Below are 72089 nucleotides of genomic sequence, written 5' to 3'. Positions count from 1 at the left end.
GGTTTTGGCCACTTTATTTCAACTCCTGCTCTGTGGACAACCTCAGATTTAGCCACGTAAGCAATGTGGTCTCAGCTAGTTTTGATTTTCTTGACCCTTATTTTATGTTAAAAGGGGAAGGAGGAAAGTCAGATATTTCCAGGTTGCAGTCAGCCTCCAGACATAGCTGACCTACTTGGATTTTCTGTCCCCATCGTGCTAGGCTCTCTAGGGCTAGAGACAGGCCTTGGTTCCTGGTGGTGGGGGGTTCGGTGCTCTTCCATTAGGGGAACATGGCAATAATCCAGCTAACCCTCAGTCACTGTCCTCACTCAGACACTTCAGGCTCCTTGTGACCAGAAGCTGTCACAGAGCAAGAAGGGTCACCGTCTTAGCAAGGATAATTGACCCTCATTATTGGGAGGCTGTTGGGTTCTGCTTGCTCTGTGATGGAAGAAAGAATATGACTGGCATGCAGATAATAATTTGGGGTATATCTTGGTCTTCATGTGCCCAAATGAATGGCAAATTCTCAAGGGGAGGTTAAGAAGGACATAGTAAACAGGAGCGAACTCCTTAGAGTTGAGAATCTGGGTCTCCCCACTTGATAAGTCACCTAAAGCTAAGAGGTGCTACCTAAGAGATGGGAGGGACAGGTAGAGAATGATGGGTAGAGGACAGATATGATGAATGGCTGTTGCAACTCTCCAAGTCACTGCGGTGGGGGTTCAAGTTGGTCCAGCACATTTTCTTCTTGTTCATTTTTGACCTACCAGAATCCCAAAGCATCCATTTCTAAATCAGGTAAAATCATTGCAAGAAGGGTTGAATCCAGATAACACTGGATGCGGGATGTCGTGGATTTGGAAGTTTGTTCAGGATTGACGTTCTCCTTTTTGCAGTTGTGGACCACTGATCGCTGATGGCTCACAGATGAGTGCCTGGTAAGAAACTGCTCTCAGATGAAGGTAGCTGCCTTTCCCAAGATTATGGCCCCTCACTGGCACAGCCCACATCCAATGAGTAGTTGATAGAAGGACCCATGAGACTCCTCAATAGGGGACAACTTGACAGCCCTTCCCTGATTCAGTGACGCCCAGGGAATTGGCTGAAGTCTTTGTGATGAATGCATCACAACCCAAATATTCCCTGTGATGGCTCCTCCTTCCTGTATCCCGTGAAGGTGATGTTCACCAAAAAACTCCCCACTGAACTTCCAAACATTAATTTCTCTCTCAGAATCTGTTTCTTCTTCATAACCTGACATAATACTGCACTTATCCACATGCAGAAGGACAAAGCTGGACACCTGCCTTACACCAGACACAAAAATCAACTTAAGATGGATCATCAATCTTAAAAAAGACCAAAAACCATAAAGCACTACAAGGAAACTGTGAGCTGGCCTTGAGATGAGTTAAGGCCGTGGGACCCAAGGCCACAATCAGAGCACGTTTGTAGTATGCAGTAAATAATTGCTATATGCATACGTCAATTATGTAAGATTTAGAACAAAGAAAATAGAAAAGCAGGACAGGTGCACCATAGGCACGCACTTCCCTGTGGCAATAAAGTGTTGTTAACCCCATGGTGTCTCTGGCTGAAGTCTGTCTGGCAGTATGGCAACTCCTCGTGCATTTTTTCGTTTGGGCTGCTCACCTCCTAGAACCCCACGTCAGCCTCCCTCGGCTGACAGAAACACAAGAATAAATTGTCATGACTTTGACATAGGCAAGCCTTCTTAGATATGATACCAAAAGTGTGAGTAATAGACTTTATCAAAATTCAGAACTATTAAGTTTGTCAAAAGACAATCCGTAGAATGGAAGAAAATACAAAATTTGCAGGTCATACACTTGTTAAGAGTCTTGTATCCAGGATATTAAAAAAAAAAAAACCCTCAAATTAAATGATAAAAGATAAAGAATCCAATTAAAAACCGACAAAATAATTGAATAGACAATTTTCAAAAAAAAAGGTGTACAGAAAGTTTCAAGTAAGCACATGAAGAGATACTCAGCATTATTGGAGACCAGGGGAATGCAAATCAAAAGCATAATGCGATATGACTTCACACCCACGAGGATGGCCGTAACTAAAAAGTGGTCGGTGAAGATATGTTGAAATTAAAGTGCTCATGCCCTTTTGATGGTGATTTAAAAGTTCATCAAAAGGGAAACACCATGTGACACAGAAATTTCACTCTTACTTATATGCCCAAGAGAAATTTAACTCTGCGCCTGGAGAAAAACTTGTACACAAATGTTCAGGGTAGTGTTATTTCATAAAAGCTTCAAGTTGAAAACAACCCAAATGTCTGCGACAAAAGGTTAAATGAACTGTGGTACGTCCATTCAGTGAATGAGATATTATATGACAGTAAATGAACGAAGTATTGATATATGTTTTAATAGGATCAACCTGGCAGATGTCATCCTAAGGGAAAGATGACAGTTACAAAAGCGCACATGTTGTGGGATTTCATGAAATGTCAAGATAGACAGATATGTTCTAGCTCTGTCTAGAGCTGATCGCCTAGAAATGGGACAGTTGTGGGGAGTGAGCATTGACTGCTGATGGCTGTGGGATTTCTTTTGGGGTGATGAATATGTTCTAAAGTTGGCTGTGTTGATGGTTGCACAACTTGGTGAATATATTAAAAAAATTTGTACACTTTAAATGGATGAATGACATGGTAGGTGGATTACATCAGAATACATTTGACTAAAAAGTTCGTTGATGCTTTAATCAAAGTGTTCAAGGAAGAGAGAAAATATTTAGGTCTCAAATCTTTTCAATACTGTGGTTTTAAAAAAAACACTTACTTGCGAACAATGAGATATTGAGACTTATCTGAACAGAAGCAAGGGAGAAACTCTATATCATCAACAGTTGACAAAATTCAATATTGAAAGTATAGAATCATGCTTTAGAATATCTTGAATTGTGCAAATATTCTTCTAAGGGAACGCCAATATTTAATTAGTGAAATTGTTCAAATGAGAAGACCTACAATCTGGCAGTGTCTTAATTTGGATAAGTATTCAAAAGAATGATGGAAACCAATTTTTTCATGAGTTTATCTTACAAAAAACATTGGTTGAAAATGTAATTTAATTACCAGCTATATATATATACATATATATATATATACACATATATATATATGTATCTATCTACCTATCTATCAATCAATATATCTAAAGTTACATTTTGGCTGGAATACTTACAAATTTCTACTAAAAGAAAACATTAAAGTTGAAGGTGTCCACCAAAAGGCTGAATTTGCTATAAATTTATAGAATGTGTATTTTCTCAATCCACAATATATTTTTCAAAAGATTCAATCAAACATTGTTAACAATTGTAAATGTATTAGCCATAGAATGAACCTTTGAATAAAATTCCATAACTTTTATGAAATTATAATTATAAATTAAAATATGAGATTATAGAATTTTTTAAAAAATCAGTTACATAGTGTTAACCTGATTTAATATACATGTATATATGAATCTGATTGAATATACATGGATGTATGTTACCTTAATTTTTTTAGAAAGATGCTTTTAAAAAACATTTTAAACTAAATTATTTTAAAGGGCCACCCATATAACATTACACGGTTTCAACATGCTGTTTCATTGGTTCATAAATCATGATTCTGAAAGTCATGCAACTTGATTTTGGTGCCTCCACTCCCTCTAGGTCAGGTGGCCAACTTCACCTGATCGTGGTCCCCAGCTGGAGTGGTTCCCCCTCCATTACTGCATCCTGTCCTCCCTGGTCACCCTGCTCAGTTGGTAGAGACCATTCTCCCCCCACGACAAGAAAACCACAGCTACCATCCTTGCGATCCCATAAAACGCTTTATTTCAAAGTCTCCATCACTTACCTGTTTGCACCTTTCAGTCACGGGGGAGGGGCTGGTGGCACAAAGGTAACATTTATTTCTTGATCCGATGACACCTTGACAATCCTCTCCCGTTCATTATCCCCTCTTAGACAACATTTTGCTGTAGCTGTCATCTCATTTCGTGGCTTCAGACTTGCCCCGTTTTCTCTATTAAAAAACCAGACCGAACCAAACAAACCAAAAAGTGCCTCTCACCCTTTGCCCAAGACACTCGCTCAATCAGTGATCCTAAAGGTTCATTCTTTCTGGCATCTTGTCATCATGTCAAATGACAGAATAAGAACCAAATCCATCTATAGTGCAGATGCAAAACTGTATACATAAATGTGCAGAGAGAAAGGGAGAAAGATGAGACATTATACTCCAAAAGCTAACTAGGTTATCCTTAGATAAAGCAATCATGTTTCATTTGTGCTTTCATTTTTATCCTTTTAAACTATTTTAAGTTTGTATTGCATTTTTGCTAAATTTATTTCATGGTAATTTAATTCCTATATCATTACCCTCATGTATTTTATTTTTTTGTATCATCTTAGTTCATATTATTATTTGCATTTTCCCACCATTTTTATATTTGTCTTAAAGCTATGTATCTTATTGAAAATTATATTTTTAAGTTTTTTTTTCAGAATTAAATGTCTTACCAGAGGCATTTCAAAGAAGGAAAAAAATGAGCAAAATAAAAATATTTAAAAAATGATCCTAGAGAAATTTAAAAGAGATATTTATAAACTACAAAAGGAGACTCAATATTTGTCAATGTAAGAACTTTGAAATAATAGATGTTAGGAAAGAAAATGACAGAATTGCAATCAGATCTGCATTTTAAGAGAGCTTGGTAAAACTGAATAAAAATCTGGCTTTGAAAATTAAAAAATATTTCAGGCAAACTGAATAAAGGAGTCTTTTACCTTTTTTACATGTCAGGGATTAAAAAAGGACTCCTGGAGAAATTATTTTCAGATAAATTCGTATCAGGATGTTATAAATTTCTCCTCCTCCCAATGTCAGAAGAAAATGGATAAGTACTTAGAGAATGACTATGTGTTTTGTGGAGGGGTGGGGTATGTCTTGTCCATTATCCAAAAGTAGATTTTTTTTTTTACATACAAACGTGAGAATATAAAGATCCTTGCTTCTATCTGGTGAATGATGTCCAGTCCGTCAGAGATTTTCTTCAGCAGAGACTCTGTGACTGAACCTGACCAATGAGCATCCTCACAGATCCCTGCCAGGATGGGACTTGTCCCTTCTCCCACCCCCCTTTTATCCATCCCGCCCACAAATACGTATCCAGCACCTGCTGTATGTCGGGCACTATTTTACGTACTGAGGGTGTGAGAGTGGATAAAAGGAGCAAAATCCATGACTCACTGGGTCTTTTATTCTGGTAGGGAGACAAAATGAGTTTAAAGGGTACAAGTAAGTGGCTTAACAATTTTAAAAATATTTAGAGCTTGTTAAAACTTCCATTTAGCCCTAGATCAAGATAATGTAATCCTTCTTGCGATATCTGAATAGCTTAAGACATAAGAGTTGAGGCTTTCAACTTAGATCCCTGGTTTATTTCAGCTGTCACTCCGGGAGACTTTTTTTAACTAGGAATCTTGGTTCACCAATAAAAGTAAGTATCTCATGAGGGTGTTTCAAAAATTCTATCAGATAACGTATGTAAAGTGTTTTCATCGGTGTCAAGAATGTATATATTCAGTAACATTTTTGTTATTATTTAAAAGAGCCTCTGACATAACACAGTTAAAGAACAATAATAGCATAAATCTTAGTGAATAAATTTTTGATATTGTCTGAACTGACAGTAAAAGCATACAGCAACACTTTAGCTTCCCTCCTGCTGTCTGCTTATTTTTGGTCCAAATGGAAAAGGAATAATCATTCCCTAAACATGAAAAGGATTGAGTATGTGATGGCTAAAACAGCTGCTCTCTTTGGAGCACACGCAATCCAATACATCACACGTGATTTTGTTCACTGACCCCGACGTGAATACATAGCATTCCGATGTGACTTCTAATGCACCAAAGAAAATGAATTCGAGAGGGTTAAAAAATTGCATATCATTCTTACACATGTCGATTCACTGCCTTCCTGTGTCTTGATCAGCCCAGAGCTAGAAAATGCTACCGGTCGCAAAAGCCCAGATGAGGAACAAAGTCGAATGTAAATTACAAAAGGCGGGGTCTGATGCTAGAGTTGAAATAGAATGAAGTGTCGTGGGGAATCTCTGAAGGATTCATCAGTAGGCGTCAAAAGAGATTGGCGGGAGGACCCAGAACACACAGGTAAAGGGGTTGGAAGCAACCCGATGACAGAGTTCTCATAACTTGTGGTTTTAGACATCCCCTCCCAGTTCAAAAGAAAGTCTAGAAGGTTGGCAAATTCTTTAACTATAACAGATTTCAAGGAGCCAGCCCCTTGGTTTTGTTCAGAAGTGAGGCATCAGAGAACCAGGTGTGACCCTCCAGGAAACAGAAAGTCAATGTCTGATGTGAAACTGGCTGAAAGAGATTGACACTTCTGTTCTCACGGGAAAGGTGCTGAGTCGGTCAGGGTCACAGAGAGAGAGGTCTCTGGGAGGGGGGAGTGTCCCTGCATAGGAGAATCTGGGACAGGACAAGATGGGGAGGGACCCTAAGGAAGAAAGTAGCAGAGAGATATTAGTGATTAAATGTCACCCTCATGGAAAAGGCGTTAGACATCATTCAGACTTGACTTTCAAACTCAACTCAGTGTCTACACCCCACGTGAAACCTTGTGACAGTGACTTAACTTCTCCAGATCATGTATTGTTGGTTATGAAGAACCACACTGCCTTGTCGACTTGTGAAGAATCATGAGCTGATGTATCACAGCCACAGAGCATAGTGACTCCTTTATTGGAAGCTCTCAACGAGACGTGGTTGTTATCACTGTGACTACTGCTGTTACCATGGTGATGGGATGATGGTGGTGGTGATGATGGTGGTGGGGATGATGGTGGTGGGATGATGGTGGTGGGACAATGGTGATGGGATGATGGTGGTGGGATGATGGTGGTGGGATGATGGTGGTGGGACGATGGTGGTGGGATGATGGTGGTGGGATGATGGAGGTGGGATGATGGTGGTGGTGATGATGGTGGTGGTGGACAGGCAGTCCTAGGCTGGCAGGACTGTGACCAACTTGCCTCCTTCCCAGCGGTCAATGGACAGTCCTGGAAACTTGGAAATGACATACTGAGTCCTGAATCAGGACATTAAATAAAGGTGGTCTGCTCGTCTCCTCTCTAATGTCTCCGTTTTAAAATCTGTGATCTGATGATGCTTCTGTGAGACCTTTTCCGAAGCCTGCCCAGAGGAGGGCTGGCTCTTTAAGGGAGGGAGTCTGCTCAGACCACACAGAGTAATTCTATTTCAGAGGAGCTGGCATTTGACAAGCATCTGAAGCCCCAACTTGGCTCTCGAGTGAATTCTAATCATTCCCCTGATTGCTTTCTAATAGCTTTGAGATGAAGCCCAGAGGGCTGCTGGCAATGTCCCTGCGCAGAAGCGCTGAGCCCGGGAGGCACAGGAGACCGAGCTGGCTTCGCGCTCACGGAACGAACTCCTGACTCAGCACCAAAAACCATGGAGGTTGCAATGAGTCACTTCACTTCTCTTAAATGGAGGAGTCTGTCATCCCCCCCCCCCGGTTAACTTCGTTTTTTTTTCCCCTCCAAAGATACAGCATTCCTCCTTTTTTTATTTTATTTATTTGCTGGAATTCTACCTCCTTTCTGGAAGAAATCTAACAGTCCTAGCTATGTCTCATAACTGGGATCTTTTAGAGAGGCGTGGACACATAAGATGCACACGGAACATCAAAGAAGAGCCCACGAGTTCTGTGCTGGGATTAAGGACACGTTGCCTATTTCTTCTTAGGAAATGCAAGTTTTTGGATATGGATGGCTTGTTTCAGCTGAGGATCTGCAACAGCTTCTGGGAATAAACTCTGCCACCAGCAAATCAGTGGCAACAAGAACTGGAGTCACATCAAGGCATTTTAACCAGGTGCCTTCAACCAGGAGACGCAAGAAGCCACTCCTGTCTTCTCGTTGGAAACATTCTGAAAGTTGAAACGCCCCCTGGTCCAACGGTTTCTGAGAGCCCTGAAATAATACAGCAAATCACTTTCATGTCAAAAAGAGATAACTCGATTAAAATTCACATGTTCTCATATATGAAATGTACATTTGAACTGCAAAAAAAAATGATTTATTTGGCCAAATTGTGCATCAACGTGAGTCGTTTACTCCAAATGCAATATAAACGACGTATTCCACTTTTCTACATCATCAGATAATATCAGATGATGTGAATTTTTTTATTTTGCCCTAAGGTTTGAAACAAGTTAAAACAAAAAGTTTCTTTTCCTTGACTTTCCGCTATAAAGTCGCAAAACTGTTTTCAGTTGTGTTTTGGTGGTTTTGAGGCACATTTGGGGTTCAGTATTGTTGAAGACAACAGTGATTGCCATGGAATACTCTCTTTCTTTTTCACAGATTATGATCTTATCCAAGAAGAGGGTCCCTCTTGGTCTCACCCTTAAGCAAAGCATCCCCTCCAGTCGTCATAGTTTTTAGTCACTGGTGTTGATCAAAGGTGAACTACACGGGACACAATTATCCATGTGTGTTCACCTTACTTATTACAAGAAAAATCCTGGTGGAAAAATCTTGTCTGTTATCAGATTTCAAATTTCTTTTTCTAACTTGCAGATTAACATCCACCATCACCCTGAACTGGTTTGCATTTAAAATGGGTGTGGAAATCCCTTGAGGTCCATTTTGTTGAGATCTACATGCACAGGAGAAAAATCTTTGAAACCACACCAAGGAGTCCTTTGCTAATGGTGTCCCCTCCAGAGGCCACAATGATGTGCCAGTTGCTGCAGGCACGGGATGTCCTTGCTTACTTCCAGATATAAAGGACGCATGTATATTTTTCAGAGAGAACATATTCTTTACTTCTCTGGAAAAAAATAAACAATAAGAGAAACAGCTTACTGATGACAGCAGAAAGAAGCTATAATGGCGTTATACCTTCTAATCTGCATATGGCAGAGTATGGTTTTACTCAACCACACCCATCACCGTCAATGGTCAGCTGGTCAACCATAGACCATTTCACGTGGCACAATTTCCGGTGTTCATGGAAGCAGTTAACACACAGCAGGGCTCAGAAGATGCTTGTTAAATGAATAAGCAGGTGAATGAACTCTTGTATTAAGCACCTGCCATATTCAAAAGTTTCCTGACGTCCAAAATTCGAGAGATACTTTGCTTTCCATGAGCAAATTTCACATCGCTTTCCAGTTTTTCCCATGCTGAGCTGGCTATACTTTTTGGATTGCATTTCCCAATGCAGAGTCTGCAGTTTAACTTCCTTCCTTCCTTCCTTCCTTCCTTCCTTCCTTCCTTCCTTCCTTCCTTCCTTCCTTCCTTCCCTCACTCGTGAATTCCATAAATATTTACTGATTGCCTGTCTAACACACTGTGTTAGCTGCTGAAAATATAATGGTGAGCAGGACGCCGGTGAGGGCTGCCTTTGTGGGTCTTACATGCAAAAAGAAAAAAGAAAGGAAGCCTGGTGATGTATGAATTTATGCTTGTGATGAATTCTACAGAGAAGTATGTGAAAACATATGCAAAAAAACAGATGTGATCGAACAGGCAACAGGAAAAAAAAAAAATCAGACTAGGAGCCGTGAAGATGTTTGGTGCATTGTAGAAGCTGAAGAAATCTGAGTGTGCCCAGAACACAGAGGGTCAGCTGGAACCAGGTAAGGTGCACACGTGGCCGGGGGTCAGACCACGCAGAGGCTAATGGCCAAGATTGGGCATTGTGTTTTCCGCTATTCACAACGGAAATGTGTTAAAGCAATCATGCCCCATCAAGACTACTTATCAATCAATTAAAGCTTTTTAAGAAAATCCATCCTCTTGAGAGCAGCAAAGAGATGCAAGAATGGATTCAGGAAGAGTGGGGAGGCCACCACTGTTGCTGAGGAAAAATAATTTGGATTCAGAAATGAAGGAGTTGTAGACTGAATTCTTGTAACCTCCTGAAATTCATATGTTGAAGTCCTAACCTTCAGTGGGGTGCTTTTTGAAGGTAGGATTTGGGGGTGAGTAAGCCATGAGGGCAGACTTCCAGCCTCCAGAACACAAGAAGTAAATTTCTTTTTTTTTGTAACCACTCAGATTATGGTGTTCCACTATAGCAGCTGGAACAGACAAAGACAGATGGAAAAGAGAAAGCATTTTAGAGGGGAATCCAGTCGCTGAAGTTGAATGAATCTGGAATAAAGGGACATCTCAAAGGGTTTCTCAGATTTCCAGCTGGTTTTGTTGAAGGAGACTGGGATCAACCAGTTCAAGGATGAGGATTCACTGAGAAGTTTCTTTTGAAACCCAATGGATGGTAATATTTGTGGAAATTCAATTGAGTTTGTTCAGTAGACCTGGGTACTCATTTCCAAAGCTCAAGGTAGGTTAGTGATTTAACTTGTGGGTTAATTGGTGTATGACTGAAGCTCTGGAGGGAAAGAAAATTTTCTAAGGACATCGACAGAGTGAAAAAGAGAAGGAAGTTCTGAGGAACTCCAATATTTAAAGGTAGTGGGGGGCCAGACGACCTGGCAGTGTATATCTTGGTAGCAACAGACGGCAGTGACAACCTCCAATTGCACATTTCTTATACACTCCTTGGAAATCGATTCCATTGTAGCCCTGCCTCGAAACTTGATGAGTTTTATTTAAACAGCAAGTCTTCAAAGAAGAATCAAATTTACCCAAGGTGCACCGGAAAAATTCATTCTTCTTTTTTTTAATCTATTTTTAAATCTCTTTTTTTTAATCTCATTTTCTGAATTTCCAAGCTTCTGAGTCCTGAGGTTATAACAAAGAAAGAGAAAACTGATGGTTCCAAGAAATAAAAATAAAATTAAAAAAAACACTTCTTTATAAATCCAAATAATTTCTAAACCAGTGCAGAACACCATGATCCAGTGGTCTGTTGTGGCATCTCTTGGGGATTTACAACAGTCCCTGTCAAATTCTGGGAAGGACTTTTTTTCATTTGGGTCCTTCTGCAATGAAAGATGTGAATTCCTACTGCACAATAATTACTACATGAAATATAATATAATTATTATTATATCATAATTACTATATGAAAATTTCCTTTTGCTATCTTCCTAGAATAAGATGGCCAGGAAAATTCTCACCTGAGGATTTTTTTTTCACCTTCCTAGTATGTTAAATAAACCAGTCAAGTGACTTTAAAAGATATTTTGCAATATGTATTTTTTATTAAATACGCTGGTTTCGGTATTTGTAAAGCCTAATGGAGGATTTCTCACCCTCGACGTTACTGACATTTTGCACCGTGCATGTCCTGCAGCATCTCTGGTCTCTACCCATAAGATGCCAGAAGCACTCCCTACCTCCTGGTGGGAGAATCCAAAATAATTTTAGACATTTCCAAATATCCCCTTGGGGAACCACATCACCCCAAGTTTAGAACCACTAGTAAAAAGAATATTGATGAAATGAACACCAGAATCTGTCCCTGCCCAGCCTAAGAAATGTACCACTGTCTGCACCTGAATCCCCCTCCTTGTATCTTTCTCAGTGTTCTTACTATTCTTCACAAATTAGAGAAAATCTATACCTTTATTATCTTGATTTTATCCATAGTCATTTTGGAGTTTTTTTTGCCCACTTGTTCAATTTTAAACATATTTACTAGCTGTGTGTGTTGTTATGATTTATCAATATTGAGTCACATTCAATGCATTATTCTGTGACTTGCTATCTTCAGGTAATATTGTTTTCCTGAAATTTAACAGTGGGTGGCGTGACCAGATTTCATTGGCTTAACATTTCTGCCTAGCTTTGCACTGAACAAATAGACTATAATTTTATTTCTTCATTCTGCCATCGACACTTGGTTTGTTTCTAGTTTTTTTTTTTTTTTTTTGATATTATAAATAATGTTGTTTCTAGGAGCAGTGTTGTCCTTACATCTTGGTCAATATTTTGAAGTTTCCCCAGAAAAGTCGTTCTCAGTGAGGGCACATTTGTCCTCAAGGGGACATTTGACAGTGTTTGGAGACATTCTAGAGTGCACCATCTGGAGAGTGCTACTGGCATCTAATGTCTAGATTCTGCGGATGCTGCTAAATGTGTAAATGCACAGGGCAGCCACGTCCCCAACAGGAACTTCTCCAGCTCCAAATAGCAAAAAATAAATAAATAAATAAACCATTGTTGAAAACCCCTGTTCTAAGGCATATGCTTAAAGATTGATCTGCTAGGTTGTCAGTTTCCAGTCTCCCCCAAAGACACGTGCCTTTGAATTTTAATGGAAGCACCAGTTGCCTTTCAAAGTGGTTTTTTACATCCTCACTGACAGCAAAGAAAAGGGATCATGATTTATACTCCCTTCATTTGACAACATCATATTTCTATTCTTAGAGAAGTTTTATGGTATAAACCAGTATTTCATGCTGTTTTTATTTTCCTAAAAATAGATAAAAACAGTTATATTTTGTTGTCAGTAAAGTGCATGATAACTTTTGCTTCCATTGGAGTAAGTGCTTCTTATTTGTATGTAAGTGCTATTTACATAGGATGGATACTAATTCTTTCTGCTTTATATTTGTCACCTCCTGTTTTGTGTCTTACTTATTCACTTTTATTATATCTTTTAATGAACAGCATTACTTAATTTTGTGAATTTAAATTTTCTCATCATCTACTTTATTGTTCATACTTTTTGGATCTTTATTAATGAATCTCTCACCTTAGAAACAAACAATGCTCTCTTATCCTGTTAACTTTTCTTTTTACCTGTAAGTATCTAATCCACTGTGAATTGATTTTACATAGTGTATGTGATAAAATTCTGATTGAATCCATTTTTATACTGATAACCAACTGATCCAACATTATTTATAAAAGATTCTTGCTGTCTCCAAAACAACACTAACTTCATCATAAATCCACGTTCACATTTTCACTGGTCTCTTTGGAGTTCATTCTTCAGTTCCAAAGGCTTGTTTCTTTAAGTCTCAGCCAGCAACATTCTGTAATTATTTCTAGAACCACTATGATGCTCGGTGTAGGATGGGGCGTTCCCCCCACCTTTCTCTTCCACTTCAGGACTGAGTTGTCCCTGGGATGCATTTAGTTCTATAACATTTAGGGACAAGATGTCAATTTTCAGTCTCCCCAAAAGTCTCTCTTGATTTTGCTGAGTACTGCATTAATTGTATTGATTAATTAATTTCAAAAAGTTGACACATCCAAATATTGCAACTTAGTGTTTTTGACTTGAATCTCCTTTGATGAATTGCAACCATTTTATATGATTTTTCTCCTTAGAAGTTCTTGCTTATGTTCTTTCGATTTATACTGAAGTTTTCTTTTTGGTTGTCATTTAAAATCAGTATTTTAAAATGATATTTCAAGCTTATTTTTACCATATAAATATTCAACTGCCTGAGGGAGATTGATTTTAAAATCAGCTAGTTTGCTATTGAGCTGTCTCGCTAATTTGACTCACTCATCTGAAGTGACTTCTTACTTGCTTTTGTTTTTCGGTCATGTCACTAATGCATCAGGACATTCCGTTAACTCTGATTTCAAAATCTACTGTCAACCTGTCTGTTATTACCCTATTGCCAGTCACTGTTGTCTCTCCCCCAAATTAGGACAATGTTTTCTTGATTCTTCTTCCAGTGACTACAGCCAGCCCTGTTTCTTCTATGGGATGTTAGGTTGTGTCATTTACCTACTCAGAGCCCTCCGTGGCTCCCTATTTCATTCTGAATAAATGCCACGTCAGAATGTTCTAGAAGACGCCCTGCAAGGCTCACACTACTTCATCCTCCACATCACCCAGGAGTCTCTACTCCTCCTCCTCCTTCCCCAGCTCAGGAGAAACTGCCCTCCCAGCCCTTTCCAAAGACGGGGTTTTGACCCAGCTCAGTCCGGGGCCCCTTTGGTTTCTGCGTGGCACACTCTCTCCCCAGATCGCTTCATTCCCCTTCCCCTCATCTTGTTCACATGTGTGTTCAAATGTCACCATTAATTTCATTGTTTCGTGTTTAAGATTCCCTCCTTACTCCATAACCCTCCTGGCCCCCTCGCCTTACTCTGTCATTTTTTTTTTTGGTGATATTTTCGCTTTGTCTACAGTATGTAACATCCTCTAACAGATGGTTGATAGCTCTTTATAAGTTAGGTGTCCATAGGACGTGCGTCCCAAGAGGACTGCTCTTTTGTTCACCATATGCTTGGTATTATGGGAGGCGCTCCAGACATTAGTCTTGACTTAGGAAGTGACTAAGAACATTTATTAATCATTTTTTGAATATGTATGCGTGTAGTTCAGTTTCGCTAATTTAAAATTCAAGTTAAATTTGACTAAGTTAGAATTTAAGACCACGCATGTCCTTCCATGTACAATCTTAGTTGAATTCCACAGTTTGGGATTTAGAAGTTTCAGGGGGCAAAAATGAACCATCCGCATCCGTACAGCTGATAAGAAGTCGCTAATCTATGCTGTTCACCATCCAGCAAGTGAAAATGTTTACCAAACAATTGTATAATATAATCTAATGTGACATCTCAGGTCGCAAATTCTTCTTGGCAAAGTATACACTAAAAATAGAAGAGGAAACTGGAAAATTATTGTCTAATTTACCTTACATGTTATAACCTAATTTTTCTGTTTATTAGAACTCTCGTGAACCCCAAATAACATGTTAAGAAGTTATTCAATGAAACGCATATTTAATGAATTAACAGAATGCATTTTAATTGGAAATTCAATCATTAACGTTCATATGGATATTAAGATTCCCTTCCGCTTATCTCTGTTTCTCCTAAAATCCTTGTCTTTGGAATTAATATTGATTATTAATAGTTAATAATTACTGAGTCCTTTGTTAAATCTCATATTTATAAAGGAAAATAACAGCTGATTTATAATAGAATGAATTAAAAATGTAATCAATCACTCTATTTGTATATTTTATGCATTGACAATGCAATGGGATATTACAGACTGGCTAAACATAACAAGACCAAAAATACGATATTCCTTTCTTGTTTTCAGAGTAAGTCCCTTGGTCTTGAATCATTTTTAGTTATTCTAAAGCTAGCCACATTTGTTTCACCTTTTTTTCAAGAAAGAAACCTCATCTTGTTATTCTTACAAAGAATCTCATCGTAGTTTACGAGGTCCACAGATCAGAGGCCAAAATAAAATCAAATTCAATCAAAAACACTAAGTGATTTGGACCTTCCGATTGATGATTAGAACAGAAATCAAAGTTATTCAGAGTTTATCCTAAAATTCTATTGTGTGTCTCTTAAGGAAAACTGACACAGGGTACAGTGGGTTTTCTATCCAGAGAACTGGGATAGAGATAAATAGATGAAAATGTGCCTTGAATAATCATCCTTTCATCATTGAGAATGAAATTGAAGATCACAAAGACCATGGTATTTTACAAAACAGAATTACCCAAGTACGCCCTATTTTGAGAATTTTTGAGCTAAGCTGGATGCTTTTAGATGAATGCTGGTTAAAAATTATATATGTGTGTGTAGATATATATATATATGTATGTTTTTTTTTTCTTTCCTGATGCACTGAGTTTCCTTCTCTGGTTAGATGAATTCCATGAAGATTTGTGTGTGTGTGTGTGTGTGTGTGTGTGTGTTTGCTTGGCTCTCACAAAATCTCAGAATGTGATTCTGGCTTCAAATGAAGAAAGAATACTTTGCTGGTTTCCACTGGTACTAATTCATTCCTTAGTTTTGATTATTTGAGAAGCTGGGGAGCTCAGAGATTTGCTTCTCCAGAAACAACATTCCTCACGTGTTAAGACACACGGTACAAATAATGATTTGGGGGGATTCCTACATCCTTACAATGTCACATTAAATGCCACAAAGATCCCTGAAAACCTTGACAGTCAGGGAGCGACAAAGCCAACCATGTTTCACAGTGACCTTCCCCCATCCCAGCTTACTTAACCGTTAATATGTCTACCTCAGATTTTTAACAAGACACTTATTAAGGGTTAAAGTTTATTTATTTATTATAGAAATATTCTAGGAGCTGGGATGCAGAGACAGCATGGCACTGTCTATACTCCTGAGAAATTACATCCAGTGGTCACTTCTAGTCTGATCCACTTTCTTCTCCAGGACAGATGCCACTCCTTCAGGGACGTAAAGGAAGCCAGTGGGTCTTAAAGGGATTCAGATTGACCTGATATTTGAAACAAAAGCAGAGCATCACTTTCCAGAATTTAACTCATAGGAGATCAAGACTTTGGGGAAAAGCCTGACTTTTAGTTGAGAAGTACCCAGAATTTTTACAAAAAACATTGAATAATTCATGCTATATTATGTGATAAATCAAAACGCCTTTGCAGACCAAGCTTGATACTTTCTGCCTGTTATAAAGAGTAAAGAGAAGGAAGTGTGAAATTTAATTGCAACTGCTGGTCAAATACACCCACCATCATCTGTTCTAATTTTAACGTTATAACTGCTGTCCACAGAAATGACTCCCGAAATATGTACCGAGTTCTGGTTGTTTACCTGTGAGCCGCCATGCACTCACCTATTTCACATCTCTTGAGCGCTCCAGCCAGAATGGGTGTGATTTCCAAGTCAGACTACTCATCCTATGACTGTCCTTCATCTTTAAGGTCAAATACGAGTGTCTCCTGCTTCCACAAGTCTTTCTTGGTTTTTCTCCAACTAGAAAGAATGTCTTCTGGCTCTGAAATGCCATAGCACTGTGTGTTGGACTTTGTAAGTTCTCAGAGCATGTGAACACCCTCAGAGACAGCTGTGGTCACATTGCTTCCTTTCTTCACAGCTGTCAACTCTCTCTTCCCACATGATAATCTAAGCTCCTCTGTGTATCATACACGACCCATAATCTGCCCCCCCCATCTGCCTCTCAAATCTGATTACTCAAATCTCCTTCACCCACAATTTACATTTTTTTCAATGATGAATTTCTTGACATCTTCCTGAAGGGGCAAAACCCACAAAGAGACCAGCAAGACCTCCCAGGCAGGGCCATTGCCTTCCTGCTTTTGAACTTCTGTAAAAGGGCTTGCTTCTAGGAAAAGGAAATTTACCCCTAGAATTCCATTGGTTCCCAAAAGCTCACTCCTGATTGGTCCATTTCTAACACCTCATTTGCATATGGTACGAACTTCATCGAAAACCAAAACCCTATAAAAGCCTGTGTAAACCTGCAGACAGGGTCCAGAGCTTGGAGTGTTAACTCCTCTGGGCCCGTCAGTGTAATAAACCTGAGTTTTCCAACCCTCCAAGTGTCGCTTGGTCTCCTGATGGGATTCACGTTTCTGTAACATTCCAATAACACATTGAGTCACAGATCACTTGAGCCACACCTCTGTACCTTAGCTTTGGGGGAATACACGTGATTTTTAAAGTCTAGGGTGAGAACAGAGACTTATAAGTCAAAACAGGGTCACAATGAAACCTTCCTTTTCTCTACGTGTATGGGAGCATTGTGGCAACTCATATTAATTCCCAAAACTATATTTTCCATCATTTGCCAAAGACTAAATTTAGACACCTAATTCCATGAGTGAATTATTTTCCAATGCCTGCAACACACTGTGAAATGAGGTGTAAAATTGGAAAAGTTTGAATGGCCCTTGTACCCTCCTCAACATTCTAGGTTCTCAGCTATTTTCCACCCTGGAATGAGGACAAGGATATTCTGAGATGTGCAGATTGGAATGGAGGGGACAGAAAGAACTCTGTGACATTTAGAATGCCATAATTGCTCATGTCACCTATTTAAAATGTGACTCTGCATAGACATCCACTCTGTGCAGCTAGTGTGCTGGGACTGAGGAGAGTACGGGTGATCTCTACCTGGTAGTTCTCTGGTCTATTGGGGAGCATCAGACTTCCCTTCAGCTTGTCAGGGGGCAGGGTTTCTGGGTACCACTGGGTTTGCGAAACAGAGCCTATGTTCACAGTTCCAAAGGCTGAGCAACCACCCCCCCCAACCAAGTTCTGCAGGAGGAAATGAAATTCCAAATTAAAAATATCTTCACTGAGTCCTCAACTGACCCCAGAAAAATCAGAAAGGAAACAGAGATGAATGTAAGAGTCCAACATGCCGATGAGTTCGTAGGAAAGACGTAACCCTTAAAAGTTAGCATTGCTCCAGGTCATGGAAGTATTTGTACTGATGATCTGAAATTACCTGTTTAAGTGCTTTTTCTGTCTTTGAACACAAACTGAAACATCGCCCTTCCTGGGTGTTCGGCCAGCCGGCCATTGGGAGGGAACTCCATTCCTGGATCTCCAACTTGCTGACTCACTCAGCAGACCTTGGAACGTGCCAATGTCACTGGACTTCTTGGGACCAAGTATGTGTCCTCTCGTGAGTAAGTTTCAGATCAAGATGGGAGACGGGCGGTCCATAGTTTCACTTTGATGGGGGTGTGGGGAACAGCGCTCCTCCTAAACCATCACCCGTGTTAGTGATCAGACAAGTCCTTTAAGCATTGAAAATAAGCCCCCCAAGACCCTTTGCTTTGCCATCCAAGATTCATGGTGCTGAGAAGGAAAGAGAAAGGCAGAGGTCACATGAGTGTTAGCAGGGACACATTCTGGCTAGTCCTCATGAGAATTCAGAAGGGGAGTGGAGGGTGGAGGCATGGTGATGGCCGTGAAGATGTCCAGACACTGTAACAGCGGTCATGGAAGCAGCAACGGTCACAGAGGAGCCTCAGGACAGTGACAAAAAAAGGGACGGCCAGCTGTGTTCATCCACACACAGTGGAAGTGTCTCTGTCCTTGGTCCAATGGCAGGTGGAAATAAACTACATTTCTTCAGCAGTTGAGTAACCAGGAACAGACAAAGGATCTTAAAAATTCCATACTCTGTGTGTGTGTGTGTGTGCGTGTGTGTGTGTGTATCAGAAGGCAGCTTCTCCACACTGTGGTTCTTTTCTTTTCTGTCCCTTTGCTGAAAAAGCCTCTGTTGGGTTGCAGCATTTTCAGGAAGTTATAGTATGAGACTCAACTTGTGAGAGACTAAAAGCATCGTGCCACTAAGCTTTCTCAGTGTGCGGTCTTGGTCCCTTTGCCCAAACCCTGCCAGGGGCCCTGCTACTGACTACAGAGATAAAGTTGGATGCTGCTAAATGTGGACAAAGTTGGATGGGGTTAAACGTTGACAAACCCCACCAAGACACTGCCAGCCCCATTCCCTGTGGACTCAAGTCTGCTCCCATATATCTTGCAACCTGGACAGATATCCTTAGAAAGACATTAGGACTTCCCAGTGTCTCCAGTAAACTTTCCAATTCCCGTTGGCGATCAACACATAGACAAACCAATTCAACAGTGTCTGCCGTCCCTCAGACACCGTGGTTTGATGGCTCTTTTCCTTTGGGGGAATTTTTTGCTACCAGGGGGTTAATTCTCTTTGGGTCAACTGCACTGACTCTCATTCCTGTCTTGCAAGTGTTTCTGCCATGAGGTTACCAGTTACTGATGTGGGCTGAAACTGTGCTTGATAAAGGATACCTCCCCATTCCTCTTTCCTCAGATATAAATACCCCTTCATTTATTTCATTCTCAGACGTGAAGCCACAATTAGATCTGTTGAGAACAAGAGAAGGACGAGATTCAGTGATCCATTCTGTAGCCTCTTATTTTGAGCTGAAGAATTGGAGGGAGAGACCAGTCCTAGTTGGCGTTCCTGATTCCGCATCAGGGCTTCATCAGACATCCTAAAATTATCTCAGAAAAGAAATTTGCATAGATAGTTCCAGATCATGACGCCAATATCCCTGAGCTCCTAATATCTCTCATTATGGCAGGGAAATCTATCCTACAAGAAGTTATCTACAAGCCAAAGCCATCAAGCAAAAACTTAAATTCTCGAACTCAACTGTAAATAAAAAATTAACATTTTGATAGCTTTTTGAAAGAAAGAATTCTACGGCATTGGGCATTGAGTTAACTTAATCAACACATCCAATGGATTAATCTTTTTTAAATGTACTCCTTCTGAAATTCCCCCAAAGTGTCAACATTGAGTTCTGAGTTCTCCCAGTATTCCCGCATGGCATATATGAAGATTTAATCTGAATTTCAGTGTGTTCCAGGAACTGAACTACTGTGATTTAGGTCTTTCTAAGAAAAAGGGTGATCATATAAGATCAGTAATAATACAAATTTGTGTTAAAAAGAAGCCAGTGCCTCCGGATCCTACACCTTGGGGTTGAAATGCCAGTTTATGAAATCATTGCTTTCTTCTTAAAACAAAATTCTCTTTATGGACATATAGACCCCTTTGTTTTTTAAAATCAACTAAATGACCAAGTGCTTATAGAGGAAGTGGCTTCCATAGGTTTCTCATCTTTATGCTTTTCTCAGGAATATTTCCTTATGTAGAGAGTTGGTTGGTTAAATAATTGATGGCACGTCTTTGTAGTAAAAGAATTCAGTCAGTGCTAACGTTGGCTAAGTGCTTTCAAGCCGCCAGATCCTGGTCTAAGTGTTTCACCTATAAACTCTGAATGACCTTATAAAGGTTGCATTGTTATTATTTTGCTTACTGTAAAGCACCTTTAAATATTCTAAGCAGACACCAGGATAGAAAGAAGAGATGTCATCACTTTAAGCCATACTTATAAGCCTGACGTTTGATAGAAATGACTACACTCAGGGTGTGGTTTTCACAAGAAGCTCATGTTTCTTCAACTTGAACCAGAAGCATTACCAGGTAGTGTTCTGTCAGAAGTAGGGTCCCTGTGGTCCTCAATGTTCGAAATGGTCGTCCCAGTACTAAAATTATGAAGCTCAAGATATGAGGATTGACTAAAATGTTCCCCTTTCTTACTGAGTAGAGTATAAAAATTTCATGAGCCCTAATACCTGTTCCCTTAGTTTGGATGCTGTATGAATCAGGGTTCTTCAGAGAAACATAAACTATAGGACAATAGGATACAGGATACATATATAGATAGATAGATGGATGAATGGATGGATGGGTAGATGGATGCACAGATAGATGGATGGATGGATGAATAGATGGATGGATAGATGGATGAATAGATGGAAGGATAGATGGATGGATGAATGGGTAGATGGATGGATGGATGAATGGATGAATGGATGGATGGATGGATGGACAGATGGATGAACGGATGCATGGATAGATGGATGAGATGGATGGACGGATGGATGGATGGATGGAAGGATGAATGGATGAATGGATGGATAAATAGGTAAATGGATAGATAGATAGATAGATAGATAGATAGATAGATAGATAGATAGATAGATAGAGAGTAAGATAGGCTTTAACAAATTGGCAAATACAACTCTGGAGGCTTAGCAAACCCAAAATCTGATGAGATAATCTATTAGGCTACAGATTTAGGAAAGAGCTACTGTTTAAGTCCAAAGGCAGTCTACTCACAGATTTTTTTGTTTTAATTTTTTTTCTTGCTCAGGGGAGATAAGTTTTTGTTCTAGTCAGGTCTTCAACTGATTGGAAGAGGCCCACCACATCATGGGGGATAATCTGCTTTACTCAAAGTCCACAGATTTAAATGTTAATCTCATCCCGCCAAAAACACCTTTTAAAAAACATTCAGAATAATGCCTGACCAAGTATTTGGGAACTGTGACCGAGTCACCTTGACACATAAAATTAACCATCCCAGGCATTTCTCTAGACATTAGATCAGAGAGTTTCTGCTTTACTGATACTGACTGTAAGGGAAACAGAAACTAGAATATTGTTGCATGATATCTGAATTGTCTTTCATGCAAGATTGTGACTGTGGAACATGAAAGAACAGTGTTGAAACGTTGCCATATACATACATCACGTTATGTAAGTTGTTTAATGTCTGGTTGGCAATAAACTACACCTGTGTATTTCTTTTAATTTATATTTTAAACATATTTTTATTTAAATAAAAATAAAATAAATTAATATTTTAAATTTAATTAAATAAAAATAAATATCTTAAATAAAAATATTTTAAAGAAATATTTTAAAATATTTAAATTTATTTTATAAATTTAAAATTTAAAATACATTTTTAAAATATTTAAATATTTTTCTTTTTTTTCTGAAAGTCTACTTTTATTTCTTTAACATTTTATATTGATTTATAATCATTTTATATTTAAATTTTTTAAATGAAAAATATATTTATTTTATTAAATATTTTACTGTGTGGAAACACTTAGACTAAGATTTTCTTTTATTTTAAAATTACAGTGAGATCATGGGTATGGAATAACGCAAATTCACCACAATTTGGAAGTTAGCATTATGTATCAAGACACTGAGATTTCTGCTGGTTCAAATTGGCCTTGGCGAGTTTAATGATATTCATTATTCCCATTTACAGAAAAGTGAGACCTTGAGAGGTCAAGTCATTTAGCCAATGAATGGAGCTGATCAGTTAATACAAGTCACACGGATTAGACATTAGTTGCAAACTCTAACATCTGCAGTTTCAGTCACGAGGCTAAGCCTCTGTAATCATTTTAACTGCATTTCATCAGAATACATCACGAAGAGAAAATGCAGTAGATTTTTAATGAAAACAGCAATTCACAGAGTTTGATGACACTCAATACAAGGAGATGTTGAGGGATTGTTACCTCTATGTCCAAGGGATTAAGAACATTTAAGTTTGTTTTCCTTCTTTGTATATTACAAAGGATATATTTCCTTTAACATTAGTATATCAAACAAAAACTTTTTAAATATAGGTGAGAGCTTTATTTCAATTTAAAACACAGACAAAATCCATGCCAGAATAAAAAAAAAAAAAAGACTTTTTGTTTTAGAAAGAAATCCTCCAAATATGTGAGAAGATGAAAAGTTTATCAAGTGGCCTTTTTCTTGGGCAAAAGTTTGATTAATTGCTCCAGAGGTTCCATTTGAAGATTTCTACTGAGAAGTGTTTAAATAATGTCTGTGGAGATACCCAACAGCCAGGCAGGTACCTGATTGGAATTTCGCATCTTGGCCCTGACTGCACTCAGGGATTCCAGATGCAGGGATGGCGGATGGTCCTCTGTCCACCTGAGGGGTCTCTCGCTCCTGCCTGGAAAAGCATGTAAAAGAGATGAGCCACACTGTCCCAAATTAGCCTAGAGGAATAGAGGAGTTACAGAAAAACATCTTGGCCAAATGATTTATAGTCATTCAGCCTAATTTCAAGGGCATAAAATTTATTTCCTCGCAGTTTTAATTTAATTTAACAGAATAATATTTATGGTAGTCGGAGGGGGAGGTGGTTCTTCCAGATCATGTGATTTGTCATTTGTATGTTCCCGTCCTCGGCTGATATATAAAGAAAAACATTTCTCATGTACCCATAACTGTATGACCTTAGATATGCCTCAAATAATTATATGCTAAGCAATTTAATTAGATTATTTGATAAATTATGGTATGGGAAAAGTTGGAAAACTTTCTATGATGGATGATGGCATAGTTGACCTTTACTTCCAACACAGAGTTCTAGAGTACAAAATAATTCACGCTTCCGTTCCAGTGGGCATGCTTTGCACACAATTCCTTAAGACAGAACTCAATATAGTCACCCCAGATTTACCATATGTTTACCTTTCATTTTGGCATTGCCTCTCCAGCCTTTTGTTGTCATCATATCATTCTTTAAATGTTCTTAAAAACTTTTGTATTTTGAATATAAAGTCCCATTTTTGGCATACAGTCCCATGAGGTGTTACAAATGCAAAGATTTGTGTAATCAACACCACAGACAGGATGCAGACACCCGTAGCATCCCAAAGATTCCATCCCAAAGAATTCTCCATGTGGTCCTTTCACAAACTCCCCTCCTCCTAACCCCTGCCAACCACTGATTTCTTATTTCTACCTTTTTTGTTGTAGTTCTCATTATATAATTGCTTTTATTTTGTGCTAGCTAAAATTCTTAATGTAGATAACGTGACAATATCAAATAAATGGGGATGAAATCAGGAGAGATTTTTTTACATTAGCTTGAGACAAAAACATATGCTCCTTGCCAGAAAGAACAAAGATAGTTATTTCCATTCCTTTATTCCATACAGATTCCAAGTTTTGGTTAAAATTATAGCTGTCAACTTGGCACCATAATCCAATCCCTACCTTTACTCACCTTCAAAATACAAAATACAATGTGCAGTTGATCCTTCCTTTTTCTCAAACTTTGCTTTGAGATAATTGTAGGTGTGAACCCAGTTGTAAGAAAAAATACAGAAAGATCCTTTGTTTGTTTGTGGGATAAAATAATACGATTGGATCTGAAATAACTATCAAAGGCCAAGTTCATACATGCAAACTGGAGTAAAATTGAAAATCCTCCCAGCTATATTAGGAAATATGCAGTCAATTTATTTGAATTTGGACTGTATTTTTTTCCTATTGCAAAATAATATTAAATAACCATTTGCTCTCAACATTCAGTGAACTCAGAAAGTTTTTGTTCCTTGCGTAATATTCTTCTGAGACTATTTCAAAGTTGTGGGGTAAAGAGGAATTTTACAGCAAATGTTTTAAAATAAATCTCTAAGGCTAAAAACCCATATTTAGACACTTTTTTTTTTTTTCTTTCCAAGTAAAGAGTAAAATATACCCTTAAGCTAATCTTGGATTTGGTCTAGCTTTAAAAAAAAAAAAAAACTTTGTGGTAAACTTTATAAATATTGAATTATAAATCATAAGCACCCAAAGTAAAGTTTTTTTAGTAAAACTATGTTTATTTTTGTGTATGTACATTGGCAAAGCAAAGGAAGAGCTGGACAGCGCTGAAAGTGATAACAGGTTTTATGTAGGAATATTGCAGCTGGGGAGGAGAGAGCTCAGAATAGAACCAGGCTCATTCTGAACACAGCATGGGCGAGTGGGAATTTAGAACCAAGGAGCGGGGTAGGAGTCAGTGGATGGAAACCACTGAAAGGAAACCTCTGGGTTAAGGGAGATTCCAGCTAAGCTGACCAGACAGAATTCTTGCTGGAGGCAGGCCAGGGAGGTCAGACAACAGTGGGGAGATAGCGGAAAACGAAGATTGATCATCTGTTGACGTTGATCAGATAACAAGGGTGGAGGGGTTCCTGCTAAACTGACTTGGCAGGGTTCTTGCTAAAACTGGATTTGACCAGTGACGTGCACAGATCAGACTAGGAGAAGGTTCTGGAGCTCGAATAAAGTTTGGGCAAACAAAGAATCATTGCAACCGTGTACAATTCAGAATAGCCATGCACACAAACACACTCTTTGCTCCTGCCTTTCTAAAAATAGTATTAGGATGAAAACACTTACAAAATGTCACGCCAAGTGAAAATTAATAATCTGTTACATACATTTCTAATAATTAATAATCAGTAACAGAAGTGGAAATCATGCTTTTAAACTCCATGACTTCTAAGATGGTTTGGGTGTCTTCACAAGAGCCAGTTGGTCATTCAACGGGAATGGAAATCAGTTATTTGCCTAATTTAAGAGCTGGGATAAGCTTCAGTTTCCTCAGTGAGATGACCTTGCCTGTAAACACTGTTAAACACACCCACCTGAACCACGGGCAGCATGAGACAGTAGGCGCCCGGGTTATTTGCAGAGACCCAGGGAGCTTTGCTTAGACTTAATTCCATCGCTGTCCACCTGATTCCACTCCACGTCTTTACAGGCAACGCCAGTCAGGGGTCCTGTGCTCGAAAAAGTCTGGGAGTCACTCAGACCCACTCAGTGGGTTTCCTGACTATGAAGATGTTTATAAGAGCATTACTATACAAATGTTCTTGAATTACCAAAACTGGGAAGTCATGTCACCACAACATAAATTAGAAAACTCATTTTAGGAAACCATCGAAGGAAGGGTGTTTTTCTGGATTCTCCTGTTCCAACACATTTCTGAGTAGATAAATCGTGTCCTATTTGTCATCGAGATGGATCTTGTGATTGGCTCTTCCAACAATCCCTGGTAATAACCCGGAGGCCATCAAAGGCATAAGATTGCATTGTCAGATAAATTTTCCCCCAGATGATTCTCTGGGACACTTGTCTGATGTAACCCAGGTTTGGATTCTAGGAGTGTTGAACCTGCGTTCATATATCCATCAGTTCATTACGTTTATTTTGTCAGTTTTCTGCCCAAGATCTTTCCTTGATCTCTGTTAGAATATTTTTCTTATGATTGCTTGCAACTCCATAGATTTTAAGTTCCTTCACCTTTATCTCATACCCATTACCTATATCTAAGTGTATCTTTTAATATACTGCTTTTATTTTTCATGATGCAGAACTTTATAAATCCCATAGACTGAAAGTTCATTTTTTTTTCCAGCAAGTTTCTTCTTTTAAGGCTCAGCACACTAAGGTCTGTCTCTTCCCACGGCTACAGAGGTATTTGCTATATAAATATTTCCTCCCAGCACCTTTATGCTTTTATATATTAGATCGAAGTCAGCTATATTATTTATTTGTTTTTTCTTTATTGCTGTTTATGGCCTGTTGACTAAGTCAGACACAAGCAAAGCAAATAAACAATTCTATCTTTGCTGCCGTGTTGTGGTTAGATTTTCCTTATATTTCTTATGAAATACAATATTTCTGTGTGTTTTCACAGCGCCCTATTTGACATGTAACAGTTGACGAGTGATGTAATATACTTGTGTTTATATTGTCCATTATATTAACAGAATCGTTTTACATTTGAATGCTTATTTCCTTGCATCCAACTTGTATGGATATATTTCGAACTTTCAGTGGAAAGACAACCCAGAATAAGACCTGTTCAATTTAGCTTTTGTTTTCGACGTGTCAAATGTGAGTGAAAGGCTGCTTAGAAAAAGGCTGCGATTTTTGTCTGTATTAGGTCATTCTGTTGTTCAGTACTGCTCTCCTTTGCACTTCCAGGAGGATGAGTGAATTCATTTATTCCATAGATTTTCAAATAAGGGGTCACAGATATGAAATCCCCAGATTAATTATGTACTTGCTACTTACAGGCTAAGTGGTTAATTTGTGGACTCGCAATTGTTTTGCAGCTTCAAAAATCTAAATATAAATGCATAAACCATGATGTGATAAGAGTCACACTTCAATCACAGATTTCATAGTGTTCATTAGTTTTACAAGGGACTAAACACGTAAATTCCATCTTAGTCATTAGAAAAGGAGGATGAGGGTTTTTGAAAAATAAAATTCATCTTTTTGCAGAAAGCAACTTTGAAAACTCCATCAAGTTGAGGCCACCTCCAGGCAGATTATCTGACTGTGTGCTGTTCACAGGCAGCTTTCCCGCCCCATCTGCACCACCTTGGGTACCATTTGTTCCCGGATCACTTCTTAAGGGATGTCTCTGCTGCTCAGGGAGGACGTTCGGAGTCATTTTCATAATGGAATAAATAAAGCGTGATTACAAGGCAGAGTGGCTGCAGTAAAATCATATGATCTAATCAGGCAATGAGCAGGCATTTATGGAACAATTTTTATGGACTTCGCCTGGAGTCTGGATTCTATAAAGGTGACCAAGTGCCTGCTTTTCTTTGGGGGGTGGAAATAAAGACTATAACCCATGAATCACTCAGCGAATAGTAAAAGCTTACGAATATTAAGCTGAAAAGTGCTATTAGAATGTGTAACCGAAAATGAAAGTAAGGGGGGGGCTCTCATGTTCAGAAATCAGATTCAAGGTGTCCCAAAAGGACAGAGTGTGTTCTGGACCTTGATCTCAATCCATTCAAAAGAAAGTGTAGATTGTGCTGATTTTCTGTGATTTTACAGGATGCATGGAAGAAATTTTTTGGGGGGATTTCTTCCAAGCAGAGACAGCTGTGGTATGCAAATGATGAGACCTGAGTGTTCCCAGGAAATTACTCGCCGCCCTCATTTACTACTTTGATAAAAGAAAGCAAAAAAGATAAATCACATTTTGGCATACGTATGTGTATCATGTCCTTTAAGAGAAATGCTTCACTAGAAAAGTCAACAGCCGTTGTACCGACATGTATGAAATGACATCTTCACTCATATTTTGAAAACTAAAGCATGGTTCAATGTGATCAAATAATCAGTCCATTTAACCTGAGAGCTGACAGTGCTTTTCATGAGTAAAATGTTTAACATTTAAATATTTACAGCGTGTCTGGAAAAAGAGTTGAAAAAGCTGTTTGCACAATTTCTAAGTCTCTGAAAGAAGCAACTGGACCCATTCCCAAAGCTAGATCATCTTGCATCAGAACAGTTAGGATAATTAACTTCCACATGTGTTTTCTCCAACAGCAGCAAGCAATGACTCAGCTCTGACACTGTCTACCTGGAGATAGCATAAAATCCCACAGGGTAAGGACTCAGCCCCACAAGACTGCCCCCTCCACTTCAGATACCAATCACACCTGTGCACCTGATGGATGGACTATAGATCACAGGCTCCCATGACCCCTTCCTGAGGTTCAGTTAATTTGCTAGATTGGCTCACAGAACTCAGAGAAGCATTTGCAAGCTAGATTACCAGCTTAATATAAAGGATGCAACTCAGGAACAGCCTGATGGAAGAGGTGTGAAAAGCAAGGTGTGCAGAGGGGGCATAGAACTTCCATGCCTTCTGGGTACATCACTGTCTCCTGCCGCCATCACCTAACCCATCCTTTGAGGTTTTTATTACTATTTTGGGTGACTTCCCTGCTTAGGCATGGTTGGTTCAATCCCTAATCTTGGTCACTGATGACTGAACTCAATCTCCAGCCTCTCTCTCCTCCCCAGAGGTGGGGCAGAGGGGCTGAAAATTCCAACCCTCTAATCACAAGATTGGTTCCCTTGGCAACTGGCCTCCATCCTCAGGGTCTTTTCAGAAGTAACTCAATTTACATTGCAGGAGAGGGGAAAATTTCACCTCTACTCCTCTTGAGTTCTTGGGGCTGGAGTGATAACAAAATTGACACAAGACAGATTAACAGGAGAAAAAGAAACATGTTTTAATTCATGCACATGTAGGTCTCATAGAGATGGGACCTAAGAAGTGGTTTTATGCCTTTTAGACAAGGAAACAATACATTGGTGAGAAATTGATGGGATAAACACATTTAGGCTTAGGGTACTTAGTTAAGGATCTAAACAGAATTTGGGCTAGGGTTAGTTAATTAAAGAAGTAATAAGATTTGCTTATACAAGCTTCTTGGCCCCAGATTCCCTGTGCCTGGTGATAAGATCGTCTCTCTACCTTCAGATGCAGGGCGCACAACTTCTGTACAAGAGATTAATTTCCTGCTTTTAATAGAGAGGAAGTGTTGCCTGCAATTAGATTCTTGTCTCATAGTACAAAGATTTCAGAGACGAGACATGGAGGTAAGAAAGGAAAGTGAGGATTTATTAAGGGATGGACGCACACTCTCAAAGGGAGAGCGGGCAGACTCAGGTGAGCAGCTGCCCCAGGTTTCATTGGCAAGTTAGTTACACAGGGTGTAAAAATGAATGGGTGGAATATTCATTGGGGAAGGAAGGGTTTGGGGTCATATTCTCTGATTTTCATCCCAGCTTCACCTTCCCAAAGGGAGGAGGAATTTTTGTCCTTATTTAGTCTGGATCGAAAGTATCATGGTGTCATTGCATGATGGGGACTTCTGATCTGCAGGCTAATTTTATTGAAATGAGGGCATAATGAGCAGAAGGTTACATTCAGGCACTGGACATTCCTGCCTTTTCCCACCTTTCTTTCTTGGTTTCCAGGCTGCTCATCACCCCAAAACGTGTGACCACTTTTCAGCCCAGAGAATCTTGCTTTTCTCTGTCTGCCCAGGGACCCCTGTTGTTCACACGATGTATGACTTCCTGCCATTTGCCCCGTGTGTCCCTTCTGCTCACAGCTAGCTACCTGCCTGCTTTAACAGAGGCTCAAAGGGTCTCTCTTATATCAGCTGTTTCTTAAGTGACTTTAATTCAAAATGATTGATATGCCACTGAGGCATATTTGGGGCAGCCGGCCGTGGGCCCCCATGACATCAACTCAAGCGTGATTAAGAGGGGCTTACTACATGTATAATAGGACACTTACCACACCTTTATGATTCTGGAGTGATTTTAGGAACTAAGGACAAATATACCAAATATCATAGCACCAAATATTATGACAAAACGCTGTCCCTTTGATCTTCTCATTTTGGAAACTCTAAAGGTTTTTGGAATCCACACTTTATGTTTTAAGTATGACTTACAGGTTTAACCACTGTTATCAAGGCACAAAAATGGGAGAATGTACAAAGAGGATGGCGGCAGGGAAGTTAAGTGTATGGTGTGTGTTTATTTTGCTGTGTTTAATGTTGTGTATTTGTAGATGTTAGGAGAAACTGTACCCTCCAAAATTCACGTAACTCCCCCAAAATTCATATTCATATGAACTTCAGTTCTAACCTCGGGTGTCTCGAAATGGGACTGTGTTTGGAAAAAATGGGATCATTACAGAGGAAATTAAGGTAAAATGAGGAGGCCATGAGGTTAGACTCTAATCCAGTGTGACTGGTGCTCTTGTAAGAAGAGATGAGGTCTTTCTGACCATGTGAGGACGGGGGTGCAGGTGGCCGTCGACAAGCCGAGGAACGAGGCCTCGGAAGAAACGAGCCTTACAAACACCTCAATCTCAGGCTTCTAGTCTCCAGAACTTGGAGACAGAAGTGTCTGCTGGGGTAATTTATTACAACAGTGCTAGCAAACTGATACATTAGCTCTTCTGAAAATTTAAATTTTGAATCAGAATTTGACCCTATGATATTCACCAGCTATAACCATGTCTATTACCCAAGACAAGACTCGGGCTATAATTCAAATTAAAAAACAATCTTTCAAATATTATATCCTTCAGTCTTGTCCACAGGCTAAGAAAATGAAATTGGAGCTGGTCTCTTGAAAGTACATGGGGTGCTTTTAACGCTCACTCGCAAAGACAAACACCGTGAGAGGCAGGACCTTCAGGGGACGTGGTCATGAGAAACACTCCGTCTCTTACTTATTTGTCTGAAAGATGCAGATCCAGTTAGCCAGGTGTTAATCAGGCTTTAAATATTTTTAAATGCGTGAGATATGCGTGCACTCAGCCATCATAAATGTGAGCTCTCAAAACACACACTGAGGTTTTAAATCCTGTAAGTACACGTGGCAGAATTTCCCCACCATCTGCGCTGACACAGAAATTACCAGGTGGGGTACCCGTAGGTGCTTCACGGCTTATTAAACGATCATTGTGGAAATGTAATTACAGCTGATGCCCGACACTGTCTGAGTTTTGGACAACGACTTCCCCTGGAACCACAGAAGAGCAAACTTTCTGTACTTCTCCTGCCAAGAGTGCGAAATCCACTTTTCCAACAAACGTGAAAAAGAATGATGCGATCCGTCGCTTAAAAGAAATGCATTCTGACTATAATCAGCTGGGAAAAGAGGTACACCATGAAAAAAAAAAACATTCTATTTTGGTAGATGTTTTTATTTATGTATTAATTTGCAGGTTATGACAATTTCTTGTGACAAATAAGGTGGGTCTATAAATACACACGTTTCCAAGTGACTTGTTGCTTGAGATGTGTGTTGGGGAAGCAGATTGTCCTCTGCCCACGTGGACCACACTGACTTCACCAAACCTGCTGTCTCAGGGCATCTCTCAGATGGCTTCATCTTCCCAACAGCTGACAATATTAAGACACAGAATCCAGTTCCGTAAGAATCAGATTCACAGATACCCTTCCACGGGCAAGTTCAACTTTTGGGCCAAATGCTCAGCTCATCTCCAGCACCAGCATAAACCTTGTTCAGTGTGTGCGGCAGACGGGGAAGGGAGTCGCAGCTGTTAGTTATCATTGTTTTTGCTTTAGGTTTACCTTCATGGGGGCCTCTCTCCTCGTTGAGGTTGGGCAGTCTTTGCAGAGAGATGATTAGAAAACATCATCTTATATTGAGTTGAGAACTGGTTCCTTCTCCCCCGAGAAGGGTTTCTTTCTAGCAACAATGATAAAATTCTAATTTCTAATACGTAGTGGTATGTAAATATTTAAACTGTAAGAGTTCAGAACATGTCACCCCAAAACACACCACTTTTCTCCATGTCATTATGCGTTTGTCAAAGCCCATGGAATGTACAACATCCAGAGTGAACCCTCATGTAAAGTATGGACTTTGGTTGATAATAATGTGTCCATGGTGGTTCATCAATGGTACCAAAGATGCCACACTGATGAGGGATGTTGAAGGTCCGGGAGGACATATATGTGGGTGGGGAGGGCTCTGTGTGAACTCTGTATTTTCTGCTCAATTCTGCTGTGAACCTGAAACTGCTCTAAAAAAATAAAGGCTATTAAAAATAAAAAATAAAAAATAAAAAATAAAACACTCCAATTTGGCATAGTGATTATTTTGAATTAAAGGTGCTTGACCCTCCTTTGTCCTCCTGAGAGCAGGGAATAAATCTCCCGTGTGAAAGGTATCCTCTCTGTACTAGGAGGCTGGAGGCGTCCTTACCTCCAGAAACAGGGATTTTAGAGCCAAGAGGGCTGTGCAAACAAACTTTGTCTCCACCATTTACTACTTTTAGTCCAATCCCTTTGTCTTGTCAAGTCTTCACAAATTTACTATTCCTTTGTTCCAAAGGTGTAAAAGCTTCTTCCTCTGATCACTTGTTTTTTAGCCTCAAATCTTTGTGAAGCTGTTGTGCTAATGTACATAATCAAATGTGTTTTTTACAATGAGGGTTGGGTGTCTCCACCGAGAATGTAAAAGGGTAGAGGAGGGGACTTAATTTCTCTTTTTTTTCTCCCTTTTTAGGTTTTATTATGTAGAATTATTCCATTTCGACAGCACACACAGACAATATTACATTTTGATTTGTGTCTGAACATGGTATGATTCCCCCTGAACTTTCTGGTTAAATTAATTTCTCTAATGCACCAGTCAAAGCAGGACACCAGCCTACAAAACACATGACAGTAGTTTTCTTTGCTGATGAAAGTTGGAGTTACTGGAAAGTGCCCGGTCCTCAGCGAAAGAAAAGTAAGCCATTTGCTGGCTATAGACTCTTAAGAGTCTTTGTAAAGAATAATAAAATTCCATCTTTAAAATGTTGTACACTATAGTGACTTATTGAAGTTGTTCGTATTACTTACATTGTTTTTCTATACACTCTACTATACACTCTATGTTCTAATGTTAAGCTTTATTATCAAACTTACCTTTGCCTTTAACTCTTCCTATTGACTTACGGAATAACCAAAATATCATATTCACAGTTTCTTATCTGCATTATTGCTGATACTAAATCCTGTGCCAAAAGTGCCCTGATAAATGACCCTTTTTAGGTACGTCTTCCATATGAACATTCCAATTGCTCTCTACTTACTTCTGTGTCATCAATTCTGCAAAGCGTGTCTTAGCATGCTTTGATTTTTCTTTCTTTGGTATTCAGTCATAATTGATAACATTATACGTACTTTTTTAATGTCCACAGTCATCGGTGGTGAAGTTGGCTTTATCAGCTTAATATCCCATGATCAACACCAAGGCACTATCTTTCTTGAACAATCATCCTAATGATTTAGGAAAATATATTTTAATTATTTTTTGTTTAATATCTGTTTCTGTGTCTATTTTTGTAAACTAGACTTTGATCAAGTCAACAGGTTTTTTTTTTTGAGCAGCCACCAACAATGGCGAGAACTAATATGGGTCATGCAGAATACAGCAGTTATCAAAATGAATCAAAGTTGCTGCCCTAATGGACATAAACAGCAAACAAAATAAGTGAATTGAATGCTGCATAGTATAAGGTGATAAATGCTATGAAGAAAAGTGAGGGTGGGAGATGGTTGAAATTTTAATTCGGGAATAATTTCCCCTCTACCCTTCTGAGTTCTTGCCTGGGAGACCCTCTGTAATAAGGGGCAGATTAACAAGAGAAAAACAAATGAGTTTATCCCCATGTACACCTCCTGTATACATGGGATTTACTCCGAAATATGAGTAACTCCCCAAGGTGGCCACCTTAGATACTGTCTTCATCAGAACACAAAAGAAAGATGTTAAGGGAGTGGAGGGAGCAGTTATGGAAGGGTACAGGAAAAACACAGTAAACAGGGTAAGGTGTATTATACAGATTTAAGTCCTGCCTTCTCCATTAATAAGAGGCTCTTGTAATTTAGAGTCATCCTTCCCTTCCTGGTACAAAGAAGGAGCCAATCACAAGAGGAAATTTTCCTTATAAATGTAAATTTTCCTTACAAAAAAGGCAAGCTTCTACTGTGTTTTCAGAGTACACCTGCTGTTAGTCAAGAATCATTATCTTAAAATCATCTTTATGCCAAAGAAGCATATTCTGGGGTTGTATATTGTGTTCCTTTTTAGTAGTCAAGATAGAGCTCATTGAATAGGTGATATCAAGGGAAAAGATTTGAAGCAAGTGTGCCCTACAGCTACCTGGGGGAAGGACCATCTACACAAGGATCAAATCTGTCCTGATCACGTGTCTGGAGAAGAAACAAACAAAAGACAGAGGCACAGATATGGTCCTCATTCGTCTGCAGTCAGATTACATCATTTATTCATTTTTTGAACCTTGTAGACCTTAGTAAAAATTTTTTTTTTTTACTTTTTTGCATGATATGGGGAGAACTTAGAGCAATTTTAGTAGATATATGTCCATGATCTGAATTTATATTTAAAAGTAATGTTCTCATAGCAGTGTTGACAATGGCATGACGGGAAAATGGTAGGAACAAGGAGACAGGGTCAGAGTCTACTGCAATAGTCCAGGCAAGGGAAGATGAAGTCTAGAGGGAGTAGTAAAGTGTCCAGATACTGGATACCATTTGAAGGTGGAGACCAGATGTCCTAAATGGTTGACTGCATTGGGAATGAGAAAGGAAATGATAGTTGTTTGTACACATGTTCATTCATTCATTTGCTTGTTTAGCACAGACTTAGCAAGGGTCTAACTCATGTCCTCCGGTAGACAGGATCCCTGTCTGCTTGCACTGGGAGAGGGGCTTAGAAGGGAAGATAAAAGTCCAGCTGTAAAGGACCAACTGCAAGTTACTTAAAGTGCTCTGTGACAAGAAAGCCTGGTCTACACTCATGGGCCAGGAAATGAGACTCCAAATCAGACTAGGTGATCGAGGAAACTCTAGGAAAAGGAGAATCAGAGACCAGATTTTAAGCACTTGAAGCACAGCTTGGAAGATGAGGTAAAGACTTCCTTTTCCCATATTATCTTCACAAAAATAGAGTGAGACTCCAGCAATAGAGCATATGATAATTATTATAGTTTATACTTAGAATATTTACATTTTCATAACCAAAAGCAGGAATAAATGTACTGACAGATCAGATTTTCTGTGTTAAACTTCTAAGGCAATAGAAATTTTTTTTTTCTGTCAAAACTGGTTTAAAAGGAGCTTGTAAAATCATTTTCCTAGAAGTATCTGAAGACCAAGGGACTTGTGAATAAGATTTTTTTTTTAAGTGTTTGCATTTAGGTCATAAAGGATTTTAAATTAATCATATTTCAGTGCTTAAAGAATTTACGTAGACTTTTTGATACTCGTTCATCTCCAGCAACATTTGTAAAAATCGTGCATCAAAACATGTGGCCTCAAATATTTACCCTCTGGCATTTAAATTAAGCTGATTAATGTTATTAATCATCCTGTCTTCACAAAGTAAATGGGTTCTAAGACATAAGCAATAAAGGATGCCTCAGATTTTAACATGATCATCATGTCTATTTTAAAACCATGAGTTGGTAACCAAGGCATGCTACAAAGTGCAGGAGTTAACCTCGTTTTGTAAACTGTTATAAAAGGCTGTATTAAAAACAACAGACCAAAAATGGAGTCAGTTGCTCTAAGCCACACGTCACCAAATCAAGACTGAACTTTATTACTGTCAATCTGGACTCACCTGGTGAGCACTGGTGAGGTAATCTAGCTCCTTGAAACTCCTTTCTATCTGCTAGATGGGACAGGAGGCTACCGGATTTATGACGTTGAATTAAGCCAATGAGATATTTAAAATTGCTCCGTTGAGTTGTATTTTTAAAATAGATTTGGTGGCAGTGGTGGGACTGAAGGAGACTTCTGATGGCTTCAGGAGAAACACAGAGTGAGAAACACAGAAATGGTACCCATGACCCCTTTGATTATCCATCTTTTTCACCATTTCCAAGGGCTATAAATAAGTTTCCCTCAGTTCTGAGCTCCACTCTGTGCAGTGAGCCCCTGATTTAATTGGTTTTCCCATCCAGGGCAGGTCTGCTTGGGCTGGCAGAGCTCCCCTGGAACCCAAGCCCTTAGATCTTCGTTCAGTCCAGAGTCCCGTTTGTTAGAGTCCACTGTCTCAGTCCCAAGTTGGGGTCTGCTGGTTTGACGCCCAGTTCCACACTGGGAACTGCCAATGGGGTACACGTATGGCCTTCTCTTGGCCAATCTGCAAAAACATCTCTGTGGTTACTGCTGACGAATTAACATGCACATAAGTTAGAAGTTGTTGCTGGTGGAAATCTAGAAAGCCAGGGGATAGGTCTAAATGTAACTGTTAGAACCTTTGACACTTCACTCTCAGGCTCCTGTGTTAGGATAAATTGGCCATGAAATGGATTAGACTCACTAGGTTACCGGCCAACCTCAAGAAAATTTCCATGAGATGAGATACACAGTAAAAGACATCATAATCACCTCTCCAGCAGCACACCCCTGTAAGATAATAATTCTGGCTCTGGGACACCCAAGACTTAGCTAAAGAGATGGGACCCTCAACTTCCAAAGACCTGCGTGCCCCACCTCTTGGTGCACTTGCTTATCTTTGTCCTAAGAACCATGGCCCCAGAAGCAGTGCATACCTACAAGAATGGCCAAATATTACTACAGACAACCTAGAATGACAATGACCATTACTGAGAATGTTCCAGTGAGATGATACCTTTCATTGGAGAAGTGTACTTGAAACAAGGGTTCCCAAATTAAACATGCAGAATAGGATACCTTGGGTTTAAGCGATATGCAGAAAGCTCCAGAAGTCTTTTCAAACTTCCGAAATAGCTCCAATAAAAGTTTTCTTGCAAAAGGCTAATAAAAATTAAAGAGACCTAAATTAACCTCTGGCCTCCTCCATAGCCCACTCCTCGGGGTTCCCTCATGAAAACATTGGCCCAGAAGTCAATGGCTCATTTGTAATCAACTGAGACACTGGAAAAAAAATATTACCCTCAAAGGTTTTGTGCAAGTCCTTTGACACCAACCTGAATGCCGCCTTGTTTACCTTCAAAGAAAGGTCCCTGCATGGGCGCCTTACAGGGCTGATGGGGCCCTGAGGGGTTCTCTGGTAAATTGCTACCAGCAATTCCCTTCAACAGCCAAGGGGAAATTAACATTAAAATTAATAGAAAATCTTGCCAAATGCACTAAAAAAAAATATGGCCACACAAAAATGTAGGTTGCCCCACATTAGGGACTAGGGTCCTACCAATTTGCTGCCGGCCCTCAATGCGGTTGCCCATTTCTTTCTTTCTTTTGGCAATCTTTGACAGGGGCTCTGGGAGGGTTTTAGCCTTTGCACCCTCTTTTGGGACCCCTGTTGCATCCAAGGGGGTTGTTCAGTACTGACAGGAATATTTACTATTTGTTCCAGCTGAAACGCAACAAGGTACTTGAAAACTTTTTTTTCAAGTAACCCTATGAAGAGCATTTGGTAAAACTGGGCGCTGGTATTCGAAACCTGATAGGAACCATTTTAGACCTCCACCCATAAAAGCTCAATGTACCCTGATGAGGGAGGGCATTCCAAAGAAAAAGCCTCTAAATCTAGGACATAGGAACCTTTTGATGTCCATCAAGTTGAAGATCTTCTCCTTGACATAAAGAAGCAGATTTAAGATAAGGTAGTTGGATGAATGGGTCATTCCTTTTGAAGGCATTTAGGGTACAATCAAATTCTTTGAGGAATTAAAATAACAGCTATCCTTGTCTTGTACATGAAGTCTTTATGGAACCAGAGTTGTGGCTTCAGAAACTGTTCAAAACCCAACTATTCTTTTTACTAACCTCAAGCTTCCCTTGTTTATCTCAAAAGTCTTCCAGGGAAGGTAAACTTAAGGCTTTAGGAAACAAACTCCTTCTTGGAAAAACTTGCATTCTTTCTTTGTGCCTTGGAGATGGAAATATTCTACCTGGCCTTCTGTAAGAACGCTTACCTCGGTCATCTCCTTTATGTGCAAATAAAGAGAGGTAACTCTTATCCAAAGGGAAAAAGGGAACGGGAAATTGTTTGGAACTTAAGCAAATGAAAAATCGTGTCTTCTCCACAAATACTTAAAAAGAGCTTTCAGCATCTGAGCAGGTAACCTTAATTCATCCCATAGTGCCAGAGATATAACTTGAATCTGCTATTTTATAAACTAATGAGTTTTGCATTACCATACCCATCCCATGGCTAGAGTTTTAAAATGAAAGCTCTAAGTCTCTGTTTTCAACTGTCTTTTTATGTGTCTATATATACATTCTGTAAATGTGTGATTTTTTTTTTCCTACCTCCAGATGGTATTGCAAAAAGTAAGTTGTAAAAGAGCTCGATTTAATTGGCTTAAAGCAAAAATAATGGTTATCAAATTAAATATTTCTAGACTCAGACATATTGAAACTAAACCGAATGTTTTTCCAAGTTGCTGTGATCAAGGAAAATCTTTGGTAAATAAAAGCCAGTTTAAGTTTAGTTTAATCAAAATAGACATGTCTTTATTGTTATTAACGTTTAATGTAATGCAGACGTACAACTTTCATTCCGATACAGGAAGGATAAATGTGGGGCGAGAGGAGGGCTGTGTCCCAGGTCTCAAGTGAGTCCCTGGGATGCACCCCGCCAAGCGTGAGTCCTTGGCATCTCGCAAGAAAGAATTCAAGAGTGAGTCACAGTTGAGCAAGGATAGATTTATTTAGAGAGATACATACTTCATAGAGGGCAGGCTGCTTCAGAAGGCGAGAGAAAGGCCACGAGGTGTGGGGTTGGGGGTTCAGTAGACACACACTCCATAGACAGAGTGGTCCAGCTCACTCAGAAGGGAGAGCGATCATGAGGTGTGGGGGTGGTTAGTTTTTATGGGCCCAGTAGCTTCATATGCTAACAAGTGGGAGGACCATTCCAACTACCCTGGGGAAGGGGCTGGGATTCCCAGGAATTGGGCCACTCACTGCCCACTCTTTGACCCTTTGTGGTAAGCCTTGGAACTGTCATGGTGCCTGTGGGAGTGTCATTTAGCACGTTAATAGCACAATGAGTGTATAATGAAGCTCAAGGTCTACTAGATGTCAAGTCTCCCGCCATCTTAATCCTCAAGGCCAACTGGGAGCTGAATCTTCCACCATCCTGGTGATAATTGCTGAGTCACTCCTTGAATGGCTGTGCCCTGCCCCCTTCCCTCCTGTCTCAATTCTACCTGGGTTTATTAGTCAATAAATGCTACTTCTGTTACGAAGTTTGTCGGCAAGAAAAAATAGCTCGGACCAATGGCACACTTTGTGTAATGCCTCATGAAGTGTTTGTGGATATTCTTAACTTAATTGTTGAGAAAAAGCAAATTAAATAAATGGAAGTGGGATGAGAGTTTTGAGGTGAACTTTTCAGCAATAATGATGTTTTAGGGTATGCCTACTTAAATAGTGTCCTCAAATAATTTGGTAGAATTTTGCCAAGTTAAATTAAATAATGGGCAACCGTTGGCTATCTAGAATATTTCCCAATAAAATATTGACACTATTAATTATTGAATATTGGTTTATCTATGTTTGGTTTCTTACTACTGAGAAACTTAAGATATTTGATTATACTAATAATTAAGTTTTGTGCCACATTGAAAAACTTATTCTAAGGATATACTTCTAGGCAGTATGAAATTTCTAGAAGTATATTGGGCCAGTCGACAGAATGCTGTTGCAAGAGACAGTCTGCAATCACTTACTTCTTAGTTTTCACCAGAAATTAAGAATTCTAAAAGTTGGGAATTCTAATCTGTACATGTAATTAAAACTGCTTAGAAATAATAGAGGTAAAAGGAAGTAACAATTTTTAAAAAAGGAGTTAAGGAAAGTAGAATGATTGTTCCAGAATGAGAAAAAGGGAAGAAGATAAAGAAGGAGGAGGAGGAGAAGAAGAAACAACACAGACAAAATTGTAGCAGGTTTGTGGAAAGGAATCTTGGGAAAAGAATTTTATGCCTAGTTAAGGTGGCTAAGTTTGTAATACATTTATTTAAATTTTTATATCAAAAGTTTGCTAGTGAAAAAGTAATTTTAATTTTCTCTTTGTTAAAAGGAGAAAGTAGTTTTGGATTTTTGATCTGCTTTTGATTACAGCCAGTTAAAATGCATTTCGTTCTTTCTTTTTAAAATTTATTTGTTATGATTTTTTAAAACTTCTCAAGTTATCTGCCTGGGCAGCAAAGATTTTGTGACTTATCAAAATAATTTACTGTGCTTCATATTGGCTTTATCAGGTCTTCGATTACTTAAGAAACCTCAATCTTCTCAATATTAAAAGAGTCAAGTTTTATTCACAGTTATGCAACCTTCTTATATTTGCCTTTATCATCTTCTATTTTCACTTTTGTTAAATTTTTTTTGTTGTTGTTGAAGTATGATTGACACACAGCATTATGTTAGGTTCAGCTGTACGACATAATGTGTGTATAAAATTCCTAGAAACGTTACATGTAGTGTTATGTTACAATCATAATTCCCATTATCATCTTATAATGTTTCATATCACAGAAATAACTAAATTTCCTTGTCTATTTCATTATGATAAACTTTTATCAGACCCTTAACCGTGGCCATTTTTAAGCCCTTTGTCATTTCTAAAAAGTCATTGTTTCACTTTGATGCTTTTGAAACAAGTGTTTCTACAAAAGTGCTTTATCTTCAAGGAGATTCATGGAAGGAATTTTGACAAGCACAGGTTGCTTATAACTCTAAGATCATAAAACTGAACGCTGCTAAGAATTTACAGAACTTACTGAAAAATTGGATTCAAGTAAAAGAAGTAAAAGCACATTGAGCTGAATGAACTAAGGGGTATGATTATAAGTTTTTATGACTTTTTGTTTGAAAGTTTGTTGGTTCCTTAATGTTTTATTTTTCCACATTCAAGGGAAGTTTTTCTCTTAAGTTATCTACGACTTAATATAGTAAAATATACCATTGCAAACATGAGTGAAACATCTGCTTTTTCTCCATACCTGAATTTGGAAATTCTTAAGTATACTTTTCATGGCAATGCAGTTAGGTATTTTCATAAGTTCAACAAGAATCTGCTCTCCTTGTAACAGGACAGAATTGGAAAAAGTGGTTATGTTATCAAGGCTTTGACTGGAATGTCATATCAGAGAGAAACATCCATAGACTCAGATATGACCAAACAGCTCTAAAAAATTAAGGTGACTTCATTCAGCCGATAGAGCCCCTTGGAAAAACTGGCTGGTCCTTTGTTTATAGCTCTTGAAAGCCTTACCAGGTGAGTAAGAAAGGTCTCTTCCTGGCAAGCCCAGGAACCTCCGGAAATTTTGAAGACCTTGCTAAAAAGAGGAATTCACCCCAACTATAGGTATTATGGACAAAATCTTGGCTTGATTTCTTAGCCTCAGGGGCTTTTAAGAGATCAATTTGAGATTTCTTTAAAAAAAAAAAGTTCCAGCAAGGCAGTCTTAGAAAGAGCTTATGCTGTTGATCACTGTTCTTTCTGCACTTATAAAAATAATCAGATCATGTTTAATATAAAAATGTAACAAAAATAGTTTTACTAAAAATGTCTTTGGTAAAATTGGCTCAGATTGTACTGGCCTCCGTTACTGTCACCTTCCCAGTCTTGACCCTTAACCCAGACTCAGACAGAAATTACTGGGAGGCATTCATAATCCAAAGTTACCTCCCTTCAACAGATCCCTACTGCCCTGGCTCGGAGTGAGGGCAAATGAGGCTATGATCAGAAAACACTCCTTAACTCATGAAGATGTTGCAGAATTGCTGGTAAAGCCATAGCTGCCCAATAAAAATTCCTAGACTCTCTGAGCAAAGTTGTTCATGTAAATAGGATAGCCGTTGGTTTACTTTTAGCTGAGCAAGGGGATGTTTGTTCCGCAGCCAATACGAGAGTCAGTTGCATAAGATCACTGAGTAAGCCACTTGGCCTAGGAATGTGACTCCTCCAATGGAGTCTTTCTTTGACATATTTGATTTTGATTGATTTGGGTCCTGGGGACCATGGCTCCAAAGTGCACTCCAGATATTGGAAATTACCCTGTTTGTAATCGTCAGAAAAACCTCCCTGGTGCACTGTATTCTCTCAAAAGCTTTAAATGCATGTTTGCAGCCACTAACCACCAAAGAATCTGCCCCAGAGACTACAACGTCAGAAAAGGGACAGAGTGACCAACTTAAAGAATGTAAACCTGACATTGTGACCTGTGAATACCACAAACAGATTCAACAAACAAACAACAACAACAACAACAACAAAAAATTATGTCTTCTGGCTACCGCAGAGAAATTTAGCAAAAGCTGCTTGAACTTCAGTGCCTTGAATTTTGATCACATCTCTCAGTTAGGCTGAGAGTCTCATCAAAGGGGCAGGGGGAATTGTGAAAAACAAGATGAGCCCAAAATGGAGTCACTTATGCTAAGCCCCGCAACATCAAACTGAGTCTTAATTACAGTTTTGGATCTTTCAGAGTTGCGATGCTAAACTGGTCAGCTGGGACTCCCCTGTTCAGCCCTGGTGAGGTCATCTCCCTGGTAGACACACCCTTGCTGTCCCTTAGGAAAGTGACCTTTCCCAGCCAGTTAATTTTTTGCGAGTATAATTTCCTTTTTTCTGGATCCCTTCTGCCTATAAAACTCTCTCATTTTGTATTGCTCCTTTCTCTCTGCTAGATTGGATACTGCCCAGTTCATGAAGCAGTGAATAACACCAACTAGATCTTTAAAATTGCATTGAGTTAAACGTTTTTAACAGCTATGTATGTTGACTTGCACTGTCCTATATTGCTGTAGCTTGCTATGAAGGGAATTGGAATTCTGGCTTAATTGAAGCAGGGTTCTGAGGAGCAGAGGGTGTTACTGTGAGGGCACAAAGGCTCATTTAATTTTCTGTTGGGGAGGATGTTTCACTATCACCCACCTGAATTTAAGGTCACACCACGCGCATGCCTTAAAAACACACAAAAGCAATAGATCTCATCTCCACTATTTTGTTATAAGAGCCATCCAGCTTTACATCAGTTGCTTTTTCTCTCTTGCCCAAATGACTCCAGCAAAAATAACCCAAAATATATATATATATATATATGTATGTATATATATATATATATATATAACTTTTGTAACATTCTACTCATAATTATTTAGGCTGATCTTTTATCCCGGGCATGCACATCTGATTCTCCAAGATGGCCTTAAATCCAACCACACGTCTATCACAGGGAAAGCAAATTAAAGGGAGCACCTTTGCAGATAAAGCAGGGGCACCCCTGACTCAGCCCAGAAGGGATAATGTTCATCCCATTACAAAGGTTGTGTAGGGAGTCACATAAGGCCAACAGATGGGTGACCCTCAAGTCTACTTTTCGGTTGTCATCCTGCCCTGTGAGGACTCAGCCAAGGTGGGTTTGACATCACCCCAGCCATATTCTCTCTGGACACGCGGTGGGGGGGGGGCCCGGGAACCAGATGTGCAGTGGGCTGTGGGACCATGACACTGTCATGGAAACATTCTCAAGAGAAGCTCTCGGAGATTTTTTTCAGGGTATTGGAAACTTCCTCTTTGGCCCCGTTTCTCCCATGTAGAGACCATGTATTCAGCAGAGATAGAGGGCAACCACGTTAATCTCTTCCCTGCCTGGCTAGCTATAACAATGTTGGGGGGGATATTCAGGGTGTCCCAGACTCAGGTCCCATGGCCCTACCATGCAAAATGGAGGGTTTCTTATGATTATTCTTTGGAAGTCTAATTATTAATCCAGAAAGCCCCTCTGTGTGACATCCTCTAGTCTGATTATAGAGGTGTGTAGACCAGATTTCTCTTTTCAGCATCACACACGTAGGCTGTGAGATCGCCGTAATTATTGGCAATCACAATTCCATGTGATCTAGAGGGGGATACATTCATTAAGCCAACTCAAGCAGCAGATTAACTTAACTTACTCAAAGTGTCAAACTAGAAGTAAAAATTCTGTGCCTAGAAGAGTGCTGTAGTAGTTAAAAATAAAAGTTAGTTTTACTGAAGAGTCTTTTAAATTATATTTTAAAATTGATTTTGAAAGCTTATGGTATGTAAAGGCAATTTGTTTGCTTAAAAACAGTATTCATGGCAGATTCTAACTGATATATATATATGTGTATATATATATATATATATATAATGTATATAATAGATAACACGTTTATAGAGCACAGGGAACTATATTTGATATCTTGTAGAACTTATGATGAAAAGGAATATGAAAATGAATATATGTGTATTCATGTATGACTGAAGCATCGTGCTGTGCACCAGAAGTGGACAGTCCTCTTGGCGTCCCTTCCCATCATGTAACTCGCACAGTGCTCATATTTCCATAGTCTATGCTTATATCTTTTCTTCTTAATTAGTATAAAATGGTTTTAAGAGTAGGTGTTGGACACTGATCAGGTTAATGCTGCTTTTTGGCAGGAAATAGCTAAAACCAGAGCTACAGTTGGTCCAGTCGTAGAATAATGCAAAGGTGTTTGATACAATTCAGTTCACAGAACATTTTCAGATTTGTTATCCAATTATATAGCGGTTCTTATGAGGTTGGTTGTAGGTCCATTGTACAGATAAGAAACCTGAAGAATAAAGATTTGAGGGGCTTAGCCAGAATTATTTTTCTCAAACTTTATCCCCTGATTTTTCAAAGAGATAGATTTTTCACTCCACAGAGTTCAATTCCGGATAGAAAGGGGTGGGAGGATGGGGTTGGAAACAACAATGACTATGAATTTCTTCAAGTCATGTTGATTCAATATTGAATGTTTGCTGTAGGGGGGTTGTGGGGGAGGGCAACCAGAGACGTTGTCAGTGATGAACAGGACAAGGATCTTGGCACCAGCGGAAGACACGTTCTAGAGATGTTCTTCCCCCCACTGTAAAATGGAAGGGGCCATAAAACACACTTCAGTTTAATAAAAAAATAAAAGAAAAAAATAGTCTGTAAAAAAAAAAAAAGGTTAAAGGAAATTGTGATTAGGATTACAGGGAAGGACTTCATAGAAGCAGAATGAATAAATATGAGATATGTGTATGTATATTTGTGTGTGCGGACAGACATACACACTAGACATATATCTATATACATGCATGTATACATTCCGGTGTGTATAATACTTTGTGTGTGTGTGTGTGTGTCTATTTTAATCTATTACTAGATGAATAACCTTAGGACATATAATTAACTTGTTTCCTTCACCATAAAATGGAGCCAGTAAGCACACCTAACTCAACAGGATTTTCACTGGGGAGATTTCATGAACCGATACGCAAAGCACCAAGACCCCAGACTAAACATGTAACATGGAGTCCCTGTGCAATTATCATTGTCATCTCACTGTACCAGGTGACCCACACAAAGTCCTTTCAGTAGAACACAAAGTCCAACATTTCCAAGCATCCATTGCCTTTCTGCTAGGAATAGGAATTACTCTGTTCTGATAAATTAAATTATTAATTGAAAAAAAATCTATAAATTCAGTAACAAACTGTGAAATGAGGGAAAAGCTTGTTAACTAAGGAAAGTCTGTGTCTTGCAATGTCAAGGGGATGCTCCGAACTCATCCATCTCTCCTCCGTGGGTGGCTGTCCCCCAGAGATGCTGTCTGCATTGCACATTCAGCTGTAGAGAGTTAATATCTACAGATAGGGAGTGTGTTTGAGATCTGATCAGAACTGGGGATGGCAGAGCAAAACAGATACAGAGGACGGTGTGATGTGCTTCAAGAATGGGCTTTGAAACACGATTTTCAAACCGAGCCTGTTTCTCTCCTGCTGGAAGATAGTGCCGGAGTTAGCCAACCCTCTGTCATTAAACTGGAAGAACAAGACAGCTAAAAGTGAGTGTATCTGTGTGGGCAGTCATTTTGGACTACTCCATTGATACCACCATATGTTAGCTACAGTTGGCATCCCCTGGGGAATTGCAAATGTTTACAAAGCTTTGAGGGAGAAGTTTTTTGTGTTGCAGGAGCCTGGCATCTGGAGAAACTTGCCCAGAAAAGATGACATAAAGGTACTTTTTTTTTTTAATCAAATATTTTTCTGTACTATTGCCCCATATTTAAAAGACTGTAAAACAGCAAAGTCCGACTGTGATTTGTTCGCCCAAATAGAATGTGAGTGGATCTTTGCATTCCATTCATGGTTAAAGTATTATAAAGGTAGGTAAACCTCCTTCACTGTCTTTTCTCACATTCCCTAAGTGAAGGTCAAGAATTCCCAAGTCCTAGAGAAAACAGAACACAGATTTGAGAAGCCTCAGTCCTTGAATGACCATGAGCAAGGCCACTCACCATCTATGACTGTTTACACATGTGAAGATATAGCAGAAGAAAAGTTTTCGATTATGTTTAGAGACCCAGATTTCCAGGTTTATTTGAACAGCAGCCAATAAATCATGCATTTCTTGTTGCCTTTGAGTCTAACTTGAGTTTTGTCCAAGTAGCCAAAGACATTTCCATCCAAACTCATACCCTTTCCAGTCCTAGGGGTCCTATGGGATGAGGGGACAGTTGTTTGTTGCTGTTTTTTTTGTTTATTTCTCTTGGAAATATTTGTGTGTGACTCACAATAGGGACCCTAAGCTCTTGTAAATTTAGAAGTTGTGTTAAAGTTGGGAACCTGACCCAGTGGCAGTTGGAGATTAGAACTTTCTCTGCTAAATAATGTAGACGTCAATGTTATAAGCAAAGGTTAAAATGCAATAAGATTGAAAAAATTGACATGCTTCTCCACAATCAACGCATGTTTTGAGGCTGTCAAAAATTTAACTTAAAAGATGGAGGAAGTTTAGAAATAATAAAGAGAAGTTTTGCAGAATCCAACACTTTATCCACAGGAAGGAGCGTTCAGTCAAGTACCAATATGGAAGCTCTTGCTGTCAAAATTCGACTTAGTAACCCCTCTACTCAGGGGGGAGACCATGTATTGATAAGAGCAGAGAGATAGAGACATTGGAAAAAGAAACACCAGAAATGAGTAACCGGGAATGAATTAAGATAGTAAGACCAGAAATCGGTCAAGACGTAGAAATCAAATCCAAGAATGAAAAGACTGAAAATCCTCTTTCATGATTTTTGGAAATTGCCCGTATGAGCCCAACCCCACGAAATCATAGGACAGAGATGATAGAGTAAGATTCATATTTGAGACACAGGAACAGGAAGAAGGAAGTAGTTCTATTAGGAGATAGTGAGACCTCTAAATTAGGAGACCCATCACAGTGCGGGTCCTTTCTGTCAGCTGTGAAATAATTTGCAGCAGAGACAGAGGGACAAAGTAAAAAAAGCAAATAAACACACACAAAAAAGCTGCTTTTTGCCTCAGAAGAGGAAAAGGAAGGACTCTCACAGGGAGCCATCCGCCAAGATGGCCGGTTGAGACAGCTCTGGCGTGGGTGGGGCCACGTGGATTTTTATGGGAGGCTTCTGCCCCCATGTCCTCCTTCTGGGTGTAATGGAGCCAATCAGCCCTTGTATGGGTCTTCTAGTCGCTGTCATGGTGCTGGGGGTCGCTAATGCATTACAATGAGCGTACAATGAGGCTCAAGGTCCATTGGAAGTCAAGCCTTCCACCATCTTGGACTCGATTGGTTTTAACCAGTTCTTGTTTCTTCTCATTGCAGCTGCCTCCTGAGACTTAGATCAGAGTAATTGGTTTCTAGTCGAGGGAGGCGCAGGGGTGTGACATTGGGGGCAACAGCCTTGGCAACAAAAAGGGAAAATTGCTTTTAACCAGAATGCTGACAATCCAGTGGGCTTAGCAACCCCACCCCACCAAAAATCTCCAAAGATTCTCTCCAGCCATGAAAGTTTTAAAAGGAAATGGGGAAGTGATCTCAGTTAATCGTTAAGATAGGCGGTCAGAGTTGTTGCCTGCAGGCTTGTCCTCATCAGCTACTTAACAAGAGGCAGGGGTCGGGAGGTGCCCACAGGGTTCTGCTCACATCCTTCAGCGTTTAACCAGCCCCATGAGGGAATACCACGTGGGATGGTCAGTTGAAGATTCTACAACATTTTGATTTATCATATGGATTTGGCGATTTTAAGCTCATTTTTGCATTTTCAGAATTCAAGTTTAAAGACGTGCTTCAAGTATTCATAGATTTTTCAAGAGATGCCCTGTGGAAATTCCAGTAACTGATACCCAGGGCTGGAGGGTGAACTATGATCCTTAACAAATATTTGGATCTTAGAACAGATATCACAGATGTCATTTTGTCGTTAACCCTGTTGAAAACGTGTGTTTGATTTTTTTTGGTGGGTGTGTGGAGAGTTACACACACACACACACACACACACACACACATATACACACACAGACTCCTGGATGTGAAACCTACCTGTTTAAACTAAAATGTAATTTTTTTCAAAAGAAAAATGTAGACTTTTCTGTTTCTTAACTGTTTTGCGGCATTAATATTTTCTGTTTAGAGAGAATTAAGTGGAAAAACGTACCTTGTGGGATTATAGTAAATTACCCAGAAAGATGAACAGCGAGGGGCATAAAATAATAGTGTGTTCATTGAAGACAAGGCTTGAAGAACGCTGCGCGAAAGAGAACCATTGCCCATTGATGGCTAAAATTTTAAGCCACAGAGTGGAGATAAAAAGTAAATCAGATCTGTAAATTTTGGTTATTATTATTATTATAGTAAATCTGGCTTAAGCTCCCCATCTATCAAAAACAAAAAAAAAAAATAAGAATACAGTTGTATCTATTTTCAACGTCTCATAAAAGAAAATAGCATTAATTTCTTTTTCTGAAACTGATCACTGAAACTAATTAGCTGAACAAAGGTACCATCTGGTCACTGAACAAGAAGTTGGACAAAGTTAAAAGAGGTTTTACAAAGGAGAACGTTTCTACATGGTGGTGGTTTATATCCATCTTCAGAAAGAGCTCCAGGGAGGCAGCGGGTTTATAGCCCAAGAGGTAAAACTCTTGCTTAGCATGCGTGAGGTCCTGGGTTCAATCCCCAGTACCTCCTCTAAAACACAAACAAACAAAAAAAGATCTACGTGTCCCTAATGTTATCACTCATGGCAGCGAATGAGATTTTAACACCTAACCTGAGGCAAGCACAAGTTTAAAACTGTTGGCATCCATTGATTTTCAACTTGCAGTGAAAGGTGTCATCAATCATTAATACCATTCGCTTTTTCTTTGTGTGTGTGTGTGTGTGTGTGTGTGTGTGTGTGTGTGTGTTGGAGTGGAGGGGAGGTAAATCTGCATATTGATTTAATAATTTAATATTTATAACCCCTTCCAACCACCACCACCACTAACATCAGTACCCTTGCAAAATGTCTGCTGTCCTAATGGGGAATTAGGCAAAATCAGTTAATTACCGTTATAAGATAGTAGAAAATTAATGTGAAAATTGCCAAACACAATCCCTAACATGGTTACGAAGTAAGTCAGGGAGTTAACAGCAAAATCAGGAAATAAGTTAAAGAGGAACCTAAGCTTTTTCAGCAGGACTGAGTCCCCCCTGAACACCCCTCTTACAACCCTGCACCTCCAGTCAGCTCCCAACGAAGAATCAATGAATAATAATTTGGTCCAAAGAAATTACCTTTGAGGAAATTTGAATATATTCATTGATCTTAGGCATAAATAAAATGAAAAACAGAATTAAATGTCTAACATAACTTTTGTACACCAGGAGCTAATACAACATTGTAAATCCACTGGGCTTCGATAAAAATTAATTAGCTAATTAATTTTAAAATGTTTACTGCAGCCTTTATGTAAACTCACTTAAATTCCTCAAAGTGCTCTAAGAAGATATAGTGTTTAAAAGAGAATCCTCATTACTCAAAATAAACCTATCATTGCTACAATATAAGCATTTTAAATGCTCTATAGAAATACATATTAATAAACCTAATTGCTGGAAATATTCTTAAAAAATCCCAAACTATGTGTAAACTGCATGGAACATAAAAGTACACGGCAAAACAGTCAGAAATGTATTTTAGGCTAATTAGCCGCTTGGGAAAATTAATTGTCAGTTATTGTTTGGATTTGGTTTTTGAAATAAAGCCATTTTAATTGGCATCTGGGGCAGGGAGGGCAGGACCTGCTGAGAACAGACCTTGTCCTGGCCAAAGTGACAGGTCTGCTTCGAGGGCTCAGGCTGCGGCTGGGCAAGGCGCTGGAAATCCAAGGTCAGAGCTGTTGCCTTGGAGGGCAGGTGAGCAGACACAGATGCTCACGACGTCTGGGAAAGGGTGGAGGGTGTGCCGAGCTGAGGCTGGAGCAGGTGCTCATCTGCACATCCTCATGTGTGATCAGATACAGACATGAGCCCAAAGTACACAGAGTCCACAGGTGCCCTCAAAGACTGATCTCGGGGGCGGGTCAGGATAGATGCCTCAAATCTTGAAGTCCCCAGGGGCAGAGGGAGCATCCGGAGATGCGGAACATCACGGTGGGGGCTGAATGCCCAGACTAAGCCCTGCCTCTGCCACTCATGGATTTGCTGTGCAACCTGGGGCAAGTTACTTACCCTATCTGGGCCTTGGAAAGATTCATTAGATGATCTTGACTGTCGTTAGAACCCCCAATATTCTGTGATTTCTTCAATGTGGGTCATTAGAACACTTAGGTGTTGTCCAGCCCACCGTCCTCATTACTGTCACCTGTTGTGACCTGTAATTATCCCGTGGGGACCTTGTACAGATGCTAGGGACCTCTTGCCAAAAGATTTTCATTTACACACTTCCAGCAAAGCCGTGGTTTTATTTTAGCCACTTTTACAATGAAGCAAAGAGATTTTCTGCTTTGGAGAATCAGCAACACAAAACAAATCTCCCATTTCATTTGCATATCCATGAGGTCACCTGCAAAAGGGAGCTCCTTATTGTTCCCAAAACCTCAGGTCCTTTCCCGACCTCTCTTCTGAACCCATTTTTATTAAAAAAAGGGGGGGGGGGCAATTTTCCCAAAACTTCTAAGACCTATAGTTTATAAAATGAAATAAAAATTAGTAAATTAAAAAAACACGTATCTAGAAGTTCTATTTTTAATGATAATATTAAACAAGAAGAAAAAGTTTACTCTATTAAGTTGCTATAAAAGTTCCTAAATTTCTCTGTACTCATTCTGGAACAGATTGGAAAGAAAAACTTTGAGGACCAATGCCCGCCAGCCGGTCACGTTTTAAGTAGCAAATGGCTTTCAGTTTAAGAACCATTTTTAGGTATTTTATTACTCAAGTATATATATCGTCTTGGTCAGGATTTTGAGGAAAAAATAGATCATTTTTCTTTTAAAAGCAAAATGAGGGAGAAAATACACAAAAATAATGTTTAAATGTCACATGATTCAAAGTTAAAATAAAATTTTGCTGAAAAGCAAAATGATTCCAGATCGAACTTACCGAGAGTCTACACTGTTAATGAAGTTGAGATTTGCAGTTGTTGGATGTGAATTTTTAGGGAGTCAGTAAAAACATTATTTTTGAGACTTGTGTAGTGTTTAATATATCTTTAAGGAAGACCAAAGTTTTCTCTAAAGAGCAACTTTAGATAAATCCAAAGTACCTGAGACTCTGACAGTGCCTGACAGAGGCAAAAAGTATTATTTTGCACACACAAAAAAAGTGACAAATATCATTTATCTAATAATTGGTTTGCCTCAAGCCTAAAACGATGTCAGCTTTAGCTGATACCATTTCCTGGAGGCCCTGCCGGGATCTGAGTCTTCCTGGCAAAAGAGCAAAGCGAGCTGTGTTATGAGTTTATTTTTCCATTTAAATATTAATGGCTTTGTTGTCAACCAGGTGCTTTTGGCCATTTTCATTTTTTCCTGAAACAAACAAACAAACAAACAAACAAACAAAAAACGAGGTAGCAGAAGTTCATGCTTCTTGAAGACATTATTAGTTGCTGATAACTTTGTGCCTTACAGGAGACCTGTGTTCCCCAGAGGGGATCCATTAGGTGTATTTAAAATATGCTAATGCTACAGATGGCTATGGTTGGCAATGACCCAATTTGAGATTAAACACTTCCGTTGGAACGCAGCTCTGCAGGATGCTTTGACGGAAGCTCTGCAGAACCCCAGGCCAATAACAAATTTCACAGAGCTTGTCTGCTGAGTCTCAGAGGACAGTTTCTTGCTTTCTCCATATTTGGAGCCCCACCAAGCTGTAGGGTCCATGGCAATGACCGAGACTAAACAAGATGCACTTAAAATTCCTATGAATTTCAGGGGCGCAACTGGATCCTGACGTGGGGTAAGTCAATCTCCATCATTTGAGAGCGGGATAGTCTGCATCTGGACTCCCAGCCTCGAGCTCCTGGTGAGCTGTGGGATGAGGGTGGTTGCGAATGTTTAATCCTACCGAAAAATTTAAAACCGGTTTTTTCAACTTCTCAAAATTGACAATATTTGATACCACGTTTTAACATGATTCTTGCAGCTCTCTCCTTAAACTCCCCAGTTCCAATAATATTTTGATGTAGCTGTTTTGCCAAGGAAGGCACTAGAATTTGCATAACCTCGTTCTTTCCCCATCCCTCTGAAATTCTGGAAAGCCACTCCTTCTGAGGTGACCGTTAATTAGAAGGAATGTATTATTACTCAAATGGCTGGTGTGTGTATGGAAATTGTTTAACTTTTGTCAGTTACTTGCTTCAACATTTCATAATTTTTCTAGTGTTGTTGAGGTATAATTGACAAATGTGTTTAAGGTATGTGATCTGATATTTTGATACATTTTGAATGCACTGGGAAACGTTTAACACAGTCAAGCTAATTAACATACCAGTCATTTCACATAGTTATCTTTTGTGTATGTGTTGTTACACTTTCAGCAAATTTCAAGTATACAGTACAGAACTATTAACTGTCGTCACCGTGTTGTATGTGCGTTGGATCTCCAGAATGTATTTATTCTGCATAATTAAGATCTTGCATCCTTTGATCAATATCTCCTCATTTCCCCCACCTCCCAGTCCCTGGTACCCACCATTTTACTGTCTGATTTTATGACTTAAAATTTTTGATTCTGCATAAAAACAGGATCATGCAATTTTTTTTTTTCTGTGTTTGGCTTATTTCACTCAGCATAATGCCCTCCAGGGTCATCCATATCGTCATAAATGGTAAATTTTTCTTCTTTTATAAGGCCTAATAATATTCCATTCCTATGTATATGTATAGTAATATTATGTCTTTTATATCTGTATGAGAAATATATATATATATATATATATATATATATATATATTCCATTTTTTAAACAGTTATTCATTAACTGACACTCAAGTTTTTTCCATATAGGGATACTGTGAAAAAAAATGCCACAATGAGACATATTTTATATATCCTACAATTTACCCACTGCAAGTGTTCAACTCTATGACTTTTAGATTTATCATGTTGTGAAGCATTGCAATTAAGCAGTACTAGAAAAATTTTTTCAAACAGTAAGATCCCTTCAACCCATTTGCAATTAATCCCAGTTTTCATGTTCTGCCTTCCAGAACCAATAATTTACTTCCTATCTCCGTAGATTTGCCTTTTCTTGACACTTCATATAAATGAAATCACATAATATATGATCCCTTATGTCTTTTTTTTTTCAATTAGCATATTTTTGAGAGCCATGCATGTGGTAGCTTGTATCAGTAGTTTGTCATTTTTCATGGCTATATAGTGTTCCGTTGTGTTCATATATCACATTTTATGTATCCAATCACCATTTGATTAATATATGGGAGGTTTCCAATTTTTGAGTGTTACAATTTATTCTTCTAAAACATTTTTGTGCAAGTTTTGTGTGGCTATGTGGTAAGTTTTGTAACTGGGGGGTTAGCCCTTAAGCTTTGTTCTTCTAAAATATCTATTGATTAGACAAGATGCTCAACACCATGTCATTAAGGAACTGCAAATGTAAAGAGTAATAAGATATCATAATGCACCTATTGAAAAGGTGAAAATCCAAAACAGTGACAAAACCAAATGCTGCTGACGATGTAGGGCACAGGAATGATCATTCATTGCTGGTCGGAATGCAAAAAGCTACAGACACTCTGAAGGAAAGTGTGGCCATTTCTTACAAAACTTCACACACTCTTGCCATACAATCCAGTCATTGTGTCCCTTAATATTTACTTAAAGGAGTTGAAAACCTATGTCCACACAAAAACCTGCACATGGATGTTTACAGTCGCTGTGTTAATAATTGCCAAATCTTGGAAGTAACCAAGAGGAGCTTCAGTAGGTGGATGGATGAGTAAGCTCTGGCACATCCAGACAATGAACTAGTATTCAGTGCTAAAAAGAAATGAAGTTTTAAACCATGGGGAAAAAAAAAACCAAAAAAAAAAAAAAACCCAGAAGGAGACCTAAATGCATCTTATGACAAGGAAGAGGCTGCTCTGAAAAGCCTACATACTGTATGATTCCAACTGTGACATTCTGGAAAAAGCAAAACTGTGGAGACAACAAAAAAATCAGTGGTTTCCAAAAGTTAAGGAAGATGAAGATTCTTAGGGCAGTGAAAACTATTTTGCATGATACTATAATCGTGCATATATGTCATTATATATTTGCCAGAACCTACAGAACGTACTCGAAGAGTGAACCCTAATGTAAACTGGGGACTTTAGGTGATAAAGACATGATGTGTCAACGTAGATTTATCAACTGTAACAAATATATCACTCTGATGCAGGACTTATGATGGGGGAGGCTATGTCTGTTGGTGAGGAGTGGGAGGTATATGGAACTCTCTGTATTTTTTGCTCAATTATACTCTGAAACTAAAACTAATGTAAAAAAGCAGCAGTATTTACAATAGCCAAGATATGGAAGCAACCTGAATGTCCATTGACAGGTGCTTGGATAAAGAAGATGCGAGATATAGAATATATATACACACAATGGAATACTACTCAGCCATCAAAAAGAATAAAAGACTGTTATTTGCAGCAACATGGATGGACCTAGAGAGCATCACACTAAGAGAAATAAGCCAGAAAGAGAAAGAAAAATACCATATGAGATCACTCTTATGTGGAATCTAAAAAAAAAAAAAAAAGAGAGGGAGACAAATCAACTTACTCACAAAAGAGAAACAGACTCTCAGGCATAGAAAACAAACTTGCGGTTATGGCAGGGGCAGGAATAAGATTGCTGGGTATATACAAAACTGGTAAATAATGTACAGGGCAATGAAACCATAATATTTGTTTTGGGTTATTTTTTCAATGAGATAAAAGCACCACACAGCCAATGTCTGGGCTCTGATAAGTAAGGATGTCAAATATAGGTGAATTTCCCAGAGACTGGGATGGCCCACGTGACTAGATAAAAAAAATCCCCATGAGTGACATGACATGCTGACTCTCTTTCGACTTTCATAGTTTGGAAAACCTTTAGTAACAGCTGACTAAATGCTTCCATCAAAATTTCCATGTGGTATAATTTTCCTTCCTCCTACAGTATATCCTTCCTGAAATATTTCCTGAAATTTACCACCGCTGGGGTTGAATTCTTTTTTCTTTGGCTTTTTCTAAAGTAGGTTTCACAATGTATAGGATTATGGACTGATTTTTTTTTTTTTTTGTAGCAGTTTAAAGATGTTCTTGGATATACATAGCAACATTGTCTCCAATGGACCAAATAACATAGACATAAATTTCTTAAAGTAATCATCATGTCAGAGACTTAGGCAAACGTTATTTTATTTGAATTTAGATACTTGTGTATCTTTAGAACTTGAAGTTACTGGAAAAAGTGAAGACCTTGGTTTCAGATAAATCTAATGTTGAAAATTGGAAAATAATTCATGAGAATGTGCCATGTACATTTTACGTTTCTGAAAATTTGAGAATTTGCATTTTAATGATCACCTCATACTTTTTTTACAAGAATTCAGCACCATTCAAACAAATTTCAAAGCAGTCTTATTTCTCAGAATCGTCTACAATTGTGTTGTCATGAGAGTCAAACCAACACCTGTCCGTTTTGCTTCTGAAAAGACCAAATGGACAGTGGCAGGTGTCTCCGTGTCTCCACATCAAGAGGTTTATCACATTGCAAGTGAGGCAAATCATAAAATTTAATGTGAGACTTCTTTATTTCAGGAAATCAAAATTCACCACAAGATATTACATTATGCAACAGAAATGCTAGAAATATTACCTTAACCAGTGGTAGAAATAATAATTACACAAAGTTCAATTTGAACAGAAGAATCTTATCAACTCTTATTTGAACTACTGATGATTATTTAAGTAAATTTAGAAACAGTGAGAATTATAGACTTTAGGATAAAATTAAATATTTCTTTTATGTATTTGCCAGTAATATATGAAATCAAGTAAGTGCACATACTTCAGAGAGAGAGGTTAGTGTCTGTTAGAGAGGTAAGCTGAGCTCTAATTACCAGATCTGGAATAATAACGCGTAAAAAGGGAAATCAATCTACAATATTTATGTGTTTGAGCTTGAATGTCGATCTTTAAGCAAAATACAGTCAGGACCTTTAAGAGATCGTAGATCTGGAAAGGAACAATTATTCTAGAACGGTGTAGTCATTCCACCAACTTTAATTTTATAACTGAGGTCATAAAGGGGAAATAAATTTGTTTTAATTTTTTTAATCTACCATTTACCTTTTATGCTATATTAATTTCAATTCTCGCATCTTAAAAGAAGCGTTTGGTTTGGTGATTTTGGGGGGGAACTCAAACTCCAAATTGTATATTCTTATAATCACATACGTGTGAGTAAAATTCTGAGTGCAAGATTACACTTATAGAAAATCAAGGTAACACATTTATTTAATTAAGTCTTTATTTTCTTTCCAATCTGCTTTTTCTCCCGTGATTCATACATTTATCAAGTCTGGATAGCGTTACCTCAATGATCTATAGTGAAGACATATGATATTATCCAAGTTGGTAATGTCAAATATCATTTCACCTCGAGACACCTGAATTCACACAATTTCATCAGTGGCAGTGATCCACGATAGTAATCATATTCAGTTGTCCAGAATTATTTTAGAATTGGAAAGGTCCACGTCACTGAAAATAATAAATGCCCCAAATCCACTTAATTACAGGAAAATACACATAAAATACAATTTTATTGTCTTCTTTTATTATCACCGTCAAATTTGAATGCAACTGTCTATACCAGCGTTAGGGAATAAATTCTTTTTTACACTTCATTTTTGTTATGTTATTTTCATCATTTCAGAATAAAAATAAACACACTTCTTTAAAAGTTTATTAAGATCCTGTTTCTCAGCTGAAAACGTGTTTGATTCAGCAGTCAAAAAAATATATATATATTGACAGATTTCCATCATAGACCCAGTTTGTCCAAAGACGTGACAAATCCTTTCGAAAGTTACCAGACGTTTCTGCGAAAAACAAACGTGACTTAGTTTTTTTAAAGTTTGAAACCCGCAAACGCACACTGAGAAAGTTACATGTTTATTGTATTTCTCCCCAGTAAAGGGAAGATCGATGTTCACCTCACTAGGATGTAAAAGCAGGTTGCAGGGAACTTAGCATCATCTACCAGCCATTGGTTCCACTAAGCTATCTTTTTAAGATTATGTTCGGGGCTTTTGATCACAGTTGGCTGGAAGTAAACAGATGGCAAGCTTCGCATGGCCTGGAGCTCAGCAGGAGGGCCCTGCCCCAGGCAGGCACAGGGCGGGGCGGGGGGCGTCCCAGAAAAGGCACTCAGCCTTCAGCACTGTTACAACACCTCCAGGCAGCTTGCAATGAAAGGATGGCGGGGGTGGGTCCCTCTTTGCCGGAAGACCACAGCAAGTCCCTCTTGAGCCACAAGGAAATTCTTAATGACTGTCACCAGTGCACAGATCTAGCCCCAGGGGGTGTCACTTGGCAATCTAGAAGCTGACCCAGAGCTAGAGAGATGTGTGTCCAGATGAGGTCCTGCGCTCTCTTGACCTTCTGCAATAAACTCCGTTCCATGTGGACTTGACATCATGTAGTTATATCAAAAATAGCTACTCTGAAGCAAAAAAGGAAAACAGAAGACACATATCTCCTCAGAGGATTTTAAAAATCACTTTAAGAGGTGGGGATGGGGGAGCTCCGTGGCAGAGTGCATGCCTGGCATGCATGCCCAGGGTCCTGGGTTCAACCCCCAGTCCCGCCACTAAAATAAATAAACCCAATTACCTCCTCCCCCAAAATTTAAAGAAAGAAAAATCACTTTAAAATATAAGCAGGTGAATTTATCACCCATCCTGCACACGTCCTCACCTCAAGTCTCGGTCATCCATCTAGTGGCATTCAACGGTCATTTCTAGCGTTCACGTACAGATCACCTGGGTTCAGATCGCAGCTCTAGTGCAAATTGTGACAAATGATGTACCGTGTTTCTTGCCTTCAGCTTTGTAACTAGGAGATAATAATTGTCCCTATTTTGCAAAGCTGTCGGTTAGTCCCTGTACAGGGCTTGACGGATGCCTGGGGCAAACTGAGGTTTGCTAATTATTAATCTAATGACCTGTAAGAGGCTGGGAGGGCAGAGATCCAGGGGAATTCGGGTGCACGGGCAGCTAGCTGTCTGTGGCTTGAAGATGCTCTGAGACTCAGAACATGGGAGTCAGACACCTATCCGTGAGCCACCGTCTACCTCTTAGGGACATCGCTGGGCATCGTTCCTGACGGTCCTGTTGAGGGGAGAGCCTGTTTCACACACGATAGAACTTACTTCTTTCGGTTGCCCCTGGCAACAAGATTGGTTGTACCTCCATCAGATCTCACGTACACGGCACAAAAGAAACAGTGAGAAATAAGTCTGAATAGAAGACAGTGGGGTTCCATCACATCATTAAAGACAAACAAACAGAAAAAGCAAGCCAGGAGCCACAACTGTTACCACCCATGGAAAGGTCAAACGGAACGTACTTGGGAAGGATTTTGCATTTGGAGGTGGGTGGCGCTGACCTCTGCCAGCGAACTCCACAATGATGCGTTCTTTTTGTTATCCTGGGAAAAAGAGTTCGAGCTTTTTGATGATTTAGCTCCTGGATTGCTGTCTGCAGACACCTACCCAGGATGCTGATGTGCGCCTGCCTGCAGCCCACTCGCCCCACCTGTTCTGAGCACAGCAGACATTGATCCGTGTGTGTGTGTGTGTGTGTGTGTGTGTGTGTGTGTGTTCGGACTTTTTATAGACATTTTTATTAACATGATGTCCCTGCGAGACGGACTGTTTCCCTTTGCAGAAAGGAAAACTGAGGAACAGGTGATTTACAGACAAGGTGCCTGGAGTGAGAATTCTTAACTGTTGATGTTCATTCCAATCATTTTCGCACAGACGTGCGCATCTCCATCTCTCTCCATCTCTCTCTCTCTCCCCCTGTCCCCACCCCGTCTCTCTAGCTTTACATCAGACCTCCTAAACTGCCCTGAAACTCTGGGGTGTAGCATTAGAAAGGTTTTCCTTGTATCTTCTTGTCAATTTAGGTGACATAACTGGGACTCTGTCTCCCTTTGATCCCCAATAAACCCTCGGGGTTCTTTGCACAAGAATCCCCTGACATCGTGGCTCTCACACATTTCTCAGCTGAGTTATATATTATTAAACAAAACCATATCCTATCTCCCCACTATTTGTTTTTTCCGTATCTCATTCCATCCAAAGGATTCTAATTAAATATGACATGTGAGCTTTGTCAAACTCACTGCGTTTTTTTTGTTTTTTTGTTTTGGTTTTTTGTTTGTTTGTTTGTTTTTTTTTACATTGAATGGATGTTTTTGGTTGCAGGATAAACTCTGCAGATCTAGGACTATATACCATCCACCTCACTGCACGGTCTCTGCGCTTCTTGTTGACTAATAGAGCTGTCGCGTCTTGACTTGGATCTGACACACACCAGAAATTGAACATATATTTATTGAGCGAACAGATGTCCAACTGTCTGGACGTCCGAAATGGCCGAACATCTAACACCCAGGAATCGACTTGCTCCTGTCAGCAGAAGTTGAAACTTCATTTGAGCGCGTGAGCTACAAAGTAATCATTCTTCTGACCACTCTCAGTCCACAGTTGCTTGTTTTCCTGGGGAAAGGAGAAAAATCAAAACGTTGTAGCGAAATTTTCAGAACGCTAGGGTGTGGATGGCAATATTTGTGTGTCTGTGGTATGTGGGTGGTGGACCACAAGGACGTGTGTGTGGTAGAAATTTTCTTACTAGGAAATAAAATGTTGACAACCTTATATTAATCCTCAAATATTTCACTGAAGCTCTCCTGGTTGTAAGTCCCTAAATCTGGAGACCACCGTGCTACAGAAAATTGTGATTCCGGCTACCCCAGTGGGGTTCAATGGTTTATATTCAGCCACTGTCTCCTTTTGACACCTGTTCTCTGAGGCATTTTGATTCTTTCTAATCAGGAGACAATCTACTGTGCTCTAAGTTTGCACCTTACAAAGCCTGAAGGAATGGAGAATTTTTTTTTTTTCAATGAAGTAGGAAGTGGTTTGCTGAGGAGCGTCTGAAAATCCATCATGGGACGAGGGACACAGAGGAAGTCTGTTATCTCCCACGATGCTCATTCGGGGCCTGCGAATCCCATTTTGTGCCAGCCAGAAAGTCTGGGTGAACAAAGGCTCTCCTGAAGTTGAAAGGTCCACGTGAAGCTGGCACTTTGAAAAGAAATAAAGATGGAAGAGCCCTCTCTCCCTTCAGCTTCTAATTATTTTGAGAAAGTCAATCTCCCTCAGTTTTACAGACAGCGATTTTCGAGGGGTTTGATAGCTTTAAAAAAGGAATTGATGAGGAACATTTTGATACATCACTAAGGTGAACATCAGGTGGGTTTCACAGAAGGAGATAAGGTGGCAGTTGGCATGCAACCTTGTATTCTGTGACATGTTGTTGGAAACTCTAGCTAAGCCAAGACATGGAGATGCATTTGGGGTTATAAAAGGGTCAAAGAATGCTGACTGAGCTATTTGCATGTGAGCCTGTGTTTCTTAGCAGGAGGATGTTCTAACCACAAACAGTAAAATAAAAAGGCTTTGTCTAAAATTAAACCCTGGTAACTTATTTTAACTATGGACTCACGGGCCACGTTGTGAATTTGAATCTGGTCCTGAGTTACTGTCTCTGTCATGCTGGGCAAGTTTAATTCGCATTTTGCCCTGGATTTGTCCTTTTCTGTGACAGGGAAACATTGCAATACATTCTGATAAATGACTTGAGAAGATAAATTTTAATATAAAGAGACAGCTAATGGTTCTTATGGGACAATTTTCTTAAAAAAAAAAAATTAACTCCATACAAATTGGTTTCATCTAAGTCTGAATTTAACAGATTTTTCCTGCTACTTGACCCCACGGCTTGTTTCTTATTTAACGCCCCAGTTTTGGTGGACCACGCCTTCTGCAAGTCCTTGAGAAAGGCTTCCTTGCCATACCTGAAAACATACAGTTTTTTTTTTCACTTCTATTTTTCTTGATTCTTAATTTGATTAATACTGATTTCTAGTTTGAAAGTGTTTCCACCCCCGTAATTTTGAATAAATCCTTCTTTTGGCTTTAAGTTTCCGTTGAGAAACCTCAAGATCGTTTTGCGATTTATCTCAATCTCCAACTAGCATCAGCGTATGAGAGTTGATTTAGAAGAAATCCCAAACACAAGTGCCTTCAAACGCATTTCTCTTTCATGTAACAGAAGTACGGAGGTAGGCATCCTGGAGAAAATAACTTTGCAAGGGCTGGGATGACCATGTACCACAAGCTGGGCAACATAGAGATTTATTTTCTCAGGATTCTGGAAGCTAGAAGTTCAAGATCAACGTCTGAAACCGAGCATGACAGATTCCATCAGATTGTAAGTCTTGAGAACTTGGACCGGTGCCCTCCGGCTTATGGTGGGAGCGGCAGCCTGGCCAACCTTTAAGCCGCCCTCTGGGTCATCCTTCCTTGACCTTGAGAGATAACCCATGCTTGTAGCAGGTTTTGTTGGCCCACCCATCTGTAAAACCCTGGAGGTCCGACAGCCTGCCTTCATTTTCTGTCTCCTTTAGTCCCAATGGGCAACATTTCTGCTGCTAAAAATTTCTCGAAAGCCTTGTTGGTCTAATTCACAGGGGGTCAAGCCATCCGACAAGAAGGTCCTCCATGTACCATCTCTGTATATGATTGTATCCACGTCACACACTATAATCGCTTTAGGAAATGGTTGCCCAGTTTTACATCCCTTATGTTTCCTTTCTGCATTATTTCTAATTTTTTTACAACACAAGGAGGCTGAAAATTCCCCAAGTCTTCAAGTTCTGGTTCTTTTTCGCCTAACGATTTCTTCGTCACTTTCCCTCCTCTTGCATTTTACTCTAAGCAGCACGAAGAAACCAGGCTGGAATTCTCCTCAGGTGACTGATAATTCCACTTTGCCATCTACAAGTCTTACTTTCCACGAAAACACCAGAAAACAATTTGGCCAAGTTCTTTGCCCCATGATAACCAGGACCACTGATTCTCCAGGTCTTCATAACACAGTCTTCCTTGCATCTGATACCTCACAAGAAGCAACTGTAAGGTTCACATTTCTTCCAACGGTCTGATCATGATGACATGTGAATGTCACTAAGATGGTGGAAGATGTCTGTGCACCCGCCTCCTTTCTGCCTGAGCTCCCACAGAAACTCCTTTAACATCCGTAGTCTCTACCAACATTCTCTGCAAGACAACCGAGGCATTTTCTAACTTGCACACCCAAAGTCTTCCAACCTTTACCCGTGACCCAGTTCAGAATCCACATCCACACTTATTTTAGGCATTTGTTATAGCGACACCCCGCAATGTCTGATACCCAAATCTGTGTGTGTTTGCCAAGGCTGCCAAAATCAAGGACCACAGACGACCAGGTGGCTTAAGACATGGAAATTTATTTTCTCCTGGTTCTGAGGCTAGATGTTCACGATCAGGGCATCACATGGGTTGATTCCCTCCGAGGGGTCTCTCAGGACTTGCAAACTTGCAGGTTTCTGATGCATAGGCTGGGAGAGGCCGTCAGGGAAAGGATCTTCAAGGAAGTGGCATTTGAGCAAACAGTGAATGAGTCCATAGGATTCCATCACACAGACAAAATGCAAAGGTGCAAAGGCTCCCCACCCACCCCCACCACCATGAGGTCTTGTTAAGGAATGAACCTTAAATGCCAAGGTGGAGTCTTTTGATCCCAAAGAATTCCATTTTCGTGACTCTATTTTTTTCATCTTGGAAACTGGCTGGTTGTAGCCAGCATCTTAGGGGAGATTTCAAGGGTGGAATCCAAAATGGAGTTCAGAACGTTAAAACTTCAGAAATTTTAATTACCAAGAGGCATGCCTCAGGGTGTACATATGGAAAATAATAGAGCAAAATTTTAAAAGCACCACGATGTCCACACCTTTGAACTCTTTCCTTCATCATCCTATTAATGGATGAAAAATTCTCCCATGAGACCTGGTTTTCTTACAGTCAATATTTTTTGGTGAGAAAAGCCATCTTCATCAATGAAAAGATACTCTAAAATATTAACTCATGTTTGATTGGTGTAATTTTTCTTTTATTTGCTGCTAAATGTTTCATGCTATTTAGAGCCACGGGGCTTCTTTTAGTCTTCATGGTCATTTACACAGTAATGGTAAGAATAATTATTTTAAATATACTTATTATAATAGCGTTTATTAATTTTGGCATTAAGACACTCATGATTTTCTGTGTGTTTAGATTTTATCAAATTCTTTAAAAACTGGGCAAATCAGAAACTTCCAAAATCTATACATAAATAAATGTATTTTTTGTCTTTTTAGATTTTATCAAATTCTTTAAAACCTGGGTGAATCAGAAAGTTCCAAAATCTATACATAAATAAATGTATTTTTTGTATTTTTAGATTTTATCAAATTCTTTAAACCTGGGCAAATCAGAAAGTTCCAAAATCTATACATACATAAATAAATGTATTTTTTGTTTTCATGGGAAATATTGCATTGTAACTAGATTTATTCCTATGAAATTATGACACTTGAATATGTGTTTGGAGTTAACTATGTAATGTACTATACACATAAACTGTTCCTAATTTATTGTGAAAAGATGAATTTAAATTCTCTATAAATTTTGATGTTTATTTTCAGCTTATGATATACAAGAGTACGTGTTTACAAATGCCTGAACAGTAAATTATATAAAATTTTCAATATTTTTTAAAAAATAAAGGCTCATTAATGGGGTCATTTTAAAAAAAATGATTATGAGAACAATGATTCTATTGTCCCTTTATTAAAATTGGATTTCATAGATTCTAGCATTTACTTTGAAAATGACCTTATGATATTAAATTAAAGTTAATTATTTTCAAATCAATGGCAGAAATATAAGCTCTAAACAGCCTTCCACACCAATTTCAGAGTTCTTTCGTTGTATTTATTTCCTTTAGAACTGCACATGCTATGATTCATTTGTCTTGATAATGTAAGGAGGTGAAATCTGGTAAGGTGTCACTTTGATGCGGGCATTTCTGTAATTCAGGAGAAATGGAAACCTGCGTATGTTAGATGAGTGCGTAAAAACAAATAAAGCGAGAAAACTAGACGAATATGAAGAATTATTTGTAAATGAAGCCTAGGAAGAATTTTTAGAATTCGACGGCAAAATTCAGTTTTCAAAATTAGCACACGTCACAGTCAGAACCATAATACATCCAACACAGGAACTTCCTACCTCACCGATCTGCGCTAACCACAAGACTGAATACACCGTATGTAAATTTGCACATCTCTTTATCTGAAAGACACGTTACACAAAAGCAAATAGTCTCAAGGGATCTAAAAATATGAATTTCTAAAATTTCAATTTTCGTTCTTGCTTTAAGCTTCGTTCAGTCACAGTTGTTTCTGGAATTTTCCCCATAAAGAAAACTAAATTTGAACATCACCAGGTTATGCGCATGTAGTCAAGACTGGTGTGTTTACTTTTGTGTGGATAATGCTCTCCAAGGACAGTAAGGAAAACATGAAAAACGTTAGTCTTCCTGTGATTTGTTTACACATGCTAAAGAGACAAGAGGGTCTAACCCACAGCTTGGATGCTTTGCCTATAAGCAGGCTCTACAATTCAGCCTTCACATTGTCGGCACACAATTACTCACACGATAAAATTATATGGTCCCAATCACACTATGATGAGCAGCAAATATTGCATTTAGAAATAAAAATTCAGCTGCTTGCTGCCTCAGACGTGACATCACATGCACTTTTAGTACCTTCATTCATAATTAGTCTGTTTGAATTGCCATTTAGTGTCTCAATCACAATAATCTTTTGCGGTTCTCATGGCAGCAGCTCTCTCCTCGCAGTTGCAGTGGCATTTCTAGCACATTCTCTCTGGTTCCAGAGCGAAGCATTGAAGCATAAGCCACTTTGGCTGTTTTCCCACAAAGTCATTAATGTTTCTCCATATCAGTCCCACACAGATTATTTCCTTGTTTGCTCTTTTGGTTTTATTTCTTTATTCTTTCTTCCCTTTCCCCTTCCTTCCTTCCTTCTTCCCTTCCTCCTTCCCTTCCTTCCTTCTGTTAGAATTGTAGACAAAGGAAGGATCAGAGGCAGCTCGACGGGCAGAGACAAGATTATTCTGAGAAAACTGCCCTCTTTGCCTACAGACTTGGTTATTGGATGCCTGGGGGTAGGAGCTGACTGGTGGGTTCTCATGCAAATGAGGGATGCTGAAGGTGAGGGCTGATTGGTGGGGTTCTGAAAGGGGCGTGGATGAAAAAGAAAGGGGCGGGTTGAATGAACTTTCCCGCCAGTAGTTCTCACTCAGGTCTGGGGAGAGTTTTATAGGCAGAAGGCGGAGTTGTAACTTGCAAGTTGGCTTGGCTTGTCCTGAAATAGCGGTGGATCCTTGAAATCGGAGTTGGTCCTGTCCATCGCCTTCCTCCTTCCTCCCTCCCTTCCTCCCTCTCTTCCTTCCTTCCTCCCTTCCTGTCCTTCCCTCACTTCCTTCCCTTCCTCCCTTCCTTCCCTCACTCCCTCCTTCCTCCCTTCCTTCCTTCCTTCCTCCTTCCTTCCTCCCTTCCTTCCTCCCTCCCTTCCTTCCCTCCCTCCTTTCTCTCTCTTTCTGTCTCTGTGTCTGTCTGTCTGTCTGTCTCTCTCTTATTTCCCCATTACACACTCTCACAGGCTCTTTTTCCACCCCACATGAGAACTACAAGAAGACGGAATTCTTCTTCAACGTTGACCTATAGCTTGTTTCATCTGTTGGGAACATGCACTGTTGAATTGCTTCTGTTCATCAGAATAACTCTCATGTCACAAGCTTTAAGGCTCTGAACGGAAAGGCTCTTTTAGCCGTTGCAGCTCATCTTGTGTGAATGGTTGAACTTGAGATCGCTAATCGGATGGCTCCTTGATCAGTAGTTGATCACCCTCCAGAACATAAAAGAGGGCAGACAACGCCAGCTGTTGGGAAGCATGGTGGGCTGATGTTGTGGGTGGTAAAAGAATTTAGCAGAAACGAAGAAGGTTTCAGAGACAAAGGAGGTGACAGCGGGCCCCACAGATGAGAGATGCCTGTGGGAGCCCCAGGGGTCAGTTGCTGAGCAGAAGGGTCTGAGCGATCAGCTCGTGCACAAGTTCTTGATTGGTTGTGGGTGAGGTAAGAGAGCTGGGGACCAGGAAGAGACAGTGGGATTTATGATTCCAATAAAATGAAGACAGGGGCTGACACAAGTCAGCCTGAGCTAGTGTGAGATTAGCCATTTCCCAGGGCTGTAAATTCTGCTAAGACGAACACACGTCAGGAAAGGATGCACTTTGGTTTTTTTTAAAGACGTGGGTGATCCCGGGAATGGGGGTCGCAGGGCCTTGGCAGACACCAGTTGGCACTGCACCAATGAATGTCACTCTTCCAGAAAATGCGACGTCTATCCGCATAAGAGAAGGAGTGGTGGAAACGTGGTTCACAGCCATAACGTTAGGACTTCACACAGCCTGTAAGCCAAGCACAACTCACACAGCTCACTGAGTCTTCCGAGAACCATCGTGAGGGTTACCTGGGTACACTGTGGTCCCCTGGGCTCATCACTTAAGGAGGCAACGCAGGTCTCATGCCAGCATTTGAGTTTATTTGCAGGTTTCAACGTGGGAAATTTTTTGTCTGAAACAAGACTCACAAGGCTTTCCCTGAGCTACTGTCTGCTGTCCTACAATCTTAACAATCAAAACGGCAGTACTGATAATTGTTAAGTGCTCTTTTTCTGTTTAAACCTTGCAAGAAGTGTGCGAAGCATTTGCTTCCTTCTTCATTTGTGAAGAAGTCTGTATCATGCCCATTTTATACACAGGAGACCTGAGATACAGAGAGATGAGGTGACTACCCGCTGGTCTCCCAGGGGTGGAGCAGTTTGAGTCTGGAGTTTTAAACAGTGGTTGCATCTCATAATGAGCGTACAATGAAGTTAAATAGATATGAAATTTGGAGGCCAATCAACATAGCACAAAACAAATAAATAGACGTATATCAGAAAAATATGAAGACTTAGAGGAAATTTTACACTGAGGTATTAATGCACTGTTCTAAATATATGAAAAATTTACAATGCAAATCAACAGTGATGCAGTGTTGACTACGTGGGGTTCACGCCTGTAGACTTGAATCACAGCACACCGAAGAACCTCCCTTTACTTCTGGAAGAGCTGAGGTTGTCTCTTTCCATTGACAACCACTCTTGTCAAGTTCTTTCATCATGGCGTCTTTTCTGAGACCCATATTGTTGGATCCACTTGGTGCGGCCATTTTGCAATGGCGGAGAACATCGTTTCTTTTACCAAAAACACTCCAAACCTGCAGAGTCCGAGACATGAAATGACAACAGCACGTCCCTTGACCCTCAGTGAGCGGTTTATGCAACACAATGTTTCCAGAGAAATGGGAGACCCCCACCCTCAATGCCCAGCATGCTTTTGTCACCTGAAGCCACCAAGTGAAAAAATGGCAGGTCCTTGAGTCCTGGGTCAGCCGTCTACCATCACTCTGGTTCTTTTTGGATGAGGAGTGTTGCCTGGAACCGGACCAGGAACCAACATGATCACATCCTTTATTTCTGTGTTATTCTTAGAATTCTGTCACTCTTGGGTTTTGTTTCATTTTTCTCAATTTCTGCTCACTTCATGAAATAGGTATCCCCCCAAAGAAAAGTCAACCAGAAAACACATTTAAACAAACATTTTGATTGAAGATCATTTGAAACGTTTTGTTGTAGAAACATAAACTGTTACATTGCACACACACACACACACACATACACACACACAGTCCATAAACCCAGAGACACTGACAAAAATTAACCTGTTACAGAGCAAATATTGATCAGTTTTACTCCATAATCATGGAAGGAAAAAATAAATTTCATTGTCAAAATCGATCATTGTTTCATTAAAAAAAATTTGTTGAGTCCATCTTATGAGTTCAATATTTTAAACAAAATAGTCATGTGAGTGACTTGTTCATTAAATAAACAGCATTTTCAAGCATCACTAAAAAAAAATTTTTTTTTTAATTTCCAGGGGGAGGGTAATAGCTTAGTGGTAGAGCACATGCTTAGCACGCACGAGGTCCTGGGTTCTAGCCTCTGTACCTCCGTGAAAAAAATTTTTTGTTCCTTGTGCATAATTTCATTAATATTTTTTGTTGGACTGTATCATTGATGGTTCTCTAGTCACTGTAAATAAGGACAGGTAATGAAGAATTGTTTCTAGGTCCCTCCAGTTTATTGCAACATTGTTCCATTCTTTGGCAGAGTTGAGTCCCCTTGTGATAATTTGTTTCTGAAACATCTGTGCATTAAAGGGACACACCCTTGACCTTGGAAGCACCTGGTAAGCTTCTGGCCTTGCACAAAAATATAAACTTATTCTGCATCCTTCGAACATCTGCTAACCACAGCATCTAATTCAGCTAGATTTGCAACATCAGAATAAAAAATAGTTGACAAGACAATAACAACTAATTAACTGACATCAGGGCAAGAGAAAGGGTAAAACACGGTCACGGCATGGATGATTTCCGAGGAAATTTATAAACTTCAAAATGTGAATATTTGTTGGATGATGACATAATCTCAACTTACTTTTTTCTTTCGCATCCACTGATGTAGAGGTTAAGGAGGCTGAAAAACCCTGCTAAATGGTTTTCTCAAGTCATTTGCACCTAGGGGTACCCATAAGGTTCACATCCAGCCAAGAAGAGCTAGTGGGCATCACTGGGGATTCCTGGCAAGGTTTTTTTTGTCACAATGAAAGGATGATGAGTAACGAGGAAGCCCACTTCACTCTCACTGCTCCCTTCCTATTGCAGAAACATCGTTTTAGAAAATTGGTTTCTGGGACTGTGAATGTTTCCTTGATTTCCAGAAGCAGTAAGTCTGGGGCAAGCGCAGTGCACTGAGGGGGCAGAGTTGAAGGACAGAAGTTGCCTGAGTCTGGACACATCCTTGAGTTTAAAATGAAGGAAGGGTTACGTTGAAGTGTCAACAACACAACACACGTTGGCAAGTTCAAGTAGGGACCTTGTCCTCTTGGACAAGCATTAAAGAAACTGAATTTCTTTCTCTCTCATTAGTCTGCAACCCTCAGCCTAATTCTCGAACTAAGAGAGATCTGACAGCATTGCCTTGTCCCTGGGGGAGAAGAGAGTGGGACCAGGTGGTGAATGTGTTTGAGTTTAATTTTATTTGGGTTTTAAGGATACCCTTTATTTAAGAATTTCAAAGAGCATTTAAAGAGGTGGTGGAGATTGTGTTTCCAGTTTTCAAAAGGTGGGGTGGATTAAATACAGTTGAGAAAATACTACTGACATTTCGTTTTATGATGATTTCACTGTCAAACAACTGTTAGCTATGCAAAGAAACATCAGGGCAATGCTATAGTGAGGTGTCTGAATATAGATTTTAATGGGACCAAATTTGACATTTAGAAAAAATTTACCAAAAATTTAAGACGCAAATATTGCCTCAAAACCTACTGATAAGTAATCATTTTTAGATTCCTGTATTCTGTTCTTTCCTTGTTTTCTATATTTTATGCTGGTTTTATTAGCTAACTTTAAATAGATGAAGAAAGGGATTTAACTGTACAACCATATGAATAATTGTACCTAATTTCCATGAGAAAGGTAGACAACCAAGAGAAATTTTAATTTAAAAGCTAATTTTAGATTTTGTTTGAGCTCCAGATTGATACCGTGATATATTTAGAGTGGAATGATTAATCTTTCTTTCATTTGGACTGAGAGGCAGAATTATTAACAGAGACTTGACGGTCCTAAAAAAGTGTGAAACATAAAATACATTTGGTTAAAATATTTGTCCATCAGAGTGAATTTTGTCCATTAGAGTGAATCAGGGTAGAAGAGATTGCTTAATATTTTTTTTTGGATGTTTAGAAAATTTTAATTTTCTTAAATTGATGTGTTGTTGATTTATGAAGTTGTGTCAGTTTTAGGTAGACAGAAAAGTGATTCATTTATACATCTATGTAGATTATTTTTCATGTTCTTTTCCATTATAGGTTATTACAAGATATTTAATCTAGTTCCCTGTGCTCTACAGTAGGTCCTTGTTGTTTATCTCTTTTATATACAATAGTGTGTATCTGCAAATCCCAAACTCCTAATCTACCCCTTCCCCTTCCCTTTGAGTAACTGTAAGCTTGTTTTTTATGTCTGTGAGTCTATTTCTGTTTTGTAAATAAGTTCATTTGTATCATATTTTTAGATTCCACATATAAGTGATGTCATATGATTTTCATCTTTCTCTGTCTGATATACTTCAATTAATATGATAATCTCTAGATCCATTCGTGTTGCTATAAATGGCATTATTTCATTTTTTATGGCTGAGTAATATTCCTTTGTGTATCTCTATGTATGTATACGTATATAGCACATCTTCTTTACCCAGTCATCTGTCGATGAACATTTAGGTTGCTTCCATGACTTGGTTATTGTAAACAGTGCTGCCATGAACATTGAAGTGTATGTATCTTTTTGAATTACTTTTTGTCTTTTTTGGATACATGCCCAGGAGTGGAATTGCAGGATCATATGGTAATTCTATTTTAAGGGTTTCAAGGAACGTCCATACTGTCCTCCATAGTGGCTGCACCAGTTTACATTCCCACCAGCAGTGTAGGAGGGCTCCCTTTCCTCCACATCCTCCCCAGCATTTATTATTTGTAGACTTTTTGATGATGGCCATTCTGACCTGTGAGGTGACACCTCACTGTAATTTTGATTTGCATTTCTCTAGTAATTAGCAATAGTGAGCATCTTTTTGTGCCTTTTGGCCACCTGGATGTCTTCTTTGAAGAAATGTCTGTTTAGGTCTGCTATTTATTTTCTGATTGGATTAATTTTTTTGGTATTAAATATTATGAGCTGTTTTTATATTTTGGAAATTAATCCTGTGTCGGTCTCATCATTTGCAAATACTTCCATTCCGTAGCTTGTCTTTTTTTTTGTTTTGTTTGTGGTTTCCTTTGATGTGCAAAAGCTTTTAAATTTGATTAGGTCCCATTTATTTATTTTTGCTTTTGCTTCCATTACTCGAGGAGATGGATCAAAAAGAAATATTGCTGTGATTTACTTTCAAAAGTATTCTGATTATGTTTTCCTCTTGAAGTTTTATATTATTCAGTCTTACATTTAGGTCTTTAATCCATTTTGAGTTTATTTTTGTATATGCTGTTAGAGAATGTTCCAATTTCATTTTTTTTTTT

The sequence above is a fragment of the Camelus ferus genome, unplaced genomic scaffold (genome assembly GCF_009834535.1).
Source record: "Camelus ferus isolate YT-003-E unplaced genomic scaffold, BCGSAC_Cfer_1.0 contig313, whole genome shotgun sequence".
Classification (NCBI taxonomy): Eukaryota; Metazoa; Chordata; class Mammalia; order Artiodactyla; family Camelidae; genus Camelus; species Camelus ferus.
Note: the sequence above shows the minus strand (reverse complement) of the source record.